At 43.9% G+C, this 72,089-nt stretch overlaps 1 protein-coding gene across 1 annotated transcript; it reads left to right on the top strand.

Annotated features, from left to right (window-relative positions):
• Window positions 1–48,186: 48,186 nt before the first annotated feature.
• LOC116905951 (14-3-3 protein sigma-like) lies at window positions 48,187–49,083 on the top strand. Its single transcript, XM_032908952.1, has one exon. It carries the CDS (start codon window positions 48,220–48,222, stop codon window positions 48,964–48,966), a length of 747 nt encoding a protein of 248 aa, XP_032764843.1. The 5' UTR covers window positions 48,187–48,219; the 3' UTR covers window positions 48,967–49,083.
• Window positions 49,084–72,089: the final 23,006 nt, after the last annotated feature.

Below are 72,089 nucleotides of genomic sequence, written 5' to 3'. Positions count from 1 at the left end.
GATCAGTTAGGACTACCAAGGAAGGGAAAGAGAAAGGGATAGTCTATAGAACAGGGACTGTGAGAACTCTCTCTCTCTCTCTCTCTCTCTCTCTCTCTCTCTCTCTCTCTCTCTCTTTTCCTGGTAGTGTGTGTGTGTGTGTGTGTGTGTGTGTGTGTGTGTGTGTGTGTGTGTGTGTGTTTATACAGTGTTTGGAGCAAGAAGCAAGAAATAATGGTGGGACTTGTGACTCACCATATTTCAGACCTAAGAATGGAAACATAGCCACCAATGAACTTCTGTCACTCTTCTATAAATATGGTAAAGCTCATTAAATCCATATAGAGTTTCTGCCTCTGTCAAGTATATTCTAAGGAGTGAGAAAAATGGCTCATCACTTAAACACTTGATATACAAACACGATGACAGAGTTCTAGTCCCCAGAAAGCCATAAGAGCACCAAGTGGGCTCTACCTCAAAAGGTAGAGACAGGAGATTTCCAGAGGAAGTTGGCTAACAAGGCCAGTCATGTAGGGGAGCTGAGTTTGACTGAGGGATCATACATCAATAAATAAGGCGGAAAAGCCATTCAGGAAGATTCTCAACATCAACCTTGATGCAAAACATGGGTACATAAATACCCACAGTTATGTGTACCTACACACATAGGAAAACATGCATATACTCACAACATATGTGTTAAAATGTATGAAAATAATGATTTGGTGTGGCATAAAGAATAGTTGTGGGAATGAAAATACCATTATTTTCTGCAGACTTCTGGTAAGACAGAGTCCCCTGAAAGCAAGGGATCTGCCTCATTGCATCCTACTTGGTCTTTAACCTGGGTCCTATCTTTAGGGACAGATAACTGAGATATCTTAGCCCATCCATCTGTATGGATGTGATTCAAGTGACTAGTGATTAACTTGCTGACTACCTCCAAGATATGTCCTGCTCTGGTCACACAGAACAACACCTACTGTGATGACATTCTTCACAAGAAAGGGTACCTTTCATAGGAGGCAGGAATAAGGGATTGATTTGTCTGGTGTCAAATCTGTTGAGACAGATTCCCAACAACTTACCCCAGGGACTGAGAGTTACAGTCACTCTGTTTCCTTCTACATTTTTCTGATCTGTGTGATACTAAGACTGGAAGAACTCCACAGTTACACTCAGGGACTCATGTGTCATGAGAAACAGAAATTAGACATAAGCCCAGCTCCTAAACGAAAGGTGTCGGAGTGAGTATTCAAAGTGAGCCCAGGTTAGACCATCTAAGGCAAAAATAATAGAAGCAAAAGAAACAGACCTACTGAGTTGAGAAACGGGAGAGGCCCCAGATTACATAGAAAGTTTACTGCTTAAAACCTAGAAGGTGAAGAAGTAGGACCCAAGAAATCCATTATAGTAAGACTACATATAAAGCTTTAAAAGTAAGTGTTTCCCTTCTCAGATGGGAAAACAGTCAAGTTTAGGCATTCCTCTGTATTGTTTCCCCTCAACCAATGTTACTTGCTCCAGTGCCACTTTGTGTCTAAGGATAAGAGAGTTACCCTGATTGTTTCATGCTCTCCATCTGATTGTAGCCAAGTTTGCAGTCTAAAGAGTGGTCTGTGCTCACACAGGGGCCGAGTTTTTCTATAAATATGTATATATCCATGCCCACTAACACTGTCTCCGATGTCTCACTACCCCAAGGTACTAAGAGCTTCGTACATGCAACCATTTATGGAGTGCCTGCTATGGGTGCTATGATGAAAGCCTGATTCTGTAATCCTTACAATGCCAGAAAAAAATGGTTTCACTTTTCCTTTGACAGGGCTAATACTTGTAAGCATCAGTTTACGGTAGAAAATAAATATTATCTCAAATCCACAGTGTTGTTTTTTTTAAAAAGGCAACCTATACAAAACCAATGATCCTACTTAGCCCACAGGAGGCCATTCCATCTGGAGTGGCTAAGTCAGTCTAGCAACTAGTGGCTGACTTTTTCCAGTTAGCCGGCTTGTGATTGGCCATGTGGTCTCTTCTTGATGATACCTTTGTGGATGAAATCAAGTACAGAATGAAGAGATCAGCCCCAAACAGCTCCTATATGAAAAATGTTCACCTGGCTAAGACCTCAAGAATACAAACTACCCTGTATTGTAGAGAGTGGTTATATGAAGCCATGTACTGAGGTAATACATGGGCTACTTTTCCTGGGTCAACTGTGATCTATTCAAACCTTGACCTTGACTGTTTATTAGACTCACCTAAAAAACCTTTAAAACTAATGATATGATAAGATCCAAGAACTCTGATTAAATTGGTCTGAGGTAAAACCTGGACAATGGTACTCTTTTAAAGCTTCTAGAGTAATAAAAACCTATATCCATGGCTGAGAACTTCAGGGTTTAGCGTGACTCTCCACCTCAATTTCCTGATTGTTTAATAAGGATGTCAGACCCGGTGATATATAGGGCCTTGTACACTCCTTACCTTCCATGTGAATCCTAAGCCCGTCCCCAGCTGGTAAGCTGCTCTGAAAAGACCACTTTCTCTTTGCATAATTCAATTCCCAAATGCTGCCAAGACGGCTGACCTACCACAGAGGGTTGGTGTGTGGGTTAATGAGATCATATTTGCAAAGTGTTTGGGGCTCTGGGGAAGGAATCTCTAATATATGCAGCTAAAGAATGATTACAGCAACGTTAATGTCATTTTTTAAGAAAAGTAAACCGCAGTTCACAACCCCGCATCTGCCATAATCAGACGATCTTGTGGGGATGGAGAGTGGCGGAGTGGAAAGTAGATTAAAGCAGGGCTGCTCTTGTGAAGACTAGATGCCAGGTCAAGTCATTGAGAGGAATGTCTATGCAATTACTATTGACATGGTCTATGAAGTGTGGGGCTGGGGGAGAAGGAACACTAGTCATAATGAAACCCTCTTATCCTGCAACACACACCAGTAGACTTCTTCATGCCGTGAGACGTTGTGGTCTTACTTCCATGTTCCATAAAATAGAGGGGAGGAAATTAAGCTTACACTTCTTTCACAAGGGTAAATAATAATTAGTGGGATTCCATTTCTTTTTTTTTTCTTTATTAACTTGAATATTTCTTATTTACATTTCGATTGTTATTCCCTTTCCCGGTTTCATGGCCAACATCCCCCTAACCCCTCCCCTCCCCTTCTATGGGTGTTCCCCTCCCCATCCTCCCCCCTTACCCCCCCCCCCCCCCCCACCATCCTTTTTCACTGCGGGGTCCAGTCTTGGCCGGCCCCAGGGCTTCCCCTTCCACTGGTGCCCTTTTTTTTCTTTTTTCTTTTTTTCGGAGCTGGGGACCGAACCCAGGGCCTTGCGCTTGCTAGGCAAGCGCTCTACCAGTAAGCTAAATCCCCAACCCCCCACTGGTGCCCTTTACTAGGCTATTCATTGCTACCTATGAGGTTGGAGCCCAGGGTCAGTCCATGTATAGTCTTTGGGTAGTAAAACCTTATTGCCTACACTATTTCTGACATGTTGACACTGGGACAATAGAAGTGATCTTTCCTTCAAAATCTTATTCATGAGATCTGCCCTGCATAAGAACTGAAGTCATAGCAAAGGCCTTGAGTTCAGGAGACATGAATTTGTATCTGGGTGTAACCATTACCTTTGTGACCTCTAGGCAAGTCTCTTCCTTCCTTTTACTTGATTTTTCTATTAGATAACATGCAACAAAGTTCAAATAAAGTGTCTAGTGTAACCCATTGAACATTTAGTTTTCTTGTTCTGTGTAATATATATGGATTTATTAGACATGATATACGTTATCTCCAAGCTACAGTCAGCACTGTGTTTGGGAAGGCCAGATCTCTTGCTTTACTGGTCCATCTGCAATAATCACCCATCCATCCATCTGTCTATCCATCTGTCTGCTCATTGTTGACTTACATTCAATGATGTTTTATGCTTTGTCCAACCTAGTTTCCAAACACCCCTTCTCATTAGTGCTAAATTATTAATTGGCATTCTAAGCAATATGACTCATTTCATTTTAGAGTTGTCACCAAACACTCAGGGTGACTGAAAATCACCAAGTGATCCAAAGAGCAGCATTTAGGAATAAGAAGGATGCCCATGACATAGGCTTACAAGCTGAGTCTCTGAAGGATGTTAAGTGTCGGTTTAAACTAATCCGTCCAATCAAATCATGAAGAGGATTAACTGATTCTCACATTCTTCACCACAGTAGATGGTTAAAAATAACTTTACCTCAAAGCAAGTGAAGGGGATAGGGGTTATTTTTTACCATAGGTCGTAGACGAAGTTCAGGTTCCTAGAAGTGCCTCTAACACCAAACAGATCAGGGGCACAGAGCATGGACTCCAGCAACTCATCTAAGTCTACGTAGAAATTTAGGATTAAACACATGGAGCCTCACAGTTTCATTGGGAACATAGAACCAGTCACTAATTATCGATGGAATAATTATTTGGTTAACAATTTTGCTGGAAGTTTATCTGGAACTCCTCGTCCACAATGAAACCAAATGGAAAAAAATTAGAAAAAAAAATTAAGAAGTACAAAATCAACTTTGGTAGAAATGTAAGATGTGCTTCTAGGAAAAACAGAGTTTTGGAAGATTAAAAAAATCAGTAAGAATGATTTTTCAAAAGGGAAGGAAAAAATTGTAACTCATGTAAAATGTAAAAAATATTATAAATTTTTTCAAACTGCAAACATAAGAACTAGTGCAGGCAGGCTAGATTGTTACTTCTGATACAATCTAGGAAAATACTAAGACTAGCAGTCAACAGTGCATGTGGACATAAACTGAAAATTTACACACATATACACACAGCTAGCAAACATGGAAAATTGTTCAGCCTCACTACTAAGCAAAGAATAACAATTTTAAAATAAGTTAGCATATTTCTCCTTATCAAATTCATATATATATATATGTGTGTGATATATATCACATATATATATCACATACATATATACATATATGTTTGTACACACACACAGAGACACGCACACATTCTGTTTTGGTAAATGATCAGTGAGATAAGCACTTTGCTACACAACTAGTGGGAATATAAATTGTTCTGAGAGAGCCTTCTTTTTTTTTTTCAAATTTCTGACATCCTAGGAAAATGACTTGCTATGCATGTAGAAGCAGTTGGCCACAATCCTTAAAGGAGAGAAGAAAAAAATAGCTTCCTGAATGAGAAATGATAACCCGTGACACATCTAGAGGCTGCTTGACAACCTCTGACGAAGATGCTTACTAAAGTTTACGTAGCACTAAGTGAAAAGGTCATTGTAAAGTTTTTATGTAGAACATATACTCAACACTATTTCAAACTCATGAAGTAAAGAGTGATTTAAAAAAAAACACAGACTCACTAAATCGTAAATCATCGTCTTTGGTTGGTAAAAGTGTAGGTAATTTTTCTTTTAATGGTTTTAAAAATAATTTGCATTATTTTAACAACTAGAAGAAAGTTTTCTTGACCGGCGTACGTGTTTTATGTGTGTAGATGAGGCAGGCATGAGAGAACAGAGAATATGGTTGTGCACGTGTGGAGGTCAAAGGTCAAAGTTGAGGCGTTGCCTTCTACCTTGCTTGAGGCAGGGTCTCTCTTGTGACTCGCCTCTGTGTTGCCTGCTCCAGGCTAACTGACCTAGAAGGATTACAAGGGCACAGGAGGATCTGTGGGGAGGAGACGGTTCTATTTCTCTGTGGGAAATATGGGATTACAGATTCATCTTTTTCTGCACATGTGTTCCAGAACTGAACTCCAGTTATCGGGCTGGAGGGACACATGTTTTTTCACCCAATGGGTCATCTTCCTGACCCCTAATACAGCAATCTATATACTTTATATAAAGTTTATAGAAGTATATTCCAAGGATATTTTGTAATATGAGAGAAATGCAATGAAGTTGACAATTGCCTTGAAACACAGTCATCTTTCTTTCTTCCTTTTCTCTTCCTTCTTAATCTTTATGAAGCCTTGAAGGAAAAAATGAAAGTATCACTTGTAAGCCTGCATTCTCTCTTTTATCTGAACAGCCAACTGGGAAGACATTCTCTAAACAGACGATCTAAGGTATTATGCAAGTTGAAAATAGGTAAACGCCTCACAGAGGCTGTCTGCTGGGAAGAGCCCTTGGAAGGACCAGTGCTCCTGTGATAAGCATCCAGGCTGGCAGCTGTCTCCCTAACAACAGAAGCACATTTACTATAGTCTAGTAGGTGACAAGCTGCAGAACTGACCAAGAAATACAGCACGGATTTCCTCTAAGCGTTAGCAGCCAATTTCACTCTGGGAGGTGAAATTACTGGAACTGATAAGCCAATATTAAGGGGCTAAAAAAGCTCCTTAAAAATTCCAAAGACCAATTTGAGCCATCAGACCTGCATCCGAACAAACGGGGCGGACGACAATCAGAAAATTATAATGAGAATGAATTGATTTTGTACCTCTTCTCTAGTTTCATTATGATCTCTGACAGGAGAATGGATTCATTTTATGTCATTTTCTCGGGAGCCTCGGAGAACATTTTCTTTCAGGTCCTGAGCTATGTGTGAGCGAAAAGCACAGATGGCCTCAACCCAGCAGAGACCGTGAATAACTTTGGAGTTGTTTAAACTTGTTTCTTTTCTCCAAGCAACCTGGCTATTCAGCAGCTGCTCATCTTCAGGCTCAGAAAGATTCAGGGGGAGACAGAGTCAAGACAGTAGGGGAAGGCATTCCTTAAAGGGGACTCTGGGGGTGGGGCAGAACGTTTGATAACTGACTGGAGGGCGAGCACCTTAGTGTGGTATTTTATGTAAGAGAATAAACATGAGCAAAATCCTATTTTGTTTTAAGACTACACTCCACACTTTATATCAAATGGCTTGATGATAACAATAACAAAATTATGTATACACATAAAAAGATATGCACAAATCTATGAAGGGGAGGAGGAGGAGAAGGGGGAGAATGAGGAGGAGGAGGAGAAGGAGGAGGAGGAGGAATGCAAAGTCTAGCAGAAGGGTTGGAGAGATGGCTCAACTAGAAACTACACTGTTCCTAAAGAATGGGCTTCCCATCACCTCCTTCCAGCAGCTCATGACTGCCTGTAACTCCAGCTTTGAGGGATCAGGCGCCCTTACCAGGCTCCTAAAGCCACTTGCACACACACACACACTTTTTCATAAGTTTTAAAATTAAAAGAGAAGATAACAAAAAAAAGAGTAAGCATATAAAAGTCCATAATCCCAATTCAACACCTTCGGAAAATACCTCATCTTTAGGTACGAATCGCTTTTGAAAAGCTCTTAAGAATACCTTTGAAAGCTGCTTGCTTGCCAACCTACCTGGAATAACCTCACCCCTGTGCATTTTTAACCAGACCAGGTAGCTATCTCTTGGGGACACTCTGTCCCCCATGTCTTTGTCCTTGCCCCTGCTATTTTCTACACACACACACACACACACACACACACACACACACACACACACAAATAAACGTTCCTCTTCCAAGTTCCTGATCAGAGATATCTCAACATTTTTTCTTCCTCGAGTTGTCTCTCTAAATCATCCTCTGATCTTTGTCCCTGATTTCTTGCCTTTGATTTTGCTTAAGACCCTGTTTTTAAGAGCAGTCGCTCCGGCTGTGAAGTGACTTTCCAGGGCATCTCTGGAGCCCATCAGAGCACATCTTTAGTATTATTGCCTTTTCAACTGTCTCAATTGTTTTCTGGACTGTAAATTCTACAGCATGAAGAAAGATATCACTCTTATTTGCCAGGAAAGTTCAAAGGTCACAAACAATGCCCATGTTCACTAAATATTTGTCAAAGGACGCCAGTAGATTTTACCCCTCCTTATATGAGAGAATCTTCCTCACTCATTCCCATAGTTGGGCACAAGATGAATTTTCAACAAATATTTATTGGTCTCGTTTGTTTGTTTTAAGAACAGAAAGCTATGAGTAGCTCTTCACTTTCTTCGATGGTTTAGTTACTGCGCAGAAACTAATTGGGCATTATTTATAGTTTCAGAAGGCTAGTTCATGATCATTGCGACAGGTGGGTAGGCGGGCAGGCAGGCATGGGTTTGGAGTAATAGCTAAGAGCTTACATCCTGTTCTGCAGGCATAAGGTAGGAAGGAACCACTGTGATTTGACATGGGCTTTTGAACCCTTGAGGCCCACCCTCCAAGTGACACAGCTCCTCCGACAAGGCCACATCTCCTATCCTTCTCAAACAGCTCTATTAATTGATGTCTAAATATTCAGATATATAAGCTTATAGGACCCATTCTGTTTCAAACTACACAACTAAAACCAGGTCTGTTAATTCATACACTTACGACTTCAAGAATTCAGGCCAAGTAAAGGTTTGTCCTGACCATGTAAGGGACCAGGGAAAACTAAAGTGAATGGTTAAGACTAGTCACCGAAGATACTAGTGGTAAGCTTAAGACCTACCTGGTCATAGAGGAAATCTGACTTAAAGCTTAGAGTTGTTGCTGAAAGGCTGATGACCAAGTATTTTCAAAGAGGCAAGTCAATGGTGTTACCATAAGGTCCTGGCCAGATTCCTCACACACACACTAATATCATTATATTAGACAATCAGGAAATAGGCTTAGAAGCCCAAGACTAAAAGGGATTCAACTGTCACCCTGTGTTAACTGCATGGCAACAACCTCCCTTTGTGCAGAAGTGTGGAGGTGTTTGGGTGCTACATTGCCAAATCAATGCCTTCACCAGCTCCTTTCTTTGGGCATCGCCAAGTACACTGGCCAAAGAATCACTCATGGGGATAAGACAATTGTTAAAGTCCCATTAAAGAGAAACAGAAGGGAGTGATTTCCATTCTCCTGCAGTATGACACTACGATAGTCAACACCTTTCTCAGAAGATATTGATACAATGGTGAACATAATTATACCTCTATCATTAAGTGGGGCATGATTCTGCTTTAGGTCACTTTTGTGTCAGGGCATTTTATCCCAGACATAAAAAAATGTAACTAATATAATCTGCTACCCTTCAAACTCCACATAAGAAGGGATGCTTTTGTCCATGCTGTACAGGCCTGTGACCAGAAAGCTCATGCTAAAGCAGGAAGCTTTCCCATTTCTGGAGAATTTCTCTGAATATTGAAAAGGGTAGAGGATGAGGCAGCCATCCATTCTTGTGTCCACTGAATGCATCCAGCAGCTAGGCTGTCCCTACCTGTGCCCATCACCGTGAGAGCTTGAGTAACTCACTGGGCCTTCCTGCATCTCCAGTGAACATGTTTTACAATCCCCATTTGTTGCAAACAGACCAAAACCCAGAAACTCCACTTTGGGGAAATGCTGTGAGATATCAATATGAGAAGATCCAATGACAACTCAGGTCTGAACCCACATCAATGACAAACAAACAAACAAACAAACAAACAAACAAAGAACCTTTCTAAAGTTTGTTCAAAATACTTCTGCTTCTCTTTTGGCCATGAAATTTCTAGCTGACCTTTTAAAAATCCAAAACTGTGATTATGTCAGATATCAAATTGGTCACATAGGTGGCTCACAATGGGCTAGAGAAAGAGACAGGTTGGGGAGAATGACCCTTTACCACTTTAAAATCTTAACATTTACTTTTTAAAATAAAATGGATAACTGACAAAAATGTAAAGTAATAGAAAAATGGATGAAAAACTCCTAACATAGAAAAACTACAATATAGAAAAAAGGTAAACTATTATTTTTCCATCAAGAAATCATATTTGGGTGATCAAAACTCCAAAAATAGACCCATAAAAGTCATGGTTCCATCAATCATGGCAGGGGTCAGTACCTCTCATGCTCACCTAACCAATCACAATGTTCAAATTTTTCTTTGTGCTATGCACTATTGTAGCATTAAAGAACATGTTGATTCAGGTGGACAGTGGTGGTGCTTGCCTTTAATCCCAGCACTAGGGAGTCATGGGCAAGAGACAGGGGTAGGAGACAGGGAGTGCAGGAGGCAGGAGGATCTTTGGGTTTGAGGCCAGTCTATTCTATAGAGTGAGTTTCTGGGCAGCCAGGACTACACAGAGAAACCCTATCTCAAAAGAGGAGGAGGAAGAGGAGGCAGTGAAGGAGGAGAAGGAGGAGGAAGAAGGAGGAGGAAGAGAAAGAAGAATAGGAGGAGGAAGAAGGAAGAGGAAGAGGAGGAAAAAGAGGAAGAAAGAAGGGGGAGTAGAAGGAAGGGGAGGAGGAAGAAGAAGAAGAGGAGGAGGAGGAAGAGGAGGAGGAAAAGGAGAAGACTCTCTTGCCTCCAAATAGGAGAGACACACAGGCCAAATAATAACTGTAGCCCACCGTGTGCTTCCCCCTCATCTCAGAGTGAAGGGAGAACCAACTGTGGAGGTCCCAAACTGAGTCAATGGAATGAAGGAGGGAAGGGCACGCAAGGTTGGGAAATAGCAATGGTGACCTCTCAGAGGAGGGGCTAAGGTAGACTAGGCTGCCAACACACTGGATCAAGAAAAGACCTCTCGTTCGGTGGCTCTTCACCTGCATTTCATCAGCACATATCTTCATCTTTGCCAGAACACCCTAAAGATAGGGTGAGGGATCTAAAACGCTCACAACTTTGTGTACTTAAAAGTAATCTAGAGTGGTTTCATTAAAGAGAACTGAAAACAGGAGTCTCACCCTCTAGAGAATAAGTTGCTATGAAACAAGATTCTTGCTAGGATCAACTGGCCAACAGCAACAACTTCCTGCTCACAGCTACCCTCTTCCCCCAAATCAACAGGATTAGAGCTCACACGAGCTTTCAGTGGGAACTGCTGGCAACAGAGAGGTCCTTCAGAATAGTAAGATCTCCCGAATGATTTCAGAGTTTCATGCACTAGACAGAAGAGAGGACTCCTTTGTTTGAGACCAAACAAATATTTTGCCCAAATGTGTACCCACAAATGAATCATGGGGAGAAAGGCACGGCCACAAGTCCTGGCCTGGGGACCTCAAGTCCTCAACCAGATAATTCTGTGAGCTAGAGTAAGTCTGGGCTTATTCTGTTTACATTTCCAAAGTGTGGTGACAAATCAGAACCTCCGAAGCCAGGCAGGCCTTGTTCTATTCAACCTCTTGAAGACCATCCATGTGCACTGTCCATTTCTATCCAAATGATGTGAGAACTACCCATGGCATGTATGGCAATAGTAACCCTCAAGGCACACACAGCCTTGCTTCCCTAGGAAAGAACAGTTGCTGAAGCACTCCTCAAACATGCGCCTATCAAATATGAATAGTAAAACCTTCAACCCAGAGGAGACCAAGGGCAGGCCTTCCCTACTTGATTGACATGTTGTGGGGGGGATCAAACACGGGGGGAGCTCTATTTAATAATTAGAGCAGGTGGTATGAGAAATGTCTTACCCCAAGAGTAAGTAAAGAAATCCAGAAACACAGGAAACAATAACCCATTTGCTTTCCTAATTTGAAGTTCCCCTTCACTGCACCTACATTGAAGAAGATGCATAGCATTTCTGAAGCTCAATGACTGGTCAACTATTGCTCAATCCCAGAGGCTGTTTTGTTGACACGCCCACAAAAAAAGAAAGAAAGAAAGAAAGAAAGAAAGAAAGAAAGAAAGAAAGAAAGAAAGAGAGAGAGAGAGAGAGAGAAAAGAAAGGAAAGGAAAAGAAAAGTGTTCTAGTTGCTACCTACACTGAAAAAACACTTCTGGTCTCTCCTTGACTTTTAGCAATTATAGATAAAGCTTGAAGCCTATAGCTGTTGTCTACACCAGGCACCGTGTCTGTTGCTGTCATGCTCTGTCAACCTTAAAGACTCCAACATTATAAACACTTCAACAGATACTGGCCTCTACTCCCTGAGTTTGCTTTCTTTTCCTCCCTTTTGCCTTTCTAGCCTATATAGTTTTCTTTTTTTCTTTTTTAACAGGAAAGGACTACTCTCTCTATTTAGTAGAATTATATGACCACTGAAGGTAAAAAGAGTCCCTAGACATCATTCTGTAACCCATCATAGCGCATAGAGGAAATCGAGGCTGAGAAATCACAATTATTTATTGACGTGTCAGCCGTGGGATCCCAGGTCACTTGTCTCTGTGTCAGTATTCTTTCAGCCAAGGCACAGAAGAGCAAATGCAGGGGGAAATAATTTGGGAAATAAATGATGGAGTCAACAACCTAACCCATTGTTTTTTATGGAAGGGTACAGATGATCATGATGGCTCGGAGAAGGAGGAGGAGGAGGAGGAGGAGGGAAGAAGAAGAGGGGAGGAGGAGGAGGAGGGGGAGGAGGAGGGGGGGGAGAAAGAGGAGGAGGGGGAGTAGGAGGGTCACAAAATGAAACCTACCTTTAGCTTTAGGTGATAAACTGTACTGTCAAAGAAAATGGTTCTGTTCAAATGTTGACTTGCTTTAAATGTCAAAACAAAATAAAATCTACCAAACATAATTAAGATTAAATATGTTTTGCTCAGTCATATGAGAAACCCACACATCTCTCTGAAAATAGTAAGCCACTTAAGATCAATGAAGTTCATGATGAGAGGAGAAGAAAGCTTGGGAGTGATTCTATTCAGTAAGTCTATGCATGACACATGTCAGAGAGAGAGGGAGGGGGAGACAGACACAGAGAGGCTGAAGTCAGAAGCTAATGATCAAGCTGACAGCTAATTGAGGTTTTTCATTTATCCATCTACCTTTGGTGGTATTTTTAGATCACTACTCAATTCCCCGGTGCATACACTGGAAACCAGAAATAAACGAAACTGGAAACAAATGTGGTTGGCTTGCAGTTACGGTTTTAGCAACGCTGAAAAGGAGGTGGATGTTGAAAACTTTAACAAAGACCAAGACAAAAAGGAAAAACATGTCCAAAATACACTTCAGGCCGTTACAACCATCCTCCTTTGCTGACCCCATGCATTCCAGATTCGGCCCTATCCCTTTATTTCCTGTAAATGTGTAAATAACCTAAATGGGATTTTAGAATGGTAAGAGAACTTTTAAAACATAGTTAGAACATTCAAAGGAACTCTGTCTTAATTATCTAAATGGCTCGAATTGTTACACAAGTAAGGAAGTGCTTTTATTAAATGCCAAATCTTTTTTTAAAGCAGCCTCAGAGAGATAGACTCTTAGTGAACTGTGACCGTGCCAACAAAACAGAGTGGCAATTTGGGCAATTGTCCACGTAATTCAGACCAAAGAAACCTGCCGTGGCCAGGACTCCATTAACAAGAGATTCTGAACAACTTAGCTCATTAGGCATTAGATTTGGGCAGGGAATGGGCCAGAAATGAGTTCCCATGAGCCATTATTGGAAAGTAGAGTATAGTCAAGCAAGCCTTTGTTTGCCAGAATTCAACTGGTGGTTCTAATAATTAAACGACCCGCATTAAAAGCAATTGTCCGTTTGCACAGTTCCATATTTGTGTTGGGGCTATTCTTTTTTTTTTTTTTTTGGTTCTTTTTTCGAGCTGGGGGAAAACTAGGGCCATGCCTTCGCGGAGAGGCTCTACCACTGACTAAATCCCCAGATTGGGGCTATTTTGCCATGCCTGGAGAGGTGACTATAGATTCTTTGCCGTGCCTACCCGTGTTTAGGGAGAGAAACAACACTGTGCTGTCAAGGCACGGCCCTCACCTTCAGCTCCATCCATTCAAGAGCTGATGTCCGATCAGATCTATCATGTGGAAATGGTCTTCTCATTCTTCTAAGGGAAATAAATTGACTGCCCGGTCGTGATTCACTCATGTAGAATAAACAGTGTCTCGGTTGTCTACAGGTGAAATGTAGATTAAAGAGAGGAATGAAGATGGATAATGGGATCCCAGGCTTGGAGGTCAGAGAAGGGAGAAGATGAGTCTGCACCCGGCAAATCTCACAGTTCTCCACTGGCCCATGCTTGAGTGTCCCTCAGAGGAGGCATTTGGGGGCAAGAAAGCAACATAGACTGAGAAATAAAAGAATGTTTCCCCAAACAAGTGTTGTAAACAGCTAAATACGCCAAGAACCATCATATACATGTGCTTAGAGTAGAAGTTAGGTGAAAACCACAAGTCAAATTGTTTTTGCAAGATGATTAGGCAATACTAAGAGGCAAAACAGGAAAAAAGAACTCTCCATTTCCTCCTCATTATTGCATTGCAAAATGTAAACGCCTGCCTAGCTGTGAGGCATCCGTTAGAACATTTTTCCTAGTAGTAATCTCATCCTCTAGGAACTAACCACTGGATTTAAAGATATATTTCCTAGTAAAAGGGAAAAGGAACTATGTGCTGTAGCTGGAAACACAGAAGAGGCAGCCAAGGCAGCTAGGGTTTCATGTAGCTAGACATCAGCACAGCCTGATGTCCTGGTCTTCATCCTCCTTGCCCTTGTGACTAAGTAGATCTTTAAGGTCTGGACAGGTCTGGAGGTTGGATATGAATTAGCTTGAAAGCCTTATACCTCCTTGCTTTCATTTGGTCAGAAAGAACTTTCATACCCTGCCTGCATGTGCAGCTAATTTCCATGACCATGCAACATAAGCAAGGCCAGGACCACAGTCAGGGCAACGGCAGTGGAATTCAGAGAGACTGATGAGTCATTGCTAAGAGCAGCTTACTTACCTAGAGGCCTGTGCCTCTACTAGCTCTCCTGTATCCAATTTTCCGAAGGAATATCTGTGTTGGGTTTATGATGGTGAGAAACCTGCCTGCCTTGTCCATTCTCTAGAACTATCATCTATGAAATTAGAATAACAGCAGTACCACCTCCCTACCTTCACAGAGAGACTGTAGAGGACTGAAGTAACAAGCCAGAACTCTCCCCATTCCTCCAGGGCTGCAGACAGGAGTGTTATATAAAAGGCAAAGGCCCTCAGGTTCACCGTTTATCAGTATTGCTGTGTCCATGTCTCCTGGTGTTTATGTATATCAGGCTGCCAGAGTCTCTCATCTCTCTGTCCTCCTCTTCATCTGTTTCACTCCCTAATGTGAGCATTATATTTCTGGGATGCACAGAGAGCTGAAAACGACAGAGCCAAACTTGTGAAAAACTCAGACCCTGGACAAAGTGTATGTCTGTGTGGATGTGAAATGATGAGGAACTATAAGGCCATGTGCTCCTGTGTGACTACACCCTCCCACGGGCATACACACTCATATTATCAGAAAGTCTATAGAACCCCAGCCTTCCAAGATGAGTAAGGTGAGTAACCACCAGAAGTGCCCAAACACAATACTTCCCCTTATCCAACAGGGACATCCAGGGAATGACCATCTATATAGCATGATCACGTTTCTAAAATGCATGAAAATGTCTCATGCTAAAGTTTAATTTATAAATTAGTCACAAATAAGAAATTGTCAGTATCTAACAATTAAATAGAACAACCACAACAGTATATGATAATAAAAATTCCATGAATATGTCCCCTCACTCCTCTGTCCTCTCTAAGCATCTTATAGCCTGGGGTGTATTTTCAGATCATGGTTGATTTCAGATTATGGTAATCATAATACAGGAGCTGAAGGCACGAATAAAAGGCCCCACTGTGTCCAGATGTTTCATACAAAGCTTCCAACATATTAGTGTGCTTTTGTGGTCTTCTAGCTGTGATACCATATGGAAAGGCCTGAATTCTTTGGAAAGAAGTACAGAAAGGGTTGGAGAGAGTTGAGCCCTTTCCTCTTTCACCTTGTTTTTTGAGATAGTCTTTCACTGAACCTGGAGCTAGCCAATTTGGCTACAGTGACAGGCCAGCAAACTCTAGGAATCCACCTGCCTCTAAACACCAGTGCTAGGGTTACAGGTGTCTACTAGTGTAACACACACACAAACACACACACACACACACACAAACACACACACACACACTTACATAGGTGCTGGAATTTAAAGCTAGGTCCTCATGTGAGACTGTCTACATAATAGCATTCGGAGAAAAAAGACTAATGGTGTTTTATTTGATAAGAGAGGTAGGAAAGAAGAGATAGCTTAGAAAAGAGATGAAGTGCCAAGTTGGGGACATCTCCAACAAAATGAATGGTAGTAGTTAAAGTGGAAACTTAAGAGTTCTCTGGAAAGTCAGTTGTGTTGGATAGTGTTTTGTTGTGGCAAACACGTGAAGGAACATTTCGATGAAGCAGACACAGAAGAGAGGATATTCTGCTAAAGCAACCACAAGAAAAGATGCATCGATGAATGATTCTTTGCTAACAACACACATGTATTGTTCTGCCTTACATTGCATAGCTGAGCTCCATTTGTCAGGACTCCATAGAGAGAAACACACTAAAAAAGAACTTCTAGTGGTATACCACAGCTTCTTGTTGCTTCTGTGGACTCAAGCTGTTTGACAGAGTGATGTCAACTGAGACAGACTCACATGCTAGTAGGCAAGATAGGTAGTGAGGCAAGACCCATAGAGGACATGTGGTGCTTGGAGGGAGTATAAATAGGACTCAATGGACAGTGGCAGAGGCTTGGTTGGACTTGCCTGTAGAGCTTGCTGTACAATGCTTGTTGGTCTTGAGTCTTTGCTGATCTTTGCTTCAGTGAGAGAGGCACAGCTGAGAACTTCTCCTGGTGTTCCTGTTGGCCCTTGTCCTTCCTGTTGGCTCATGCCAATCTGGCTCAGGCCTGGCTGTTTCTGCTAGGTTGTGCCACCACTGCTGCTGTCCTGACACTGCCAAACTGGACTGCTGGTATACCCACAAAGTGTTTGTGAGCAGATCAAGCTGCTACTGCTGACCTGTGAACTGAACTGCTGAGTTCCTGACAATCCAGATGGGATTTACTCCAAAGAAGCATTTCTAAACAGGTCCACTTCCCCTGCATCTTTTTGTTTCTACTACCTCTGGTGGGTTGTGGGCTAGAAAAGAGGTTAAAACATTTAAGAACCATCATTAAAAGTAGGCGTTGAAAAAAATTTGAAGTTACAAGTAGTAAAACCTATGATTGGAATATGCAAGTAGGGAGATATAAGGCTACATAGGCAAACACAATTTTAGTGAAGACGATGTACTAGTTGATAATTTGGAGCATTCATTTATTGTTGTTCAACTGAAACTCTCCTTTCTGTGGCTTATCCTGGCCCAATTTCCCACTTGTACATTGCGGATATTTCCTGAGTGCCAAATCTGACAGTAAAAAAGAAGAAGGGAAGACTTAAAGTCACTCAGGAGAATACTAAAGAACTGATGACACAATAAAGGTGGGAGGCATGGCTCACTGGAAAGAGTGCTTCCCAGGCAAGCATGAGGACAGGCACCCAATCCCAGCACCTACACAAAAACAAGGAGTAATGCTTCATACTACTAACTCCAGTCTTGGGAGATGAGTGAGTCCTTAGAGCTCGCTGGTCAACTAGCAGTTTAGCCAATGGGTGTGCCCCAAGTTCAATATAAAAAAAAAACGATGTCTCAAAAGAAGGTGGTAGGAAAATGGGGGGAATACCTAGCCTCTGTCTCTGGCCTCCACGAATATACACACTGCACACATGTGCGAGCATTCCTCATATATTTGCACATACACAAACTCGTGTGAATGCATACAGCACCCAAAAGTAATAAGAATATTAAAAACCAATGTCAGGCAGGGTCATGACTGATTCACAGAAGCTATCTTCACTGCATAAAGAATATCTGAACACGGATAGGACTGTTTCTGAGTCACCAGGACACAGGAAACATAAAAAAGGACTTTTATGTAGGCATTGTGGGACACATCTGTAATCTCAGCTTTCAGGGAGTTGAGCCAGAAAGAACACAAGTTCTAGGGCAGATGGGAAAACCTGGAGCAACAGAAGATGTTAGGTATTGGGAGGGAGAATTAGCAGGAATCTTGGTGAAGAGACCACTGGTCTGTGTTAGAGGGTTTCCAGGGAGAACAAATGCACACATGTGCACACACTCTTCTCTCTTTCATTAGAGATCCCAGGCATCAACCATTCAAAGTACTTTTAAGCTACACTTGGGAGCGATCTTCAGCAAGGATTACAATCTAGGCAGATTGAAGATGACAATTAAAACTTTATTTTTTTTTTAAATCCACAAACAGCGCTTTGGGTCTTTCCAAAAAGTTGTCAGGTACTTCAAAGAGCTAGTTTTTGTTTCTATCTCCCCCATGACAGTCTAGAAATATCTGTCATTCTTGTCCCTGTGGCTACACCAGTGTGCTAATAAGAAACAAGGGAGAAGATGAATCTCTCCCCAGACTCTCATCCGGGGAAGCCAGGGGAGCTTGAATGATAAAGAATAGAAGATAACCAGAGCGGCGTGAGCCTTGTGCCATTGATTTTGCATCTGTCTCAAAACATTACTCATTGGAATGGTGTCAGCCCTCAGGAAGAGAGGGAGGCAGAGGCTTCCTTCCGCTGGGGAGGGCAATGCTCTCCAGGGCCCAACCCATGCTAGCAGGGTTGGGCAGAGGGAGTCTCAGGGGTTACTTCCTTGGCTCGCTTCCAGGCTCCAGTAATTTTCTGAGTGAAATGTCAATGCTTCTGAATTAGTACCTGGAGGTTCTGCAGAGTGTAAAGTACTGGATGGGCAGCTCTAATGACCACCAGTTTCTCTCAGGCCAGTAAGCAAGAGGTGGAAATGGGAGGCTGAGAGTTCAGCTCAGTGGGAGAGAACTCAGTGGTAGAGACCTTGCCTAGCATGCATGAGGCTCTGAGTTTGATCCCTGGTATTGAGGGGAGATCTAAGTGATCAATCAAGTGATCACTAGGAATAATAGATGGAGGGAATAAGAAGTTGGAGGTGCAAGGGAACTAAGTTTCCCCTCAAGTATAGACTCTATATGATGGTATGACATCTCCTTTCAGATGGTCCAAGACATCCTTTATGCAATATAAGAATGGATTATTGGATGCCCTTAAATCATAGAGGGAGGAAATTTTCCTCTCTCCATCATCTTTGAGTCCTTTTTTGTTCCAGTAAGCAGAAAGCTTCAACCAATGCCACCAAATCTTCAACACCCCTTGGCATTGGATCATTTGAAAAAAACAAAACAAAACACATTTGCTGAGTCTGACTAGCACCGAGAAGCAGGTATCCATAAACAAGACTGGAGTTTGGAGAACAGGTAAAGGGCCCAGAGCAGGAAATCCATTCTCCACAGTGATATCCCCTGCCTTTGAAGAGGAATTATCTAGGCAAAAGAAAACAAAACGAACAAAAAGCTGACACTGTGAAAGTCGCATGACTATTTTTTTTCTATTTATCATCCATCTGTCTGTCTGTCTGTCCACCCACAACCATCCATTTATGGTATTAGGGGCTGAACTCAGGGTCTCACCAGGGACTTATGCATTCTAGGCAAGTGCTCTACCTTGAGCTGCATACATGGCCCCTGTAAACTATGTTTCTATTTTGACACAGGGCACAGGGTCTCAGTCTTCATTCTCTCTCTCTCTCTCTCTCTCTCTCTCTCTCTCTCTCTCTCTCTCTCTCTGTCTCTCTCTCTGTGTCTGTCTCTCTGTCTCTGTCTCTGTCTCTGTCTCTCTCTCTGCTCTGCAGCCTACTCTGAAGGTGTTGCTCCTGTCAGCCTCCCAAGAAGCTAGAATTACAGACCTGTGTCCCAAAGAAGTTGGGCTTAGCCACAGGAATCTCAGGGGTCTCATGAGAAGTCAGTCTCTCCTTACTTTATTTTAGTGTGTGTGTGTGTGTGTGTGTGTGTGTGTGTGTGTGTGTGTGTGTGTGTAAGCACATACATGTGTTATGTGTGGGTGTTTGGGTGGCGATCGCAGGCTGATAAGCCTCTTCTTCAGTGTCCACTTTATTTTGTGAGACAAGGCATTCTCATTTGGATCCAGAATTCCTTGATTTGGTTAGGCTGGCTACTTAACTTGTTCTGGGGATCTCCTGTCTCAGCTTCCCAAATATGCTTAGATCACAGGTAGGAACCATGTCCACCTGGCATTTATGTGAGTCCTGGGAACCCAAGCACAGGTCCTTACACTTATGTGGCAAATGTTCTTCTCCTGAGCCATCTCCCCAGCTCCAAGTGTCTCCTTCTTAAGCCAAGAATCATGAACTTGTGCATCAACTGACCACTCCCAACTTAATTCTCCAAACCCCTCTGCTGGAACACCCCTCCGTAGGATGAAGTAGTTGCAAAGTTAAGTACAAGATGCCTGCCGCTGGCAGCTTGGTCACTGCTCTGCCACAGGACACCCAGCCTGACCAGAATACAAAACAATCAGCGGAAGTCCGCCCTCACACTGTCTGCCATGCATCACATCCCCACACAATTGCTTCTTGATGGATGTAGCAAACACAACTTCATGTGTCTGCCATGGCCCCAGTGACCTTTCGGATCCCTGAGTTAAAGGGACCATTATTCATCTTTATGTACAACTTCCTGTGACAGGGCTGCATGATAAAGCCCAGAGACACTCTGATGAAGTAAATAATTTAGCCCCATCCATAATCACCTGCTGTTCCCAAATCCTAATGCCTTTCCAGGGATTGCTGTGCCAAACCAATGAAATAGTGAATCCCTTATTGATGGCACTGGGGAACTGTAAACTTTCCACAGAAGCTCGACTTTAGCCAAGAGCGCATCCATTTTAAGCAGGAATGCAAGTGAGGGGCATTTTTTACCTCTAGTCTGTAATCACAGACCTATCACACAGTTACATTTCCATCTCAAAATCATGCATATTGATTATTGGGAGGTTACTATGTGGCAAATGCTGGCTTTAAATTGTCCATGTATTACTTTGTTTAATTTTCCAAACAGACCTGCATGTTGGCTGTGGGAAATGTATTTTCCAGAAAACAAAACAAGCAAACAAATAAAAAAGCAGGCACACCTGTGTCAAACATTCTACGAGGCATGCAGATTGACTAATTGTAAAGATCTAAAATGTTACAGACTGGAAGCCAAATTTATGTCTATAAGTAGTCATTTATTTTCCAGCTCTATGTGCGACCTACCATTCTTGAGACTGTTCAAGAAATCATCTTAGGATACACACAGAGCTCAGCTTCCACTAACCCAAAAGCTCAGAGTAACATCAAATGACATTTGAGGCCTAAGGTGCTATTTTCTGCTTTTCTCTAACCTAGCTGCCTGGAGTTTCTACCAACAGCTCTAATTTAATGTCTTGATTGATAGCTTTTTTAGTTCTGCTATTAGGAAAACTTCATAAAATCATTACCATATTGGGATATAGTATTTAGTGTTATCTGAATCTGTTCCTAGACCAAGGCAATTCTTATTCATTTCCATAATAAACTATCTTATTTCCTATAAGGCAAGAATTGTGGGTTTGTTGTTGTTGTTGTTTTGGGTTGTTTGTTTGTTTGTTTGTTTGTTAGCAACTGAGTTAGAAATCAGTTAAGAGGTTTTGGCAAATTTGCAAGTCATTTAAAAATCTCTTTGGTATAAGAGAGAATGTGAAAGAATGAAGGACTAGATGTTTATGGTCTGCTTCTCTCCATGATGACTAGGTAGGACTGCAGCATTGGGCTGCTTCTTGATGTGTTTGATTGTCCTGTTGTTTTCTAGCAGCCTCTTCTACTGGTGCTGAGGTTCAGAGCATTTGGAAAAGTATCAGAAGTCCCCAATGGTGTCCACTTCCTATCTTCAGATATAATATATGATTATGATTGATAAAGACCTAGTAGTGCCTTCTGCTCTGCCCAGAATCCAAATTCCCACAAACATATTCAAAGTCAGGAGACTGCATGCAGCAACTGACCTTGGCTGGCTGGTGTGTGAGGATAATACCAGTGCACCTGTTGGACAGGCTCCACTCACAGGAAACGGATCAATCTCGTCTATAACCAGTTTAGATTTTATGATCTATTCACTCATCCATGGTTTTAGAACCTCCCTGGGTTGAGAGATGAAGAATTCTACAACTCATGGATTTCCTAACCCAATTTATTTATCACAAAGGAGTCTGATGAATATATAGAAAGACTTTAAAATACAAAGAATACTGATTTTATCAATATGGTAGTATTTGGTATAAATTTTTATTTAGGGTAACAGTGGTTGGGGCTTAAAGGGATACAAAAGAATAATGAAGAGATAAGAATGTAAAAATATCCTATTTTCTTTTGTATAGAGGTTAGCTTTATATATGCATACATATACACGGGACTAGAGTTGCTTCCACGGTTAAGAACATGGACATTATTGAGGAAGATTGAAACCCAGTTCCCAGCACTCACATGAGGCAACTCATGACCACCTGTAATCCCAGGGGACCTGATATCTCTTTTGGCCTCTACAAGATCTCCATTTATATGCACATCCTCACAGAGATGCACACACCTGCATATTATTAGAAATAATAATAACAATAATAATAAAATTTATGTACAAATATGTGCATAGATACAGGCAAAAGGAGATCTACTTGAGGAAGTAGAAGACGAGATCTAATAGAACCACAGTAAAAATGATGGAATGGACTGGGGGATGACCATGAGCAAAGTGTAATGACATCTATGTTTGAAAATACCATAATGAGACACATTATTGTGTATACTAACCAAAAAAGTTAATTCTCTGAGCTAGTCAAACATACACATCAAATCTGGATAGAGAGCAATGGGAACCCCAATTTCTAGCCAGTTTTGTCATAAGAATGGCTATTTGCAATAGCTAACTATTCAAGACACATACCAGAAACAATATAGCATTTAACAAGAAGAATCATGATATTATTGATAGTGGAAAATATTCTCCTTTATAGAAGGACATTTGAGATGGCTTTGATACTGTGAAGTATATATGTGGTCTTCATCCTGTTTCTTGGGATAAACTCCTAAATCTTTGGAATCTTCAAAGTATTAAATATATTTTGGATATCAATGAGTTACTTGAGCTGGCAGCTCCTAGGAGGCTTTGAGATGAGGCTTGTCACAGAAAGATCAAGACATGATTAGAGGGCTGGGGCCCTCTGCTCATTGCATTGAGCTGTAATGAGTAAGTCAGGGATAGGAAATCCAAGGGCTTGTTAAGCTCTTCCGGGACTGGTGTTGAATCAGCCATCAATGGCCGATGATTTAATCAGTCATGTCTGAGTAATAAAGCCACTATAAAAACTGTAAAAGCCCAGAGAGTGCCTGGGAGGTTTCTAGAATGTAGCTCAGTCAAGCATGAAATTCCTCACCTCATCTTCACATTTTTTCACCAGTGTCCTTTGAAATATCCTTATAATAAACAGCCGATATAAATATTATGTTTCTCTGAATCCCATAAGACACTCAAGAACATGAGTTAAACCCAATGAGTGAGCCCTGGGAACACTGACTTATAGCCATTTGGTCAGAAGTGCCAATGATAATCTACTGTTTGAGACAGGTGTGTCACTTGGGACGGTTCTGTGGGTTTAAGCACACTATCTACTGTTTCCTAGCAGACAGTGTGAGAACAGAACTGAATTAAAGAGCACGCAGGTGGTGTCAACTGAAGAACTGATGGGCTGTTGATAAGAACCCAACTCTAAATACTTCTTGGTGGCCAAAAGTGTACTGTTGAATCTGATTATAGGAGTAGCTTGCTTTTATTCCCCCCATTTTTGAAGTATCTTAAAAATCAGTGGCCATGAAGCTATTTTGCCCATTACTATCAAGGCAGTGAAAAGGCCTTTTGGGGGAGGGGCATGACTTTGTTTTATTTTGGTTGAACTTGAGCTGGGGTTTTGCAGAGAAGAAGAAGAAGCAGATGCTTCGTCCAGTTTTCCTCCAGCTTTAGCCCTCAGCATCCTGATAACCTTAGTTAATTTCCTGATCTATCTGAAGGCCAGATTCCCATACTAACACTACTGCAATTGCATTGCCTACCCTGACTACGTTCTGAGCCTTGCATTACAGCTACTGTGGACTCAATGGTTGTCCACCAAATTTGTAGGTGCAAGCCCTACCCCTCATTGTGTCTATATTTAGAGAAGATGCATATGATGAAATGAGGTTATGACTTTGGACATAAGAAGATAAAGACTGACTCTCTCTCTCTCTCTCTCTCTCTCTCTCTCTCTCTCTCTCTCTCTCTCTCATCTCTTCCTTTTCATCTGCTTCTCTCTCTCCTCCACTCATGTCCTATCTCCCAAGTGAGGACACTATAAGAGTGACCATCTATAAACAGGAGGACCACACAGAGACCACTCTGGTGGTATGGATGATGAACACTGAGATTCCACCATCATGAGAAAATGCATTTCTGTTGTTTAAGGCGCTCTACCTGTGGTATTTTCCATGGCAGCTCAAGGTGACTGCATGATGATCTATAGTGAAGAGGTATGAGGAGATTTACCACATGCATACCATGATTATACAGCTCCTTTATATCTCCTGGGTCTATCTGACACATCCTGGGAGTTGGGGGTCATGTCCCTGAATTAAAAAGAAGGTATGGCTGTCAGGAAGGAAGGAAAGGGATAAAGAAAGCACACTTTGGTTCCTTCTTTGGACATTAGCAGGAAGGGGTCAAAATCCTTCCCATATACAGAAGATTACCAACTAGAGATATATTTTAAAATGGCATCTACATTGGGTCACATGAGGTTGATTTATTACTCAGGAGAAAAGGAGTAGTCCAAATTTAATAGTTCCCCACTGCAGAGAGCTCCCCGGTCCTGATAATTCCACCAGAGTATTCAAGCTCTGGAGCACGTGATTCTTGAGCAGGGTGTGATAAACTTTGAGGCGTAACTTTGCTTCATATCAGAAGGATCCTGTTCACCTAGCAAACACGGATTTCATACCAAGGAGGAGAAGTCCAAGGCACAAAAGCACCATGACAGCAAGCACATCTGGCTAAGACGAGGAGAGTACTTTGAGTCAAAGCATCTCTACTCTCTCTGCATTCTCATTCCTGGATCTGGTACTTTCTAGAGTCCATGATATTGGCACTTCTCTCCTTCCTTTTTCTTCAGGGCTGAACAATATGCTGCAGAGATGAAGTCTAGGGTAAGGCACTGTGGTCAGATTGCATTTGAATTCCAGCTGAGCTACTTACAAAGTATAGGACTCTTGAGAAGTTGTAGAATCCTTCAGACTCTCAGTATTCTTACCAACACAATAAGGAAGACTGAATTCCAGGTCATGGAAAGTACACAGAATATAGAGTCAGTCCTTACTCCTGAAGCCTATGCCCTTGGCAGACATAATAAATAATAAAACCTCTCTCTTATTCCCACAAAGCTCAGATACAGATGCAGATTGATAGCACAGGACAGCCTGTTTTAGTGGGCTGACTCTGGCACCTGAAATAAAATCAATATACCTTCCAGGGTACTGGATGATGTCTAAGTCCCTCTCTGTTCAAATGTCCCCAGACTCTGTGATGCTAATGGAGTAATCTTATACCATAAACAGAGTAAAAGCCTGGGGAAAATGGAGAAAAGAAAAGGATAAGGAAGACTGGAGGGCTAAAATACACAGGCAAATATGAAAGATGACACAGTAAATCCCTGTTTCTAGAAGGCAGTAAATCAAATCCTTCATGCTTCCTTGTACTTACTGGGTGCTTCCTGGGAGAGAAGCAAGTGCCTGTATAGAGAGGGCATGAGACTCAGAATGCTGCTGAGGCCTCTATGTGGTCTTAGTCCAGTATACACTCATCCAGATCTCTTTCATTTAGGTCACTATGCTCTACCTGTTGCCATGATATATAACAAAGCAAAGCACATAAGCTGTCAGCCTACAGGCTGGAGGTGAGAATGCTGGCAAGCCCTCAAGACTCACATTTGGAAGGTAGGGCAAAATCCAGAGTAGGCTGGCTCTGAATGGTAGACTTGTCAATTCTGTGGTGCAATGTGGTCCCACCATTGTTAATATCTAGCTGCTGACACTATACTTTTAAGTTGGGCTGCTAAGACATGTACACAGTTCTTGAGCTGGTGGGGGATGGGGCACATGAGGCTAGTAACAATTGCTTTTATGTACCACTCACCCTCAAAATATGTATTTTATTTATGTTTTCCATTTATCTTCCTGTAATTAAATGATGGATCTCCAGGTCCTACTTCAGCTGCCTCTCCAAGTCCATGTCAATGTATCTATCACAATAGAACTTGGCTCCAGAAACCGGCAGCACTGTGAAATATGGAGAGGCCTCAACTTATCCCTGTCATGAGCATGCTGATGGTGCCATAAGAATAGGGGGGAAAAGCATCAGTCGGGAGAACTCCACTCAGAGGTATTTCACAGATACCTCCATTGTAGGATGTTCTTCCTCCCATAACATCACCTGCCTTCATTCCATTCACACAACACATCATGTGGAAGACTGAGCTGCACATCGGAGCTGCAGTCACAACCACATGTGCACACACACATACTGCAGAGAGCTGGCTGACCTTGTCCTTCTTCTCCATGCAATGCCTAGAATGGAGCCTTTCAGTGAAATACTAATGTGTAGGTTACAAGGGTGATCTGCGTTGAAACTCAATGGGTAACATCATTGCTCAATAAAGTTTGTATCTTGGAAACACCACAGAGGAGGTGAGAGAGAACCTGCTAAATACAGATGACTTTGAACATTCATACATTCTTTCAGACAGTTATTAAAACATTTTAAAATTGCTTCTATTTCACAGTGGAAATCATATACACAGCTCGCCGCCACCACTACTGGAAAAAAAAACTTGAAGAGGCCAGCACACCGGAAGGGCAAAATATGAGCCTTGCCTTGGAAAAAACCACTTCTCCATCACAGTATCTCCCCTGCCAAGTTAGAACCCAGCCAGTATTTAATGGCCTACTAAGGGCTAGCCTGTACCAGACATCAAAGGAGACACACAGATGTCTCTTACACACTCCCTGTCTCCTCCTGTCAAGTTGTCCTTTCTTATATTTAGGCAAAGACGCCAATCATCCATTTCCATATAACCATGGAGTTCTCACAAATGGTGCAGCAGAAGTGACATGCTCTAATCCCTGTGCTCTATCTTAAGAGGGATAAGGAAGTGGGTGGAGGTGGAGGAAGAAAAGGGGGTTAGAGAAATAGCACTGCCAGGGATCAAGGCTGAATACATATTCTTGTTTTACCCACAACAAGGGGACAATGTCTCTCCAAGAGAGTTTACTGTACTCATTATCAAGATGGGGGGCATAAAATAAACTTCCTAGAATTTACAAGATTATGCATATATTTTTAAAAGATGAGGGGGCCCTGCCTCTGTACAATGGTGTTCTACTGTAGCACCTGTCACTTGCAGCCAAGACCCAGTGGTGAAGTCCACAGTTGACACACTTGCCTGTTCCAAGCCTCTCATACAAACCAGCATCTTCTCTTTGTGGTGCCCTTTAATCTGTGACTGCATAGCCAATATCCCTCCACACTCCAAGCCTGCAGAAAGCATCACAGAAACGCTCCTTCTGTCTGTGTCTGCAACTAATAGAAATTTGGTGGGTTAAGTTCTAAGTCCATGGCAGAAAGAACCTTAAAATAAGAAAGGTTGTAATAATAGTTTGGAACTATCCGAGCTGCTCCCTTTTGACCTCTTTCCAGGATTCTGCATACATTTCCCCCACAATGGTACAAAGAATGAAGAGACATGATAATGAATTGCTGGCAAGCATGGCTGTCAACCTTCAAAGTGCTGTAACCATTTAATGCAGTTCCTCATGTAGTGGCAGCCCCCAAACATACAATTATTTTTGTTGCTTCAGAACTATAATTTGGCTACTGTTATGAATCATAATGAAAATATCTGTGTTTTCCAATGATCTTAGGTGACCCCTGTGAAAGCTCATTTGACCCCCTAAGGGCGTTCAATCCTCTGGTTGAGAATCACTAGGTGTGGTAGTTTGACTATGCTTGGCCCAGGGAATGGCACTATAAGGAGGTGTGCTCTTGTTTAAGTAGGTGTGGCCTTGTTGGAGGAAGTGTGTCACTGTGAGAGTGGGCTTGGAGACCTTCCTCCTAGCTGTCTGGGAGTTAGTCTTCTCTTGTCTGCCTTTGGATGAAGATGCAGAACTCTCAGCTGCTCCAGTACCCCCAGGTCTGCCTGCACATTGCCATGTTTTGACCTTGATGATAATGGACTGAACCTCTGAATCTGTAAGCCAGCCCAAATTAAATGTTGTCCTTTAAAGAGTTGCTTTGGTCATGGTGTCTGCTGTCAGCAAGGAAACCCTAAGACACCAGGCTAAGGAAGGGCTTTGAGAAAAGCAGGTGATAATAGCTAACACACATCAGTATCAGGTACTGCTCTATGCATTAACTCCACAGCCACACTAACCAATGCAAAATTGGGTAACAGTAGCTGTAACTGTGTGTAACAATAACTATAACAACTATTACGTTTTATAGATGAGCCATCAAAGCTCAGAGAGGTTAAGTGGCTTTTCTATGTCACACTGTAGATGGTGGACTGGTCTAGTAGCAACCTTGAGAAGGGCAGATCACACCCACTCTTCATCTGTGACCATCCCCACCCCTTAGAAGGAAGGGTCAGATATATCTGGGCCCAAATCCTAGGCCCGTCCTATTAGCTTTGTGAACTTTAGCAGGTTACTTAACGTGTCTGAGCCTCGGTTTCCTCAGCTGAACAGAAGATCAGTCCTATACTCCATGATTACAGTAAAACCACATGTGGCTAAATGTACTTAGAGGTACTTAGCAAAAGGTAAGTTCAACATTCTGGACACATCAGTGGCACACCATTCTGGAGACATTCGTGGCAGGAATGGGGCAGCTATGGCTCATAACCACAGAATGCCCTGTATGAGAAACTGCTTGTTCTAATCTATAATAAATAAATGGACCTGGCCCAGTTCCTAGCCTACTGTGTGCTGCTAGCATATAATCATGGAAATCTAGAATGTTCTATAAGTGCAGGACCCCAGATATTTCTATTGTGGCTTTGAGTTTAAATACTACTTCTGCCATCAAATAACTGAGACATTGGTTCTGTAGGCTTTCTTAGTCTTTCCTTTCTTCTTTGTCTAACTGGAATGGTAGCAGCCACACTGAAGGGCTGTGAGAGTAGGAGGTAAGGTCTGGATAAGATTTAACACGTAGTTGGCATTTCTTTACAGACACGACTAACCTTCCAAGCTTATTTAAAAGCAAACATGCTTAGTCGAAATAGTTCTGATGAACATCTGGTTAGATGCCCCTTAGAAGGTAAGGGTGGGGCTCTGACTCTCCCCAGCCATCTCTGAAGGGGAAAGGCTCTTCCTTAGAAGCCTGCTCTTAGACTGTACAAAGGTTTCTCTTGTGAGTTTCACAGAAGAGGCCACATAGGACTTCCTGACATCAACTGCTTTAATGAATTATATTAAGGCAGCAGTGACATCATTAATTTATGAAATAGGATGTAATTAAAGAACAAGAAAACAGGGAACAGGACTGGGTTAGTCAGGTGCCTCCTCCAACTTCCTGTCCACATCCCCTCCAACTTCTGCTTCCTGATGTAATCCTCAAACATCTGCCCCCAAGGCAGTTCCATCCACTCTTTCTCTTTGCTGTGACAAGAAGTGTAAAGAATTCACAGTGCTTACTTTCCCAGACTGTGCTCAAAGGATCATCAAAAATTTCAAAGGAGACAAATATAGTTGTAGCTATGTTTTACAAGGAAGAAAGAGAAGCAGCCTGGGAAGCAAGTGTGTAAGGACACATGGTTAAGGACATCCATGTTGGGGACAGAACCTATGTCTTCAGGGCTGGAAGCAGCCAAGGGAAACTGTGAATAACCACTTCAAGAAATAAGTCATTTTATCTGTTGTGATTACTCTAGACACTGAGAAGACAGAGTTCTCACTGCCCATGCTGGTGTGTGTTTATGATCCTAGTACTTGGGAGGCTGAGGCAGGAGGCTCCCGAGGTCCAAGCAAGCCTTAACTACAGAAACCTAATTCCAACAACAACAACAAAAAGAATTAACACATGGGTCCTGGCCTTCTGGTTATGTAAATAGACAAATCCTGAGGTGCTACTCACTAACAGGTACACTCATTCAACCAAGTAGGAATAGGAGGCGGATTCGCACAGAGATTCTCCTCTGTTGCCTGAGCAGCTCTCTGGAGAAGTCTTCCTAAAACCAGTGTCTCTTGTCTATGTGAGATCAAGCAACCCCTGCCTCATGAATCAATGAAATGGGAAGATGTTATTCATATAACACGAATCACTATTACTACCACCAGTGAGTCCAGTGAACTCCTGTTCTGTACAAAGCAGCCTAACCAACAAGGGAGATGAAAGGTTATTCAGAGAAAACTCTTCTAAAAGAACCACTAGCTACACCCCCAATGAAAAGCTTTGACAAGAGTATGAGCACAAGAGTAATGATACCAAAAATAACAGCTCTGAACTCCTCACATGGAGGCTGCCCGGTGCTGCCAGGAGAGGCCAGGCTGCAAGGTTGATCCCCTTGGGTGTGTGATCAGGTCTGAACCGAGCTAGCTCTGCGACCTTGAGCAACTGAATGTGCCTCTCTGTGCCTCTGACTTTTCATCTGTAAAATTAGGGGGTTGGATTCAATTATCTTTGTGGCTCCTCCCAGCCTGACAGGCTGTGATCTATGGTCTGTGAGGGGCTGAACCTTGAAAACTGAATCCGATTTCAATAGAGAAGGGGAAGCTCTTGAATAAAGGCACAGACTCAGAGACCGGGATATGCAAGAGAGGGAAGGCGAGAGAGTAATAAAGAGCTGACATTTATTGAGCGCCCACTTTGGGCCCTGTTTTTAGTACTTTATATGCATTAACTCATTCCATTCTCCTATCCTAGGGAAGTGAGAAAATCGTCAGCTCTCTTCTACAGGGGACAAGATAGGAGCATGGGGAGGTGACTTAGTAACTTGCTCAAGGTCATACAGGTTGGTAAGGAGTCTCTACCGGCTGTTAGTATGACACATACACATCCAACCGCATTATGACAATGCCACTCATTGCTCTGCTCCAGTCCCGTGGGAGTTCAAGGTTCCTATAAAAGAGGAGGTAAGTCACCCTGGAGGGGATGACCCACATTCTAATCTTAATAACTTTAGTAATTTCCCTGCCTTCAACTGGACAGCTCAGCTTTTCCGGGTCTCGCTTTTAACTAGGACAAATTATAAATCACATTGTGTGGGTGTGATTGGGGGACAAGGCCAGAGCTGAACAAGCACCATAACTACAGGATGATATATTTTCTGGTGGCTTGTTCTTCTCTGAAACTCTGGGCATCAAAGCTAGGCCATGTCTTTGATACCTGTCTACCTAGATGGACACACTGCCATGGTGGAGTAGACAAGCAGAAAAGGCACTCAGAGACCGTTAGAATCTGCATGTGAAACACAAAGGTTAGCATCCTCACATACAGCCCTCTGCTGGCTAGGAGGTTGTGTAACTTTCTGGACATGGGGCCTAGCTGTCTGATCTGGGGTGCTGATAGAGGATTATAGGCTAGATCTACTACTGGATAGGCTCTCTGCCTCCCATGAGATGTAAGAAGTCCCAGCTACCCATTCCTGCCAGCCATCTTCTCTGCCAGCCATCATCTTCTCGGCCATGCTTTCCCTAGCAACTGTGATAGACTAAATCTTCCAGAACCATGTTTCTATTCGATATTCTGTCATGGAAAAATAAATGAAACAGAGACCATCAGAACAAATTCTTCCCTACCATATTCTCGCTCGGAAAGAGAAGGAATTTGTGACTTCCTGAGGTACTCTCATTCATTCATTCATTCATTCACTCACTCAATGCATCTCCTAGGCATTGCCTGAGGCTGGGGGAATGTAGGGAATGTAGCACTAGACAAAATAACAACAACAACAAAAAAATAAACAAAATAAGACAGAGAAAAGTGTCTCTCTGTGGGTACTGAAGGGAATTCTGGGAAGGAATTCTCATCTTTACTTAGGTCGGGAAATTTGAGCCTGGATACCTTGTAAGTTTGAGATGAGTCCTTCAGGTGGGGCTATCTGATTACAGAGAAAGCAGAGTGAATCCCAGACTGTGTATGGTCCGCCCTTGTTGGGCTCTGTGTAGCATAGCGACGGTATTTTATCTCTTGCCATTCAGCATTTCCACAGAGAACAAAGCACATTACAGCTACCTTCTTGGCTCACCAGACACCTCTGTGCGAGGCAGGGAGGCAGCCTTATTATTCCCTTTATTATCTCCTATTACTGTTTGCTTCCATTTCTTCTCAGGGTTTTGAATTTGTAAAATAGACGAGGAGTTTTGATGTGACCTGGATTATACAAACACCTGTGTGGGTGCCTCTGCTGTTTTGTCTCTCGGAGAGAAATGAGTGCGTGTGTTTGAACCAGCTTGGTCATTATATTATTTGAGATTTTTCTTTTCTTTCTTTTTTTTCTCCTTTCCTTAGGCTATTTTTAGATTCTTCTTCCATTTCCTCAGCTCTATTAGAATAAGGTTTTCATTTTAATCACACTCTCTGGGCAGGCCAAATTTAGGAATAATGAAAACAAAAAGTGTTATGCAAAATGAGACGTTAGAGGAAGCCCGAGCTGCACGTGCACTGCATGCTCAATGCACGCTGGCCAAGAACAGCGTGTGTTTTCCACACGGGCCCAGCTTGGGGGCCCGAAGGCTCAGCACCTGCTCTTCTCCCCAAAGCAAGGCGGCCCATTAGCACTGTACAAATACGCTGCTGCTCAAGTAAGGCAGCGCACTGCTTCCCCTCCAACACCTTTGCAGTCTAGTTAGAGCATCGGGTCTAGGATGGGGGTTGCCCTGGCATCTGCAATGGGCACTGGCACCTGCAAGGCTCTACGAGGGTGGAGCTATAGGGAAGGCCTTTCTACTATGCACATTCTTGCCTAGGGCTTCACTGTCCTTATACCCTACTGCATAGATTCTGAGCTGTTTCTCAAACCATTGCTCTCCTGCAAAGGCAACGGGGCCAAATTGAAACCAAAATCCTGGCTGCAAGGTGTGGTCAGCCCTACACAATTCTAAAGTCCTTTGGAAAATACTCCTCTCTGGGAAGAGAAATGAGAGGGGAAAAGAGACTTCTTTTTTTTTTTTTCGGAGCTGGGGACCGAACCCAGGGCCTTGCGCTTCCTAGGCAAGCGCTCTACCACTGAGCTAAATCCCCAACCCTGAAAAAGAGACCCCTTGTCCTCTGAGTATAGCATCCTCTGTTGGGTCCTCGGAGAGCCACTTGTCAGGTGGAAGGTTCTCAGACCCCAGTAAGCTCTGACTCAGAAGCCACATCTTAACAGGTTTCTGAGATTCCAGAAGATTCTCATCCATGCCCCAAATCAAGAAGCATTTCTTATTTCCATTTTTTTCCATTCAGAACAACATGGAGTAGTCACTAAGACTTAGGCACAAGCAGGACAGCTGCGAGCATCTGGTTGTGCAGTGGAAGTTGAATCCATCTCTCGTCTCTTGCTGTCTCAGTCTCCTTATCTGTACCATAAACTGTCACTTCCTTCATAGGACTTTGTGTGAATGAAAAATCATTCCTACTGCCTGGCACAGGGCCTGACAAGATGACTCTACATGGGGTTTTACTCCTGACTGTATTTCCACATAGTACAGAGAGGAAAAGTCATTGCTATAAAAAGCTATCTACCAACTGAACCCTTCCAGTGAACTAGAAATACCTGGATGTCTAGACATCTAGAAATGGCTCAAACAGAGCATTTGAACATATTTTTGTCACTGGGATTTTGATGCCTAAAAGTGATTGCTTCTCAGAATGTTTCTTCCTACAACTAGACTCCTCATACTCAGCTACTGAAGAAGTTTCCAGGAAAGAGAGTGCTTGCCTGCCTTCATTCACAATTCCAGTCCATATCCCTACCATAATGTGCCAACATGAATGTGTTTTCCTTAGGCTTAGTTCCTGGTACAGGTGGACAATAGACAATTCCAAAGTCCATACTGACTAGGCTTAAAAGTAGAATATCTTGGGGCTAGAGAAAGGTCTCAGCAGTCAAGAGCAATAGCTGCTCTTCCAGAGGTCCTGAGATCAATTCCCAGCAACCACGTGGTGGTTCACAACCATCTACAATGGGATCTGGTGCCCTGGTGTGTCTGAAGATAGCTGAGGTGTACTCACATAACTCACATACATAAAATAAGTAAATAAATCTTCTTTGCAAAAAAAAGTAGAAGGATATCTTGGATATTGGGATAAGGGATTCTTCAAACATTTGCAAATTATTTCATAGAGCTCTCTTGCTCTCTCTCTCTCTCTCTCTCTCTCTCTCTCTCTCTCCCTCCCTCCCTCCAAAGGGAGTACTTAGTACCTTCCTCTTTTAAAGTCATCAGTATTTTGTGGCTGGCTCCTAATGACGAGAATACAGTAGCTGTGGAAATGCCTCACTTGCAGAGCTGGGCAACAGAAAGCTTGAGGGTAGGAGCAGTCACTCTCCTATGAACTCAGTCCACACTGCAGAACTGTGGCCATGTAAAGGAGCCACAATGGGAACTTTTTCTCCATCTCTAGCCAGGCCTTCATGGCCATGACTTTGACCAACAGCTAGCTTGCAACCTCATGAAAGCCGTCCAGCTACGCACTGTTCCCAAATACTTTACCCCCCAACACTGTGTAAGGTGGGCACAGAAATTGGGGGCATTTTGTTTGGCAGAGAATTCGCATTCACCCTGAGAACCTCATAACACATCAAAGAAGCTCAGCTATGGGGACTAAGCTGAAAAAGAAGCAAGTCCCAGACCATGAGAGACATGACAAGGACTTGTGAAATCTTGTCTTCTTGAGACTTTTACAAGGGCACAGATTTTAAAGCCTGAAAATGCTGAGTTTGATCCTAGCTTTGCCACTGACTGGCTTTTACCTTGGATGGATCCTTTTGGTAATAGAACTTCCTCTTAGAATAACAGATTGGTATGATGTTAAAGGCCTAACGTAACTCTTCCCAAGTAGCGCCACGCTTAGAGCTGTCCTTACAGCTCTTTCCTCTTCTCTTTGCTCTGCTTTCTTCGACCACACACAGCCTTTAACCCAAGCAACCTACCTGGCAGCAGATGTTGCCTCAAAGAACAAGAGGATTGAGGGCAAGGAGATGTGTGGAGGAGGGTAGCATATTAGGGCCCTATGGAGTGTGCTGGGGTGAGGGAGGTCCTGGTCTTAAGGCCTCACCAGAAAAGTGGATAAGCAATAATGCCAAGGCAAGTGACAGTGGGGACTCTTGGGGAAGGCAAAACCAGAGATTGGGTTCTTGCACTCACTGGTGGAGGAAGAAGTTGGTTATGAATATGGTGAGTGGGGTCCCTATCTTAGCACCCACCCCTCCTAATCTCAGGTGAAAAGTTTCTAGGGAGAATGGCCTCCAAGCCTCACAGAACAGGCTTTTTCTATCCCAAGATCTAGCTTGGCTTCCCCTGCTGTGCCTCTCCCCTTAAGAATCTCTCTTAGCTTGACTCTGACCACATTAAACCCTAAGGTAGAAAGTCAAACTGAAGGGGATCTGTTCCTAGGACTAGGGGGCTCTTAGTTCCCCTGGCTGTTTAGATCCCTGAGCCTTAATCCTCCTGCCCTGGGAGGTTGATCAACCCTGAAAATGTACATGAGAAGGAGGTGGCTCTAAGCCAACCCTTAGCCACCCACCCTGAAGTGCAACTGTAGAATTCAGAGCACTCAGTCACTCCAGATCACTTGACACCTGACATCTCTTCAACATCCACTGGAAGACCTCTGGAATGCATTCATACATTGAATTGTCCTACCCTTCCTTCACTGTCCTCAGTTTCAGTCCTGGAGAGACTGGAGGAAAACTTGATCTCCTATTAGCCACAATGATGTTAGAAATCAGTCTTGTCTGAGCTTGCCTTCCCATAGTCATGTTCTCCCCCACCCTGGTGATGAGCAAAGGCAAGGGATTTGGAGATCAGTGAGCACTCCAAGGTGGCCATCTCATATGCTAGACCACAGGGCTTGTTGTTGAGAGGATCTCAGGAAGCTTCGTTGGTCCCTATCTCAGAGCTTCTAAACCTGAAATCAAGCTGTTTGCTGAGGAAAAGGAAACAATTATGTCTGGAATTTACATGGTCCTTTCCCCATGGAGCCCAAAGGATTTTATGCACATTTTCCTAGTAATCCAGTACAGTCAGCTCCCAGACCCAGGAGGCATCCTGTTTCAGCAGAGGGAGAGGCAAAAGCACAGAATGGTGATTTGAAGCCTGCCCTACTGAAGGGAATCTGGAACCCAGAGGTCATGGTTCCTAAGTTGGATCATCATAAACAGTTACCTAGCATCTCCTGGACAATGGGGGGCGGGGGAGGAGAAGCAGCAGCATTTAGCTGAGGTAGGGTTAAAAGTATGAATCTGGCATTGCCAAAACCAAGGTCTGACCATTTGCTGGGGGCACCATCTTGCCGCCTGTGTGATTAATGGTCAAAGGGTTATCTCAGCATTGCTTGGCAATAGGATGACTAGCTGGCCAATATCCATTCCTAGTCTCTACAACTTGAGCTCGTTGTCAAACCCAACCTGAAGCAAATTCTTTTGTCTCTGACATGTTAATCACTTAGAAAAATGTCAGAAAACGTTTTCCTCATCTTTATAGGTCTAGAAGCCACTAAATACAGGCTGCTGGGGACCTTGCAAATGAAACAGAACTATTAGAATAGATACCATAGTTCTAGCCAACTATGATGTTGGATGATGTCAAGAGATAGCTCAGACTTTGTGTTTCTCCACCTCTGAAAGAAAGCTGTTGTCTATACTCTCCCAAAGTGTTTCTCTTGCTTGTGGTGCCTATCCTTGAGTTCAGTGACTCTACATGGATTGAGGTATAACAGAAAGAAGCTTTTGAAATCTTCATCTGTCCAAACATTCAGTCATCATTGTCTTTATTGTGACCAGGTTCTCTGTTAGGAGCTGGGCCAAATCACCAAACGAGAGGGGCATCCTTCTGCCCCTGTCCTAATGAAAAGAAACCACAAAGCAATTATTATCACATGGGGTATGTAGAGACACAGAAAAACAAGAGATCTTTCTACACTCAAGGAATATTAAGAGCCTAGTGTTGCACCATGAGAAGTATATCAGGCAGAGAACACAGCAGGTGAAGTCAGAGAGAAGGCAGGAAGCAGATCAGAAAGGCTTGACACCAGGTTAAGGACAGTGTTTTCTATATAAACAAGTCCTAGAGGAACTCACCTAGTAATTTTAATCATGGTTGTGATAGAATCATATTTTTATCTTTATTGGTTTGAATCACTGTTATACATCAAGTAATGGATTGATGAAGACCCAGGAAATTACATAGAAGGTCTGTGTGGTGGTCCACACAGGACAGGATCCGAACCTGGATTAGGATGGATAGAAAGAAGTGGGAAGCATCTGGAAAATAAAGAGGTTAGAACCAAAAAACAAAATCACTGGTTTTCCCAAGAGATTAGTGTGGGAAGTTGTACAAAAGATGCTTCGGAGGCCGTGTGTGGAATCATTGCCAAGGCTGGTGGGTGACTGCTAGCCAGGTCTTGAAACTCAGTAAGTGCTATTTAAAAAGCATGTTTCTGCTGCGTAACTGCTCCCCAAGGCCCTTTAAGGTGAGAAGTGCTCACCTGTGACTATCCTGTCCTGCTGTCCCCATCTCAGTGACTCCAGCTAGGCTGATAGCTCTATAGCAAGGACAATAGTTTTGAAATTGCCATGAAGCCAGCCTTCCCTGTGAGGTAAGAGAAATCCAGCAGAGAAATCTCAGATTGTTGGAGGCAAAGAAAAATAAAGCCGCTATGGTTTTAGGACTTGAGTGTGGGGTGGGGGTGTGGGATCGAGTTAAAAACAGGAAATATGCTTGTAATTTTTGGTGTTTAGGCTTGATCTATGATGGGCTTTGATAGATCACCATGCCAAAAAAAAAAAAAAGAAAGAAATCTACAGTGAGAATCATCAAAATCCTCTGAGTTTCTCCGACAGCCTCTCCAATTGATAAACAAGAAAGACAAGCCTTGCTCTTTAGTCTGCTCTCTGACTTTGTCTCGTTATGTGTCAGGGTTTAGCATTCCCACACTCAGTCAGTCTTATACAAGCTTCATGCAATATTAAAATGTTTATGCAACTCTTTCTGTGCTTGAAGCAGCAGCCAATGTTCCTGGTGTGCAAGGAATGAACACAATAATGTTCTTACACTTCCCCCAGAGAAAGTCCAGTGCCAGAGCAATGTCTGTCTTATCCGCCATGATTAACTGGAGCGATCAGTCAGATCTCGCTTGCCCCAGCTTCTCCAACCCCTCTTAGGGACCCCTATGTCCTGACTATAAGAACTAAACAGAATTACTTTGTGGTTTTTTTATATATCAAGGATCAGAGCAGTTGACTGGCCTTCAGAATGTGTTTATGTAGAGCATGACCACAATTCTACAGCACACATGCCATGCTAGAATTAGTCCTATGTCAAACTGTAGAGCCATTTAACCAATATGTTAATGCTGTGACATTCAGAGAGATTTGCTTTCAAGAGATTGGTCTCCAAACACATGGATCTAAATCCAAGTGTGGGAGACAGAGTAAGAAATCAGTCTCGATCCAGTAATGATTATAAGCTGTTTGATGGAGTAAATATTGCTGGAGGGAAACAGAAGCAGCTTAGAGACATCAAGTAATAGTCTCAGAACAACATATAGCTCAGAGGCAGCCCTGAATGCACAGCTCGCCAAGCTCAGGAAAATTTAAACTATCAGAGCTGGAAGGGAAGTCATGTAAGATTATTTTACATGCCAGCAATTAAGGTTTAAAGAATTATTCAGGACTCTTAGATGGTGGTCCGCTGTCTGATGCAGAGCCCCACTGACCTTCAAAGAAGGTCAAACAAACACTGCCAACAAGAAACATATTTGCTTCCTGTAGTTCAGTGATAATATGACGCTCTCTTGATGTCTGTCTTATAAAGCTGTTCTACAGTACTGAGTTTTTGCCAGGCCGACACATACAAGATATTTTCCGATTAGTATATCCACTACATCGTCCAATCTGTTTATTGAGTCCTGTTGGCTGAAGGTAAGGCCAGGAATTTAATTGGTAAGCTCAAGCCCTACATGAGGTAATTTAATATTTCTTCTAGGAAGCTGGTTTCATATAATGAAGGATAGAAAAGGCTGGATTAAAGTAGCTGTGTTTGTAGGAACCTCTGAACCTGAGCTTGTAGATGCTCCAAAGACGGGAAGCTCAATGGTGGGGGGGGGTGCATTCCAAATGGTGGTAAAGTGGAGAACAAGAACATGCCTTAAAGTCTTACTCCATGGAGTCTGAGACTATTAACAAATGAGTCTATTTACTTCAGAGTTGTCACAGGTTTCTAGAAGACTAGACTGTAGTCACACGTGTGTATGAATGTAGTCACCCTAATACTAACATAAAATTTCTACCTATGAAAGATAACACCTTCCTCTCAATGAACACTGCAGCCATTGAAACAATACTCAGTTACAGTGTTAGAAAAATCCCTGAGTACCAGCAAGGACTGTTTCGGATTCACTGAAGCCTAAGTAAGGTTCAAGGGTGGTATGGGCCTCATCTGTGAGGCTGCCTCTATCCATTCAACTCTGCTTTCTCTTCTCAGTAGCTATCGTCTCAACCAGTGCTCTGGGATGATGGGAGAAGAGGAGCTGTCAGCCTCTGGGTGAAGATATGAGATTTCCATTAAGTTGATGCCATAATTTTCTGTCTCTCCCAAGATTCTGCTCTCCAGGCTGGGCATCTTTCATCACTCCCTTGGCAAACTGAAGTGGCATGAAGCCACTAGCTGCCGAGAAGCTTACTGTAGACTTGGCTCGGGCATGCTGAAGACAGAGTGTTTGTGTGGCCTATCACCCCTCTATTCACTGTGAAGTGGCTGTTTTAGTAACACTCTTGGCTGTGAATACCTTCAGGAAAACTTATTTTCAATCATTTCTTTCAACACTGTGAACAAACACATGGTTTATCCTTCACAAAGACACCAGCAGCAAAGGGTTCTCTCCACTTCCAACGGAATTAATCATTGCAGGAAAGAAAAAAAAACTCGTAATCTTCAAAAACATAGCTGACGTAGGCTAAGACAAAATAATCATTAGTGAGTTTCCCAAAACCTAGGCACAGCACAGAACTCCTTCCCACCACTGTATGTATGTATAAGGAGGTCTCAGTGAAGATCTGGGACTTCCAGTGGAGATTTCAAGCAGGAGGACCCATGTTGTTTCAAGGTCTCCTGCAGGCTCATTCCAGAGCTTCTGAATCCTTGCTGTCCTAAGTGGTTCAATGCTCAAAGACACCAACATCACCATAAAAATTCAGAGACCCGGGCTGCAAACCAGCCTTCTGAGATCAGGATCTGCATTCGGACCAGAACCCCAGGAGGTCCATATATTAAACTGAGATCCGTTTTCTCCCATGGTAAGCAATGACCACAGGCTGAGCTTTCTAGTTGCTCCTCACTCCTTGTCCTTTCAATGTTTGTGCTGTGGGCCATGATGACCCAGCCCTGTTGACCCAGATCTGCCTCTGCACTCTGGCTTTCAGTCCTACCCTCCAACTACCACACAGCCTTTATGGCACAAGTCCTCTAAAGACAATGCCTTCTCAAGGTTCAATATCTAATAGTTAACCTTGGGAGTACATAAAAATCACTTTACCTGTCTCGGTAATAGTTTCCCCAGATGCTAAATGGTGATATACATATGTGTCACTCTCTATGGGACATACATGCCAGGAGGACAAATGAAGTCATTCATATTTAATAGCGCTCATTATTATACAGTGAGTGTAAGGCATTATTTGTGAGCATCTGTCTGGGTTAACGGCTACTATCTTCTGAATAGGCCAACCATTTTCATTACATGCTTAATCCTAACAATGTTCGGAAAGTTGGGAGTTTGACAGTACTCCATCTGGGTAAGTTATCATTCCAAGATGCCAGTGTACTAGGGAGTTTATCGTGTCCCTTCAACAACAGAGAGGGGGTCCTGAGCAGAGGAGAACAGTAGAGCATTCACCTTCACTCTCGGAGGTGGGGCTTCACACGCCCTGTCACCTCGGTGGAAACAGGCCAGCAAGAGATGGTCCTCTCGCTCATCTTGTTCACCATGGTGAAGAAACTGGACGGAAGTCTAAGACGCTCAGATAGCAGCTCCAGAGCAGTAGAGGCAGAAGAGGAAAGAGCGGGAGGCCAGGAGAGCAGAACAATAGAAGCAGCAGGGGGTAACTTCAGAAAGCTGGGGGAGGGAGTCCCTGTCTGTCATTGGCCCCTGATAGGAGGTCTCTTATGCAGGCATGTGCAAGAGCCACAGAGGCTGATGTGTTAGAACCGTAGAACCAAAGTTAAATGAAAAGAGAGGAATAAGTCTCTCAAGAGGGCAAACCAAACAACAGCATCTGAGAAGGACAAGATGGATCGTATTTGGGAGTGAAGTGGAACACTGGCAGCTTACATATGTGCAAACAAGGACTTAGGCAGAAACTCTACCCACCTCTCTCTTCTGCGTCATCACAGTATGGGGGTATTTTCCCTAGAGACCTAGAGTTTCTGTCCACAGCTACTTAAATCCAATCAAACGCTAATCTCTTGTCTCTCTAGCACATTGCCCAGCCTGCTACACCTGTTTCCTAATTTTCACCCATCCAATTATCTATCCATTTAGCCTGCAGACACTAGGAGAGCATTTGGTAATGTCAGGCTCTGAGTGAGACAGTACCCTCACCCACGGACCTCAGAGTCTTGAAGTTATGAATCAAGTAAGCATAGAAATAAATGTAAACGTGTGGCTTTACTAAGAGAGCATGTGTGGGAATCTGGGAGGTATAGAGAGACGTTCTCTTCTGAGATAGAAACAGGTGAGCTCAGATCTAAAGATGGTCAAGAATTGACTTGGCCATGAACACTCAAAATAACATGTTCAACAGGAAACGGGGGTGGAGTGGGGAGAGAGAAAGAGGACCAAGAGGAAGTCAGTGTGCTGAGGGTTGGAGTGAAAAGTTGAAGTAGTCCTTGCACAGAGAAGTAGCATCACAGCACAGAAGGCAGAGGATTGCTGGAGGACAGGACCCTCAGGCTCAGACATTTAGGATCCTACATGCTGGGAAGAGATGTTAGCATCAGGCCACACATCTTCCTGCTCTGATGTGATTCCCCAGTATCTCACTACAAAATGAATGAGAAGACAGTACTACCCTGTATCCTGATGCCCATATCTCCGTCCATCACCCTCTCCTGTGCTGTGTAAGAAACAGCTCTACGTGAATAAGGTGGCAGTCTGGATGGAGGCTTGGCCCTGAATCTAGAAAATGAAAGAGAAAATCTGGCTGCCTACATATTATCAATCCTTGGGCATAATGGGTTTCCAAGCTTCCTCTGTGAATTTTCACGGGTCAGGTTGAAGAATTCAGTGTCACTTATTTTCCATATGCCGAGCTGTTTAGAAGAGACTGACATTGAATGTGATGAAGTAATTCTACTCTCAAAGAACCTTCAGTCCACAGAGTTAACAGCTGCTATGGGGCACTTATGTGTGCCACGAATTGTACATGCACGTCACATGATTGCTTCGCCCAATCATTACAGCAATCTTGTATGTTTTGGAGGTGATTTGTATGTGTCTGTTTGCACAAACATGTTTATGTTATGTGTACCTGTGTGTATAGGTGCAAATGGAGGCCAAAGAGCAATGTCTGGTATAATCTTCAATTGCTCTCCACGTTACATTTTGAGACAGGGTCTTTTACTGAGCCTAGAGCTTGCCAATTCATGAGACCCACTTGCTGGCAAGCCACAGGGATGTTCCTCTTCTCCTTCTCACCATACCTGGCTTTTTAATGTGTGTGCCAGAAATCTGCACTCGAGTCCGACTAAACTGACTAAGCCATCTTCCCCTCCCAGTCCACTGTGTTGGGTGTTTTAATCCTGTTTTATAAGTGCAAAGCCTGACAAGACGCAAAATGCAACTAAAACGAGAGGGTTGTAAGCTACGCCTTAGGGTCAGAGAGGTCTCCTTTGTATCTCTTGAGCACCACAGAAAGCACATGGCATTGGCTTTTCTGGAAAATTGCAAGCCCATTTCCCAGTTCCAGCTGGAGGTAGTTAGAGGCCTTTGTTCAGGGAGACCCCACAGATGTCCTCAGCAGAACCATCAACTACACTTCTCAGCCCAACCAGCCCTCCCTTTCTCAAACTAGGGGGTTGACTTTATTCTTGAACATCAACAGGATGTATGGATGGGAAGAAAAAAATGGTGACAGGGACACCAAACCACTTTGCAAATAAACTATTAAATCATCCCACAATATAAACCAGTAGTGCTCAACTCCAGAAGCAGTTGACATTAAGTACTGTACCCAGCACACCTGATAAAACCAAAACCCTGGTTTCTAATTCAGTGCTATTGGGAACTCTCTGAGAATGTTTCCTCCTGTCTTGAAAAGCCACACTCACAGCAGCTAGGCTGCCTGTATGGCCTTCACTCACTCAGAAAGAAAAAAAAAGAGTAAGCAATTCGCCATGTTTTGTGGTCTTGACACAAGGCCAAAGTATTCTAATTTTGTCAATTTTTTTTCATCTGACCTGACAAGTTATCTTGGTAAATGATTGACAGAGTTGAAGGCAGGACATCCTAGAGGAGATGATTGTGAGGAATTAGGGCACTGCTAACATGTGGTAACTAGACAGGATGGGTAGGTACAGTAACGGTTTCCCAAAGTTGTAACGGTGATGTCTGTTTAGACATCAACTGTGTCTCCAATCTAACAGACATCCTATTGGTTAAAACTCACAATAAAGGAAGAAGATTGCCACAGGACATACTTCATCCACAAGTATCAACAAAGCAGAGGTGTATGGGTATGGGGAGGAAAGAACACTAGGAAAGGAAGACAAGGAAAAGTCTGACCCTCCGTTCCTCATTGGCCATTCTTTTCAAACCACTTCCGTGTGGCTAATTTCAAAGTCCTGTAGCATTAGTCACAGCAAGACACACAGAAACCAGAGTTGCCTGACACCATCAACTGCTGAAGAGAGCCACAAGTTCCCTTCAGACCGCGGCAGGCAGAATTCCATTTGCTTCTCTTTTCAAAAGAACACAAAGAACGAACGTGTAACTTATTCAGCCGCCTGGGTACCAGAAGTCGCGCCATTAGAAGGGCTCCTGAAAGTGTGGCAATCTAAACCAAATCAAGAGTCAGCACCACTCAGGCTGGGTAAATCAAGCGGGGACAAGGAGACTGGCAATTTTGACCTGTGTCTTTTTGTATAGTAAACAGGTCTGGGCACCATGCTGCCTGCCAGCAAAATAATAAATAACTACAGTCGAAGGCAAATTTTTAAAGCTTTCTTCCGCCCGTTGACTCGGAGTTGACTCAGAGGCTGGGGATGCAGGACAAAAAGAAAAAGAAAAAGTTGAGAGGTGAAATTCAGTGGCCCATTTGTAGAGTTTGTATGGACAGTTAAGATATAATACAGGGAGAAGCAGCTTCTGCCTGTGAGATTCATACACCCACTAGCATTTGAGCCCTCACCATTGCGCATATACTCTAGGATATCTTTACAAGAGACAAGGAGCCATATATCTCCCATTATACAGAATTGCAGATGAAAGTAGAGGCCTTTTCCCACTTCCTACTAGTGTAGCCCATGCTAGTGCTTCTCTTAGAAGTGTAACTCCTTCTCATTCTGTGTGCAACACGCTCTCTCCTCAGCCTTGGCCAACAAAAACATAAGAACGCTCTCTCTCTCTCTCTCCCTCCCTCCCTCCTCCTCTCTCTCTCTCTCTCCCCTCTCTCCCTCTCTCTCTCTCCCTCCCCCCCCCCCCCCCCCCCTCTCTCTCTCTCTCTCTCTTGTGTGTGTGTGTGTGTGTGTGTATGCATACTTGCCTTCATGCAGGCTCACATGTGTAAGTAAGTGTGCATGCATACATGTGTTTATGTATGGAATCCAATGGTTGATGTTGTGTGTCTTTCTTGATCCCCACCTTATATATTGAACCAGGGTTTCTCCCTTGAGCCCAGAGCCCAGTGATTTGGCAAATCTAGACAGCCAGGATGCTCTATGGATCTCCTGTCTCTGCCTCCCAGGCACTGAGATTACAGGGGCCCTGCCACATCCCTGTATAGGTGCTGGGGATCTGAACTCTAGCCCTCGTTTGTGAAGCTAGCACTTTACACTTTGAGCCATTTCCACAGCACAGCCCCTGTCCTAGCCTCTTGCTGTGAGCTAGACTCACATCATGGACACCTTAGCTCCAAGGGTTCCCTTGTATGAACAAGGAATGCAGGCTACAGCCTGAGTTACTTGAGGTCTTTTTCTTCTAAGATCCTGTCTTCATTTAACTCCTTGGTTCCTTCTTCTGTTTCTCACGCTCTGGTAGCCATTTCCCCCTGAAACAACTCTGTAATAAATCCACACATTCATTGCTTCTCATCTCAGAGTCAGCTTCTAAGGGACCAACTGAAGAAAGAGAATTTTCATCACAATTATCTGCATCACATTTGGGATACATGATGTCAACGCACTGAGTATACACAACTTCCTTGCAAATCTCAGTGAACTGAAAAAGAGTGGGGGAGTTGTTCTCCTTATTACTTATCCATTGCTTGAAAAGAAGTCTCTGCTCACCTGCGACACCCAGAGTAGCAGGCTACGAGTCACCATCTCTAACAATGATAGTCCCCAAGATGAAATGAAGCCTCTGGAATGTTCCTGCCGGTAATGAGTATTTACCCAGAATTGGCACATAGCCCTCCCGTTCACAACTCAACAGCTAGAAATGACTTCAATCTGCTGCCAACTAGAAGGGGCCCACCTACATGGAAGGCAGCGTGATGCTGTCTTAATCCCTGAGTAGGGACAGACTTCATTAGTGACAACTGTTGTGAATCAAAGCCTAGTTCCCTGAGATCGCTTGTCTCTGGTTTCCTTTAATAACTAGTTATTTCGTTTTAAAAGATTTTTTGTATATTATATGAGTATGAATTTTTGTCTTTAAGAGCATCTCATATGTCCAGTACCCAAAGGCAAAAGAAGATATCAGATCCCTTGGGGCTAGAGTTACAGACAATTGTTAGCTGCCATGTGGGTGCTGGGAACCAAATAGAAGTCCCCAGCAAGAGCATCAAGTGCTCTTAACCACTGAGCCATCTCTCCAGTCCCTCATTATATTTTTATAATCTGATCATAGATGTTTTCTGTTAGAGACTATGCTGTTGTCTGGAGAAGTCATGAACTGAAAAATCATAGCTGTTACATGAGCTTTATAAAGTGTTTGTAATAGAGACAGCCTGGGTAACAACCTATGGTCCATGGGTTGTTTTCTCCGTTTACAAGATGAATCTCTAACTACTTATGTAATCTTTAAATTTAGTCATGATGTAAAAACAGCTGCAACACATGGAGATCTCTGTCTTAATATGGACATTTGTGACAGGAAAAATAGGCATGAAAGAGTTATGTTCAGACATTGGCTAGCAGACAACAAAAGGCTGTGTTTCTTGGGCTGAGGGGATGGTTCAATGTGAGGATCTGAGGTCAAATCCTCAGCACCTTCATAAAAAGCTGGACAAGGCGGGACACCCCTGTAATCCCAGTGTTCAGTACATGGGACTGAAGAATCCTCAAGTATTGCTGACCAGCGGGGTCTCACAAAATGACTTTGCCTCACATAGTAAGGAAGAAAGCATCTAATGAATATATTCAGTATCAAACTCTACTCCAAACACATGTACATACATACCTGTATACATGCATGTGGGGACACACATACACACACACACACACACACACACACACACACACACACACACACTGCAATCCTTCAGGAAAGGAAAAGTTACATCATGTAACTGACCCCAATTTCTATCTAGAGGCACCTGCTGTAGTATGATGAAGCTGGGCTTAAAATGACTGTGGTACCCCTAGTTTGTAGAACATGGCACCAAAAAACATGCAATCATGCAGACACCCTCAAATCATACTGGGGTCTTTAAAGACTTTGGCTGTAAGTGGTTTTGGATATGTGAAAAATATTTCATGTGACTAGGAAGATGTTACCTACCAAAGTAAGAAAAATTATTAGAAGGTAACATTTCTGTGCCTATTAGAGCAGGAATCTTATTCTACAGTTGATTGCACAGGACTGAGAGACAGTATTGCCACACCACAGTGGAGAATCCTAGGAAGTCCACAGGAGGAGAAAGCCTAAATCAGCCCTCTCCTAGGCCATCTCTAACAAAGTTCAAAGACACAAGACCCAATGGGTCAAACTGATTCACAAGTAAATGAATTGCTTACCAGAACAAAATCAGAGAATCTACAAGAAAGACAGGACTGAGACATGCAGTAATGCAATGTCGATAATGCTGGGCACACAATTTAAAAATTGTCAGATAGGCAAAGAAGTAAGAAAATGTGGTTCATGACCAGAAGAAAAGCCAGCTAACAGAAACAAGCTAGAAATGAGAGGAATGAGTGAACCCACAGGCAATGATTTGGGTGGGGTTATAATATAGTCAAATATTTAAGAAAATATGAACTTAATGGGAAAGGAAAGATGAATCATAATAGAGAGGTGGCGAGCACAGGAAAGTGAAGAAAGGAAAAACACAGTTCCAGAAAAGAAAAATACAGCGTCTGGAATAAATAACGACCCTGAATGGGCTTAACACAAAAGACTGGATGCAGAAGAAACAAAGATGGCGAAAGGAGCTAGCCGTGCTAGCACTGAGAAAAACATGGGAAGTAAGCATGCGCAGAGTTGCAAGGACCCATGACAAAGCATTGGACAGTGAATTGTGCATGTTATACTAATAGAGAGAGAGAAGATTGACTGGCTGGGGCTGTCGCTCACTAACAGAAGGTGTACCTAGCCCGTGCGAGGCCTAAGTTCTATCATCAGTATACACAAAACAAAGGTTGAGTTAAAAAAAAAATATGTAGAGAAGTAATAGTGAGATTTTTCTCCAAATTTAATGAGAAATACAAATGTTCGGATCTAAGAAGCTCAATGTGAACCAAACAAGATAAATAGAGCAGTGGCTATTCTAGGACATTCCATAACACAACTGCAAGAATTGGTAAGAGATAAGAGAATATACATGACCACCCAGAATAGATAAAAAGCAGAGATCACCCCACGTTGGTCAACAGCGCGTGGACTAGTCACACGATAGAATACCATCCAGTGGTCGGGAGGAACTACAGGTAGAACGTGTATAAACCTCCCAGATGTCACAGTGAATGAGAGGAACCACGCGCAGGGCTACATGCTGCAATGTTCTGCCAGATGAAGTTCTAGAATAGGCATATGGAACCCATGAGAAAAGAAAACTCCAGTAGAATCCAGCATTGGTCTCAAGGCAGCCAGTTCGCCCGCCTGTCCGTCCATCCTCGGAGTCATGGAGAGAGCCAGTCTGATCCAGAAGGCCAAGTTGGCCGAACAGGCCGAACGCTACGAAGACATGGCAGCTTTCATGAAGAGTGCCGTGGAAAAGGGTGAGGCGCTCTCCTGCGAGGAGCGGAACCTGCTCTCCGTGGCCTACAAGAACGTGGTGGGCGGCCAGAGAGCGGCCTGGAGAGTCCTGTCCAGCATCGAGCAGAAGATCAATGAGGAGGGGGCTGAAGAGAAGGGCCCCGAGGTGAAAGAGTACCGGGAGAAGGTAGAGACCGAGCTCAGAGGTGTGTGCGACACCGTTCTAGGCTTGCTGGACTCCCACCTCATCAAAGGGGCTGGAGAGGCTGACAGCCGCGTCTTCTACCTGAAGATGAAGGGTGACTACTACCGCTACCTAGCTGAGGTGGCCACTGGTGATGACAAGAAGCGCATCATCGATTCTGCCCGGTCCGCCTACCAGGAGGCCATGGACATCAGCAAGAAGGAGATGCCGCCCACCAACCCCGTACGCCTGGGCCTGGCCCTGAACTTTTCCGTCTTCCACTACGAGATAGCCAACGGCCCCAAGGAGGCCATCTCACTTGCCAAGACCACCTTCGACGAGGCCATGGCCGATCTGCACACCCTCAGTGAGGACTCCTACAAGGACAGCACCCTCATCATGCAGCTGCTGAAAGACAACCTGACGCTGTGGACAGCCGAAAATGCTGGGGAAGAGGGTGGCGAGGCTCCAGAGGAGCCCCAGAGCTGAAGCAGCCTACATCCTCCCTGTCCCGCCTTGCCCTCCAGTCCCCAGCCTGCAGAGAGGACTTACACGGAGTAGGACTCTGCCCCTCCCAAACCCTGAATGTTTTGCCACACTTGGAAGGCTGGGTGCAGCCCAGCTGACGCCACCAAGGGCTGGGGAATCTCACTCTTCCTGCAGCTGTGTGGTGGGTGTTACCAATCCTGGCCACCCCCTGCTCTCTGCACCCCCACTTCCTACCACCACTCCTGAGCCTGTCCTCTGTGCCTTCCTCGGGCACCTGTTGCTTCTGGATCCTAGGAGTCGAGGAAGCTCCCAACCCCTGTGGCTGAGAACTGGACTGTGGCAAGGGCTGGGTGTGTGTGTGTGTGTGTGAGTGTGCGAGTGTGTGTGCATGAATGAGAGGGAACACGTTTACTCTGTGTGACCATGTTACCACTCAATAAAGTTGCCCTGTAAAAAAAAAAAAAAGAAAAAGAAAACTCCAATTTCCTATGGAGAGTAGAGGACAGGCAAGAGGCACAAGGGGGTTGTCTGTGGTGATAGATATGCAGCCTCTACAGAAGAGAGTCCTACAGGCATGTGCAAAGTTTAAATCACAGAAGATAAGTGCTTCTCATGGTGCACAAACTATTTTTCAGTAAAATATATTTTTAAAGTTATTTAAAAAAAAAAACCCAGAGTCTGGCTCCTTGGGTATAACAGACTTCTGTGTTTTCAGCACACATGGGCCCCACTCTTGTCAGCCAGAAGGACCCGCATCTATGCCAGCTGATGCCTGAAATTCTACTGATAGATCTCCATTTCCTTATCTTGAAGCTCTTTGCCCAGAAAACTGTAGAGGATTTTAAATGAAGTCGTATCAAAAACTACCCCAAGGTAGTACAAATTCATTTTCTAAGACTGTAAGCTTTTGAGGAGGAGTGGTGCTAAATGGAACGCCATGGTAGGGATAGGCAGTTTGTGGGAGCTAGATTTCCTTGTGTGCCCTATTTATCTTTAATCAAAACATTAGCCATACAGTAGGAAAAATGAATAAGCCTTTTTGCATATACAGCGGTACTGGGTGCCTGGGGTTTGGAGAAGGGTGGGGGACGTCGGTGAGATAGAAAAGTGACTGAGAATTCCAGAAAACAAATTTTCCCACCATCAAGATTTCACATAACTGCTTTCCAATTCAGACCAGCAAGGCATTAGGATAATTGAGTCACTTTCCTATACAGAGAGACATGGCAAGATATCTTTATGGAAATTTCCAAGTCAAGGCGAATACATTAAGTAGATGACAACGTGTGCTTTTTTTGTTCACAGCAAGATGGCTGTCTTGCCGTTCCCATCACCACATTTTCCCCTTCCCCCCCTTGTGCTGTGCTCCCCCACCCACTCTGTATCCCTCTTAAATGACCTTTTGTTATTTTCTCTGCCAAAGGTAAATTCTCTTACCCTTTAAGGGGTCCAAAGGCCAGTTCCCATAAAGACTTTCCGGGATGCTCCTTCTAGTTCCTGCTACCTCCATTGTGAAACACAGCCTGACTGGGTATTGTGCCTCCGCCATGATGACGCAGAGGCAGTTGTGAGTTTACTGCATGGCGCTCAGAGCACACTATACACGATCAGCTCCTTCAATCCTTACAGCCACCCATCAGAGTAGGCAGAGTTGACAGAGGAAACCACGGTTGAGAAAACCAACCAACCAAATCAAAAACCTTGCTCAGGGTAAAGCGTACTTAGCAGATCCTGGGTTTAACCCCTGGGCTGTCTGGCTTTTATTATTAACCACTGTGTTATACTGTCTCCTTGATGTATATCACGTTCAATAAACAGAACCGACATCTATCTGTTCCTATCCTTTAAACTGTTTGCTAAAGAATAGGCAGGCTATTTATTATCTCCTGACGTAAGGAACAATGCCTTACACATCTTTTATTGCCTCCTCGCGGTTGACACCGCATTTGGCAAATAGGTTCATGTCAACATAGGCTTGAAGACATGAATACCTAACCCAATGGCAGGTCTCTTCTCTCAGTTCTCAAATGTGTGTTCCTAAACCTTCAAGCAACCAGTCACAGAAAGGACAGATGACTAAGTGAATCATGAGACGTCTTTATTCCTTCTTCACTTCGGAGTTGTCTACAAATCACCCAGCTTTACTCTGACTCCTGGACAACCGTCTCTTCTAAACACACACCTCAGGAACATTGTTACATCTCTTCGCTAATTTTTTTTCCTGTTGAATATTTCTGTTGAACATTACAAGAGCGACGGTGGCCACAGCGTGGTTGATGTGGGATCGTAAGTTCAGGAAAGAAAGAAGTTAAGACACACACGCGTACCATGCCAATGAACATGGGCCATTAAGTTCTTGCATCTGTTAGCAGACGGACATTTGTGGGCACAGTGTGGTATGCAGTGCATTTTTACTGCATTCTCTCGCCGACCTGTACAAATCACAGCGGGTGAGGACACTTGGATTATCCTGGTGTTATATAGAAGCCCAGGCTCAGGGCAGTGACCCAATGTGAAGAGGGTAAGATTAGGCTTTTATTCTGCCTGCCAGCTACTGTTGGCTCTCACCTCCTCCAAACTGTCTTAACTCATTGCCCATCCATGTGAAGGCCTCATTCCCACCACTGCTAAAACAGCAGTATCACTTTGTTACGTGTGTATTGTGGGACAGGATTACCTCCTCTTATTAATAATTCAGGTGCATTTTCCTCAATATAACTTCAATAATCTGTAGTAATTGAAGGTTATACCTTCAAAGGTCTTAGAGGGGCAGGCAAGATGGCTGAGCAGATCAAGGCACTTGCTGTGCAAGCCTGATGACCTGAGTTTGATCTCTGAAGGGCCTACTGAGGTAGAAGAAGAGAAGGAACTCCACAGAGTGGTCCCCTGACTCTTACACATGCATGTGCATGCACAGGATAATACTAATAAAATCATATTTTCACAAAGGTCTTAGAAAACCACGCTAGAATTTTTTAAACTAGGAAAAATGATGCCCAGAAACATTAGATAACTGCTTGTCTCAGATGACGCAGTGAACATAATCAAGGCTTTAACACATCCAACACACGAGTGTTTTATAAAGCACTGTCAGCTAACTCCAGAAGAATGATCAATATACTTGCATGGGTGCAGGGAGAACCTTAAAGTCTCTCGCATCCAAGTTTCCACCAGTGCAGGAGAAGGCAGGTCTTCCCATGTGGGCTTGCCCATCTGACTCCAGCTCCACCCTTCAGCATGAGATAACCTTATGAGACTCTACCATTCCAACAGAGCCTGCTGGGGTGACCTCCACCTAATTTTGCTCAGTGTTCTTGGGCGCCCTCTATTGGCCCTCTGGGTAATAACAGGCTGCCTCTGCTTGGGGTTATGTTCCCCGAGTCCTAGGGAGCTGTACTGAACAACACAGGCTGCTCATTTCAGCGCCATCTGAAGCAGAAAGGGGAGGGAGGAAATCCACGCTTGCCAAATTCAAACAGGCAGAGCTGGCGGGGAAATAAACTTCCATTTTCTCAGCTTCCAAAAATACACATCAACACTAGTTAATCCCCAAACAAAACTGCGCTGAATGGCTTGTCTGGTCTTTCTTCATGAAAACCTCAGCCAGTGACTGTTCCCTCCTTCTCATCCATGTTCTGACCCTAGGCAAGGGGAACAGGGGATGCCAGTCATGGAAATCATGCCTTCTTCAACCCATCCCTCCTTCTTTACCCCTCTTCCTTCCTCTTTTCTCTCTTTCCTTCTCTCTTTGTTCCAATGGATTTCCATCAGATGTTAGAAAGATGATCCCTAGGGTTGGGGATTTAGCTCAGTGGTAGAGCACTTGTCTAGCAAGTGCAAGGCCCTGGGTTCAGTCCTCAGCTCCGGAAAAAAAGAAAGAAAGAAAGAAAGAAAGAAAGAAAGAAAGAAAGAAAGAAAGATGACCCCCAACTTAGAGCCTGCTATTAGGAGTCTAAAATGCCACAGGTGAACCAGCTAGGTCCCTGTGATTAAGGTGTGAGGATAAGGTGTTCACTTGTATGGAGGAGGGAGGGGTTTATTGGAAGGATCCCTCAGAAATCTACATCCAGCTCAGGAAATCAGGCGCTAGAAAGTGCATCTGAGTGTGGTTATGTTCTATAGGGACCCTGGATTCTGGGGCTCCAAACCATCCAGCCACACCCATTTTCTTTGTTCTTGTTCTCACATGATGTTGGACCCCACCACCACCTCTATACAAATGTTCATTCTCTAAGGAAAGGATACAGCAAAGGAAGAGGTCCTGAGGGAGGCAAGAGCATGGTGGGTAAAGGAAGGTTTGAGGGAAGCACAGCCTGCTGGATTGGCACCAAGTAGGAGGTGAGAGAATGCATGAGGGCAGATAGGCTGTGGGAGAAGTGTCCTGCATTAGTTGTGTTTAGGAGAGGAGAAAACTCAGGAGCAACCCATGGCAGCAAAATAGCTGATTACGTCATCCTCTATGGTGCTTCTCACAGCATGGAGCTCATGCTGGGGCTTAACACAGTACAGGGGAGACAGGAAGGAAGCCCTGAACAACCAGGGTTCACCTTCATCAAAGCCTCTCACCAAGAGCCCATGGCGGTCTCAGCTACAGTGTGGTATTCCCTGAGTCCCTGGAGCTGCAGAGTCCCTTCTCAGGCCAACTTCTATGCAGATTTCTCTCTTGCATGGGAAATGAGTGGCCTCTGGGGCATGAGGAGCTCAAAGGTGTTTGAGGGGCAGAATGCTGAGAGAAATGGGAAATGGACTGGGCTAACGCTCCAGCACGAAGGGTGCAGCAAATGAGAAGAGAGGATGCCCAGCTTCTCGCTGTTATGACCGCATCACAAGCATGGGGAATTGGGGGAGCATGGGTGCAAAAATTGTGTGAGAAAGGTATTGGGGCTTGATATTCAAATAATGGTGATACTATGAGCTTGTATTCATGAAGAGGAGGCAGTAGAGTGGGGTGGAGACAGGGCTCAAAGGCTGGAGTCTTTCTGCTCCTCTATACCAGATGGAATTAGATTAAAATGAAATTAAACTCATATGTTTAAAAAGAGTGGCAAGTGTATTAGTGTATTCATGTCTTCAACTTCTTAACTTGTGTCTTAGGGTTTCACTAATTGTGAACAGACGCCATGACCAAGGCAAGTCTAATAAAGGACAACATTTAACTGGGGCTGGCTTACAGGTTCAGAGGTCTAGTCCTTTATCATCAAGGTGGAAACATGGCAGCATTCAGGCAGGCATGGTACAGGAGGAGCTGAGAGTTCCACATCTTCATTTGAAGGCTGCTAGCAGAATACTGGATTACAGGCAGCTAGGAAGAAGGTCTAAAGCCCACACCCAGTAACACTCCTACTCCTACAGGGCCACACTTTCTAACCATGCCACTCCCTTGGAAGAGCATATACAAACCATCACAGCTTGTGCGGGTCCTATGCAATTGGCAGAAGGAAAGAGGAGATGGAAACAGGGTTATGTGTCTGGTCCCTGATGGACGCATTTACCATGTAGCTCTGTAGTCCAAGGGAGGTCCAAGTCTGCAGTGGTGGGTCACTGCTGTAGAGCCCTGGTCAACAGCTTCCTGAAGACTGAAGTGGCCAGTCTCTTCAAATTATAAAGCTTCTCATAATTTGTCAGTATTATAGCTATACACAGTAAATTGTAGTCAGTCAAATGCCAATAGGAGCCCTGGGACCATGCTGGGCTGCTTTGAGCAATATAGAGTACTCATGACCAAAGAACATCTCTTATCCCACCTATGGTTGCCACTGGGCACCTGCGGTGCTAAGCGCTTCAGATGGTAATGAGGGTCTACCACATTCCCCCATGAAACATGCTATGTGCTGGAGGAAGTCAGGGGAACAGCATGGAAAGAGGCCCTAAGGAAAACAAGAAAATAGGGAACTCTAAGCATGTTCCGGAGAAGCACTGCCCAGCTTGATAGGAAACAGAAAGACTGAGTAGTGATAGACAGGCTTGGGGAGGGGCCTGGGAGCCGGTCACTACAGACTGGCCATGCTGTTTTTAAAGAATACCTTATCCTAAGAGCAATCAGAGCAATAAAGAAGAGTTAAATAGTATTCAAAGGAAGGTTACTGAGTATGGCATGTCAAAAAGATACCAGGGAACAAAAAGGCCTGGAAACTTCTAACACCATGAATGAAATGTTACTTGAACAGTCATCTGTACTTTTTCCCCTAGGATAGATTTCTAGTGGCAACTGGATTCCCAAAGGTGTCCAAGCTCTCCCAGTAGAGGTAACACTGTCCTGGCCCTTACTTGAAAAGATGATTTCTCACCAAGGTCCCTTCTGTCTGTAAGAACCATAAGCCTGAGACAAATTTAGAGCCATTAAAGTGATTGACAACTAAGTTCAGTGTCACCAGCATAGAAATAAGAACCCAAAGTTAGACAATATGTCTTTATGTTGCCAGTGGCAAAGTAGAGCTGAAAATCTCCTGGTTCTTTCCCTGATACCCTCCCATTCTCCTTTGCACATACATGCACATGTACATGCACACACACACACACACACACACACACACACACACACACACACACACACACGCCCCTCCTGAGGAAAACCTGATCTTGCCTTGATACACACTCTTCCTCCTGAGGAAAGCCTCCATGCAGACTGTAGATCCTTTAGAAAGATCCACATTGTGAGTTTACAGTGCTGATCTCTAAGGCTAGAGCTCGTCCCAGCCACATCCTGCGGTTATAAATAGTGTCCATGCACATCCTCTTCCAGGCACTCACCCTGCTAGGAAAACAGAACAAGAGCCAAGGAAGGTACAGTTGACACTCGGTGTGCTCTGAGTCACTGGACGGAACATCAGCACGAACACAGTGGGCAGAGTGGAATAACACTCCTGCTGAGATCCAGGCCCAAAGCCACTGAGCTCGAAGCCCTTGCACGTACCTCCCAGCCCCTGATTGTTCTTTTCTGGAGACGCCCACCGGGTGCCCCTTATCCCTTCCCTTGCTGACAGGAGTTTTGAAGACAAGGTTTCTGTGTTGAATGAACCTGGAACGTCATTAAAACTGCTCCTGTTACTAGAGGGCTTGCTGGTCCTTAATGGCATTTTTTTTAACCTTGGAGAATTAAATATAGTTTAAATTTTCTTCAGACTTTTCAGAGGCTTTCAGAAGCCCTGGGCTGAGGGGCACTTCCCAGTACCAGAGCTTCAGAGCAGATCTGGGGAAACGTGAGTCTCCCAAGTGCTCTTATAAAGCATCTGTGACCTGGTTCTTGCCAGAGCTCCGTTAGCACAAGACAAAACCTAGTTTCCCATTCTAGGCTCATGTTCAAGCTGCCTCATGAAGGAAGCTTCTCTGGTATTTATATTTAGTGCTTACAGTCTGGACCATACACTCAGCCATGATTGTAAGTTCTCTAATCTCAGCTGGGGATGTGATACCTTGTCATCTGTGGATAGGCAGCCCCCCTTTAGAAGTGAACGTGAGGAAGCGCTTACCACACTGTTGGCAAAATGCTAAGAGGGCCAGGGAGAGGGCTGGGGTATGTTGACACTGGGCCTCCGGGTGGCTGCTCCCCACTAAATCTGGGATTTTTCCAGCAGCCCAAAGAGATGGACAAATGTCCCAGAAGTCACAAGGTGCTAGGAAACCAATAGAGGATTTTAATTAAAAGCAACTTGCTGATCAGGTATATACTTAATGTTATAATTACCCGGCGATGACAGCGCCGTGAAGGACCGGCAAGCAGGAAGTACTGACCAGGCAGTTTTCGAAGGTTGGTCAAATGTTCTTCATTTTTCACTAAAGCTTAAATTGAGTTTGTACTTTCATGGAATAATGAACAAGACAGAAAGGTGAACATGGCAAGCTACTTCCAAGTGCCTCCAACTGAAAAGAGAAAAAGAGACGTGAGCGAATGTTCCTCTGAGGCCATGAAGTAGCATCCATCCACTCGGGAATCGACCTTCTACCTAGTGTTCTGTGCCAGGGATTGGGCCCAAGCATGCTACATCTGCTGTGTTGTTGTGAGCATCATTGTCTATCACTGTTGTGACCAAATGCCTGATAATAAGCAACTTGTGGGAGAAAGGGCTTATCTGGGCTTCAATTAACAAGGGATAGGGTTCATCCTGGCAGTGAAAGCTCACCATTGGGAGCCGAAGGCAGCTGCTTTCATTGCATCTGCAGTCACCAAACAGACAGGAGAGAGAATGAGCAGCTTATAGAACATCAGGACCCACCCAGAGTGATGTAGCCCCTTCGCTGGGGATCCTCCCAAACTGTGTCAGGACCATCCAAACAGCACTATCAGATGGGCGACCTAGAGTTCAAACATATTCAAACTTTAATGGAGGGACTGCCATGTATTTAGTGATAGGGAACAAGAAAGAGAGGAGTGAGAAGAGACAGAGAAAGGGGTAAACAGAGAAAGGGGAAAGGAACGAGACTGGACAATGAGGCAGACAGAGAGAAAAAGGAAGGAGAAGAGGGAAGCAGGAGGGTGGTAACGAAAATCCAAGGACTGAGGAAGAAAGCCATCTTGCCATTGGCGAGCACATAGTCTGCTGGGGAGACACTGTCTTTGGGACTCCTGGCTCCCAAAGGAAAGCTCAGTTTAGCAGCCAGGTGGTTTAATGTGGCAGAGACTTCCAAGTCACCAAGATGGCCCTCGGGGCTTCTGGAGAGAATGAATACAGTGCAGAACTGCCAGGGTCCCAAGGAAACAGGGATGAGGGGTCAGACTTAGGTTAACCTTTCTGATTACCTCGGCCGTGAGTAAATCGGAGCAAAAGCTAAAACCACAGAGATTCTAAACCGTCTCTAAAAGTCCCTGACCCTGGCTGCCAAGTGCAGCCCACTGGCTTCCTTTTGACACCGTGCTCAGAAAGGCTTTCCAACGGCAAGTTTGAAACCACCGGGCTAAGCTGAACAAAAGACATAAAACACGTAATGCAGATGCGGGCTTTCAAGCCATAACGCCTTTAAGATAATCACCAGACTGCTGCAGAATTCCGAAGCATGGTCGCTAGCCTGCACTGATATCCGCACAGCTTCTTCATATCTGGCTGCTAAAAATCATAGTAAATGTTAATAGACCAGGTTGGGGAGCATAGCTTAAGCTCTCAAGTCTTTGAAAGGAGAGATTCACAGAATGTGTTGCTTATGGCTTCACCCTGCAATAGGTGCTTGGAACACAAGGAAGGACCAGAATTGCCCTAAGGGTCTAAGTGAAAGTCCCCAGCAAGGCCCCATCTTGAGGGTACCTCCATCAGTATCAAAAATTAAGAAACTGTCTGGGGAGAGGATAAGCTTACATGAGTGCTCAAGTTAAGGCTGCTGGGACAGGCTGGGCTGCTGGGACAGGCTGGGCTGCTGAGATTATGGAGTGTGGGACATTGATTTAGGAAGCACCGGGTAGATTTCTCTGCCCCAAGGGGATCCTGAAGTTTGCATTCCCAGAGGGTACATTTTTCCTCTCCTCAGAGCCCCCCTGTTTCTACATCTCCTTCTTGTCACCATCTGCATTCTTGTCACCAGGAGGGTGACAGAAGGGGGGCAGCTGTACCTTATCACACAGGCCCTCCCTGTATTCACCTGTCTAAGCCTCGCCCTCCTTGAGGCTCTTCTAGAACCTATAACTCCTCCTCACCAGGCCTCATAGGGAACAAAGATGGCTGCCTGTTTCTCTGCAGCGTGTCCTGGTGACTATGCTCTTTTGGTACCAAATGTGTGGCTGTTAAAACATGGAGTAGAGCGTGGATGTCACCTCATATCCTAGAGCTCATGATTTACCCAGAGCATCACTCAGTCCAGCTGGGCATTCCCTTCCCTATTTGCATATGGGTAAGATGGGTACCAACCTAACAGGGTCATGTGAAAATCACATGAGACGCCAGGCTCACGCCTAAGTGCAACACCAAACACTTCCCAAAGGACCTTCAACAGACAGACTCCATAACACCCCGCTCTGCCTGCAGAGAAGCCTGACACGTCATAGATTCAGAGGCCACATATACATCTCTATGTTATTTAAAACTCATTCATTCAAGAAACATTTACCAAGTGCCCATACCAAGCCATTTATTAAAATGAGTAAGATTCATTTCCTGCCCTCCATGAGCTGCTGGGAGCAATCCACGTTACTGAGTTTTGCTAGTAACCTGGCTGTCAGCATCTGGAGCTGGCTGCAGTAGTGTCCCTTGGCCTGGGTTCTGAGCAGGGGGTGGAGGGCTGGGACAAGATTGATGGCAGGAAAAAAGATTGAAGAAGGAAAGAGAAGGGATCTCTCTTGTATAGGCACAGTCGTAACACCCCGTTCTTTTGAATCTCCAGTGTAGCAGGGGTAATTGGTGTGTGTGTGTGTGTGTGTGTGTGTGTGTGTGTGTGTGTGTGTGTGTGTGTACATGTGGTGTGTACACCTGGTTGCTTGAGTACCCGTGTCTATGCATACACAAGGAGGCTCCAGGAAATTGTGTAGCATCTCCCTGATTGCCTCCCCTTTATTGATCTGGGAGTGTCACTCACGGAAACTGAAGCTCCCCATGTCAGGTAGACAGTCTAGCTAGAGAGCGCTCAGGCTTCATCTGTCTTTGCCTCCCAATGCTGTGGTTATAGCCATGCACAGCCATGGACCTTGTTTTAATGGAGGGACTGGAGATTTAAACTCAGCCACTCTACATGCACGGAAAGTGCTCTTACTCACTGATCCATCTCCTCTTCCTCTAACTGTTTTAATTCAGGATTCCTTTCAACTTGTTTCCCTTGACAAATGCACACGCAATGGAGCAGTTAATTTCAGAAGCAGTGAATTTAGTAATGATCGGAGGAATATGAGCTAACTGAAAAGGAAGCTCCAAATTAAAGGTCAAAATAGGATAAAATTACATCCCCAGACGAAAGGCTACTCAAACTTGCCCAGTGACTGTAGGACAGATAAATACAACAGGGCATTCATGGAGAGGAACACTAAACAACAGTGGGAGCAAGAGATGCTACAACTGTGGGCATGAATATGGATCAAGCACACACACACACACATACACACACACACAAACACAGACACATACACACACACACATACACACACACACACACATACACACACACACACACACACACACACACACACACACACACACACACACACACACACGTACACACACATACACACACATACACACACACACACACACACACACACACACATACACACACACATACACACACATACATACACACATACACACAGACACACACACACACACACACTCACACATACACACACACAGACACACACACACACAGACACTCACACATACACACACAGACACCACACACACACACACACACACACACCACACACACACACACACACCTCACACACACACACACACACACACACACACACACACACACACACACTCACACTCACCCATGCTCATACACATACACACTCACACACTCATGAACACACACACTCACACAAATACACACTCACACACATACACACTCACACACTCATGTACACACTAACTCACACACACACACTCACACACTCACACACACACTCACACACTCACACACTCACACACACACACACACACACACACACACACACACACACGATGTTGGCAAACCAGAAACTTCAAAAAAGAACGGTATCAGAAGCTAAGATGGTGGGAACCAAAGTGGGAAGGACTTGACATCCTGACTATTGGTCACAGTCAGAGTGACACAGAAGCATGGATTTGGGGGAGTTCTTATACTGTACACTCAGTTTACTAAGCTGTGGACACTCCTTTCTATGACTGTTGTGATTCAGTGAAGCACTTAAAACATCATAGTAGTCTCTAGAGATGCCTCAGAGCCTAGGAAAGACATTGGACAATTATCACCAGGAACTGCAGAAAAATGGCATCAACCGGTACCCCGTTTGCACCCTTCTAACAATGCCCTCCGCCAGATTCTCAAAGGTGGCTTCATTTAAGATCAGAATAGTCTGAAACTTATAGGTCCAGGTTAGGGTCTCCTCCTCTGAGGTTCTGCTGGACAAACTCATCTGGACCTGCCTTCCTAGTGTATGCCCAGTACTTTCCAGAACGAACTGCAGTTCTGAGCAAGCCTGCTCTCCTGACCCACCTAGGATGCAGAACATTTCCTTGTTAAACTCTGCCTCTGCTTCCTCCCTCATCATGTCCTGCTAGGAGCACACATGGAAATGTCTGCCTTCCCTCCCAGGGCATCCTGCTCACACCTTCCTCTTGTCTTATCTCCCTGCCCCTCAGAAGAAGGAGCCCTGCCTCCTCCTGTCCTTTCTGTGCCTAGCAGAGAGGCAAATACATAATGAGTGTTTAATGTGCATTCATGGATCAGCCTGACACTTATATCCCGACTTTTCCTCCCCTTATTAGAGTGTAAGCTCTAATTAAGACAATTAACTGCCTCTATTGGGTTGTAAGGGGATGTTTTAAAATTACAATAGCATGTTATTGACCAGAAAAGGCTCTTCCTTGCTCAGAACCCTTTAATGGCTTCCAATTGACTTGAATACAAACTCCCAAGTCTTTCCCTGGGTTACAAGGCCCAGTATTTGGCTGTGTTGTTAATTTCTACACCGCTCTTCCTTTGCTCTGACCACTTTTGAGACACTTCAGTTTTTCATTTGTTTTCCTTTAGGCTCTGGGGGTAGGGGTGGGGTGTAAACCTAGAGCCTTGGGTTTGCTGGGAGGGAGAGGGGGTACCTAAAGCCCTGCGTGTGCTGAGGGGGTGAACCTAGAGCCTTGTGTGTGCTCAGAGAGCACTCTACCACTGTGCCATTTTCAGTTTCCAAAGTTCACACCCACGGCAGGATCTTCCTCTAGAATAGCGTCCCCAGTCCCACTGGCCTATCTACACTTTATCTACCTCAATTCTGATTATATTCTCCAGGGTTATCCAGCTCATCTCTTCCAGTGGTTTTCAAAGTTGGGTGTGAGTCAAAAATCTCAGGGGCCTTCTGTTTCAGCAAGTCTAGAAGAGAGTCGGAAAGGCTTTATTTTCATCTCGTTCCTGATCCATTTTGCTCCTGACCCAGGGACCATACTGAGAAGACCATGGACCCCTATTCTTATCCTCCTCACCAGACCAACTCCTTAAGGGTAAGGATGGAGTCAAATGTGTGAAAGAAAATATCTCATATTGGTGCCACTTAGTTTCACCAAAGTACTTTTGCGCCTGTCTTGTTTGAGCTTTAAATCATCTCCGGGAGTCAGGCAGAGCATGCACAGAAGTTCCTGTTCTGTGATCGTTCTATTTGGCATTTGGCTGGCTCAGGAACGGTAAGGAATGGCTCAGATATGGTCAGTTCATATGGAGGGTAAGCAGGGCTATGGGAAGGAGAGCCCGTAGCATCTTGGTGTGTTTCCAAGAGAACGTTATTGTTACTGTGTCCTAGCCATATCTGCCTGCAGGAAAACAGAGAAAAGAATGAAGCGATCATTGATTCTTCGTCTCCTCTCTTCCTTTAGCAAGCCACATGGGACTGAGAAATGCAGCCTGTCTGCAGCATTTACCCCATGGCCAATGGCACCAGTTGGATCCCTAGCAGCAGGTATGCTAAGTGTAGTTAGTGCATCCAGGGTAACAAAAGCACACAAGGCCTTCACTCCCTGTAGCTACACAGCCTTCCCCAGTTATCGCTAATCTGGCAGATGTGGGTGGGCTGTATAGGAGCATGAATGGAGCTTTTGTTTCCTCTCAGCTGGAATCCACCTGGACTTCTCAGGCTCAGAAAACAGATGGAAAGCTTACATATCATCACCCAAGATGGGCCATGCCAGCCAGATATGACCATGACAGCTGCCTTTTGCTCTGTTCAGAGATGTGGAAAAGGTCCCTCCACAGAGCTGTCAACCCTAGAAGCAGATGTTGGAATTGGACAAGCAGCACGCGCAGCAGAAAATCCAGTAGTTCCGGGAGCCTCCTTGACAAATGTTCCCTTCGCTCAAATCACCTACTTACAATTCCTGATGGCGTCCGACCCAGTGGGTGCATTTCACAGCTGCTGTGGATGGACTGTGTCCCTGAAAATGTATGCTGAAGCTAAGTCCGCTGTGTATGTTCGGAGGTGTCACCTTGAGCGGTAGGTCATGAGGTAGCGTCTTCATCAAGAGGGATATGCCTCCATAAATGGACAAGACCACAGCACTTGCAATGGCACTGGATTGCTGGCTCCTTCCCTTCCCATAGGCATCCATTTGTTCTTCCTGTGTCCCTCTGTCCATATCAACCACCTTGGTTCCACCATCTAGCCTGATAAATAGCACTTCTATCCTTCCTGTTACTTAAACCAAAATTCCAGGCTTCCTCCTTAAAGCTTTTATGTTTCCCCCGGATACTTATCTGGAAGCAAGTTCTATTGACTGGAACTCCATACACGCCAGCCACTCTCACCCACTCATGGGTCCGCTTCCCTTCTGCCAGGCCATGCAACCCCATCACCCCTTGTCTGAACCTTCTTCCCACCTCTGCTCTCCTCCCAACCTGCTCCCCATTCTCAGTCCTCAGCAATCTTCACATATCATCTGCCCACTTCATCCTCTGCAAAAGCTTCCCCTGAACTTTGGATAAAATCTAGTCCCTTCCAATGGCCCTAGGGACCTGCAGGAAGCCATCTGCCTGACTCATGCTCCTCTTTTCCCTCCTTGGTCAGTCTTCATGGAAACTCACCTGTCAGGTTGCCAAGCCCCTCTCCATGGCCCTTACCCCTTAGGCCCATGTCCTACCCTCTCTCACTCTTCACTGACCAATTTAACTGTCACTTCAAGGAGGCTCTCACTGTGCACAATACTTATACAATATTTTCTGTTCGCACTATCATTTGTGGATTACTATAACTTATTTTCCTGGTCACATACTGTGAGACATTTTAGGCCATTTCCAACTTTAGCATAGTAATCCAAAAGTTAAATATCTCAACTGAATCTTCTAGCATCCTGCAAATATTCCCTTAAAATAGACCAATAACATTTGAATTTAATTTTTATTTATGTATGTGCTATTTACCTAGCGCCTCTGTACCACAAAATATTCCAAATGCTTCTCTAATGGCTACATCGATATTGAATACAGGTTTTGTGGTTAAGTGTAGTGTGTGTGTGTATTTCATTCTGGCAAAAGCATTCAGTGTGAGTGCTAGCTCTTTCCCTCCTTAAGGCCCATCCTCTTGACAAAACTTTAAGTGTACAATACAGTATCTACCTACTCCATTAGACACAACCTCTGTGAAAGTGAGTAAGATGGCGTTCTTGCTTCCGCTGTCAGCAACACAATCCATCGTTTTCCTGGGGTGTGGATTGGAGTGTGGCGTTTAAAGGGGCTCACTCAGTATTAATCAGAGAATGAACAGGCACCTTGGCCTCTTGCTTACATGGTCTCATTTGATCTTCCAGGCTCCCCTATGAAAACATTCTTCTTTCTATAATTGAACACACAAAGACTCATAAGTAAAGAGTAAGTAAAGAGTAGGGCCTGAGCCTGCAAGAATTCTTAGCTCTAGTGCTCCTGTTGGTCAGAACTGCTGCCCCAAGACACGTGTGTTCCTGTCTATGCAGCACTGTGCTCCACATGGGTGGAAGGGTTGGGGATTTAGCTCAGTGGTAGAGCACTTGCCTAGCAACCGCAAGGCCTTGGGTTCGGTCCCCAGCTCCAAAAAAAAAGAAAAAAAAAAAAAGAAATCCACATGGGTGGAGAATGACACAGGCAGGGTTTCACTTTCTTCTTTCCTTCTATCAAAAGTTGGTTGTCTCATGCCCCTGGGGATATGGAAATGTAAAAATGAGGACCTTGATTAATAGGTCTATATATAACCTTTAATTAATTGGTCAGCATCCAAGGATTACACCCTTGAACTTTAGGAAAAATTAACAGAAGAGCTTGTAAAAATTAATGAGTAGAAATCAACATACTGACAGCTGTCTCCACGTCCTCCTGCAAGAAGTGTATACAAGAAAAAAAGTGGTTCTTGCATTAGAGTCACAAGGTCACAGATGGGAGACCTAAAGATCTGGCCTATGTTGTCTCAAGGAAGGCTTGGCTTTGGGTGCCGAGAACATCCCTGATCAAATCTAGTCTTCTTCAATTATTCAGTTGTTTATTTCCCTCTGATTTGCTATGTATATAGAATCATCAAATTTTTAAACCCCCAAGTACCCTAACGATCATGTTTTGTTTCTTTAATATATGACCCCATTTATTCAGATGACATTAATTTGAAATTCATGATAATTACATAAACATTGAGTAAGCAGTACTGTGGATCCTTCCAACTGAAATATGCATATTCTCTTTACTGATACGACGCCTCTTCTTAGCCAAGATGTGAGGTGACTGCATGATCAGTGCATTGAAGGTCTCCAAAAGAGGAAGGAGGAAAACGGGTGACAGAGATGCAGGTAAGTCCTACTCTTCCAGGTTCAGAAGCGTCTGAGAGCTGAATTTTGGCTACACTACTTTCCAGCTGTGTGGCCTTGTACAAGTGACCAACCCAAGTTCCAGGCACCTCATCTTTAAAGTGGGAGACAACTAAGACAGAGAGGAGTTTGAAGCTTCTGAGTGAAGTGTGCAGAGGTACAGAGCCAAGTCATCACTGAAGACCCAAAGAATTCACTTGGGTCTTTCTCGGACTAGACCCAAAGGGCTTCTATATAATGTGTTTCTACATTCAAAACTTAGAGAAAGCATCAAAAAAGAAGGGATATGGGGACTAAAAACCAAACAAATGATCCCACTCTGACTGGTCTGAATCATGCCGATGGCCCTGGTGGAGTGTGCTCCTATCCCATGAGTTTTAAAAAGCAAAGGTCACAGTAAGGGACCAGGGAAGAATACTTTAAACAGTCAGAGCGCACTGAAGCTACACCAGACCGATTGAAATTCTTCAGCCCACTGGCAAAAGGATCCCGGCTTGTAATTGATACCCACAAAACCATGCCTACACAACGAAAGAGGAATATGGGGGAGCTGAGGTACATTCTGGAAATTGAGGGGAACATGCTGTCATTGAGTAAACAGGAATCCCATGGAATCTACAGCTTGGAGAGTAAGCGTCTAATAACAGATGCTGACGGATGGTGCTTGATACTAATTGGCTCAAAGAGAAAAGGCTTCAGCTCAACAACCACCCTAAATGTTAGAGCCAGAGTGTTAATGTTTTTCTAATTAAACTTTTGTCTTGAGCAGATGTAAATTCACATGCAGTGATGAGAAATAATACCAAGATCCTATGATGCACCCCCTCATGCATTCCCTCCCAATAGTGACATCTTAGATTAGTATAACATATAGCACAGCCACGGTGCAGGCATGGATACAGTCCAACCACTCTTGAGATTCCCCTACTTTCAGTTGTCCTTGCATGTCCAAACGCTTTTGTGTTTAGTTCTGCATAATTCTATTCTAGCCTGTGAATCGGTTTCCATGTCCTCCAGCACCCCAAGAACCCACCTGCTGCCCTTTTCAAAGACTCTCACCTCCTTCCCGCCCCCATCCCTAACACCCTGTAACCACTAATCTATTCTCAGCTCTATAATTTTGTCATCTTTCATGTTATATAAATGGAATCATAGGTGCTGTAGCATTTTACAGATAACAGCACGCAATTATGCATGAGAAGCATCCCTTGAGGTGATAATTGAAACCCCAAAGCACATCTCCTGCTCTAACAGGGGGTTGCAGAAGGATGGGCCTCATGCACTTGAACTTTCTGACAGTCTCAGAAAATGACTACTTCGTCTCTTTTAGCAATCCGAGTATGGATGGTAGGGAAGGAGACAAGGAAAGGGTCAGTTAGAAACTGGATTTGTCCCAATGGAAGGGCAATGTGCTGGACCTCATGTAAATGGCGGGTATGTTGGAAAGATGAAATATAACACATCAGTCTCAGAGTGGTTTTGTTCAGTGAGTGATCAGCTCTTGTTTGGGCCTAAAAGGAAGTCCAGAGGGCCAGTATGGTAGAGCTCACCTGTGATCTCTGCCCTCAGGAAGCAGACACAGAACATTCAGAGGTTCAAGGTCATCTTCATCTATGTTGGCAGATTAAGGCCAGAACAGGCTTAGTAAGGGTCTGTTGAGGGCTATCCAAAAACAAAGCAAAAACCATCTAACTAGAACAAATCGAAGAATAAAAGACCTTTGAAATTAGCCTGTGCTTGCACTTGAAAACCAGACTTAAGCAAAGTGGGATCTATGAAGACTTCTCCAGAGGCTGAAATGGAGAGCAAATCATTGTCAGGTAACTTTAAAGGTCTCCTTAATGTCACGTGTATGTGTTTAGTAGTCAACATCTTTTCATATCAATGAAGAGAGCTGGGCAGACACAAGAGTCTGGTGTTGAGACCACCACAAAACCACAGGTGGGAAGAAAGAACCTGAAATAGAATCACTGAAGAAAAAAGAGTTTACAAAACATTAAGAGGAGGGCAGGGGCACTACATCACTGTAAAAAGTTTCGGGTTATACACAAAAGCCTAAGGAGCAGCAGAGTTCAAATCCCATGGAAACCCAGGCACAGTAGCAGGCTCTGTAAACCCAGTGTTCCTACTGGGAGATGGGAGGTAGAGACAAGAAAATCCACAGAAGGTTGTAGGCAAATTAGCTCAGCATAGGCAGTGACAAACAAGAGACCCTGACTCAGACAAGGTAGAAGATTAGGACTAACAGAGAGATTGTCCTCTGACCTCCAGACTCATGTTTAGCAGGCACAAACCTGCACTGTCACACAGACACACAGACACACAGACACATGCACACATAGACACACACAGACACACATACACAAACATGCAGACACACACAGACATAGACACACACACAAAGACACATGTACACATATAGAGATATACACAGGCACACAGACACACAGACACACAGACACAGACACACACACACACCCACACACCCACACATAAACACATACCCACACACCTACACACAAACACACAGACACACAGAGACACACAGACACATACATAGACACACAGACACACACAGATACATAGAACACACACACACACACACACACATACAGACAGACACAGACACATACCATATCATACACATAGACACCAAAAGAGTTTTTCTTTTAGTTTTTTTTCTCTTGTTTTTTTTTATTGTTGTTGTTGGTTTTTTGTTTTTTTGTTTTTTTTTTTTAAGATAGGAAACAGGATTTTCTGCAAGTGGGAGAGAAAGGTAAAAGTCTGTGGTAGGGGGTTGGGGATTTAGCTCAGTGGTAGAGCGCTTGCCTAGGAAGCGCAAGGCCCTGGTTGGTCCCCAGCTCAAAAAAAAAAAAAAAAGTCTGTTGTAGCCCAGATTTGTAGCCTGAGTAAAGAGGAAGTTTGGAGACAGGAGAAGGTTTGTCACGGAGACAGGAGGTACAGGGATACAGACAGAGGCAGAAGAAGGCGGTTTGTCATGTAGACATGGCGGGTCAAGGGTCCTTTTCGTAGTAGGAACAAACTGCTGCTTGGCCACAGCTGCGATCAAAACAGCTGAGAGGGCAATGGAAGGGAGGAAGGAAGAGAAAATTTAGTTTGGCTCACAGTGTCAGAGACTCTAAACTACCGTGTGGCTTCATCCTTGATATTATAGCAAGAGGAATACGGCACCCAAGGAGGGTAAAGAGAAGTAGGGACTATAGAAGGTCCTACACCCTCCCACATCTTCCACACAAGGCACGCTGCTCAAAATTTCCACCACCTGAAAAAAACAACGTCACCTTCCAGGGACCAGGCATTTACAGAAGAATTATGGGTGACATTTCCTATTCAAACCATGACATGAACATTGGAAAGTTGGGAATTGCAGTATGCAGCTTGGGAAAGGTAACAGCTAGACAGCAATTTGGCAGTCCTGCTCCTCATAGGTATCAGAGTGGATTTCAGGGGCTGGGGGGGACCTATAACGGCTTAGAGTTCACACAGGAAGAGTGAATAAGAAGTCAGAAAAAAGAATGTGCCTATGGATGAAAGGGGGAAATGTCATTCCAAGCAGTTACACACTGCTGTGTACTTCAAGGGACTGAAGTGACTGAAGGGTAGGTCTCCACAATCTTCCCCTGGGAGCCATAGCCTAGGGATTGTCTCAAAAGAAGAGAGAGAGAGAGAGAGAGAGAGAGAGAGAGAGAGAGAGAGAGAGAGAGAGAGAGAGAGTGTAAATATGTCATGGAATACATTTTATTATAAATTAGAAATATGCATTCAAATTTTTAAATGAGACACACAAACTGTACACATTGATGAGATTCTGTGGTGTTTTTGTACATGTATTTATCATGTAATGTTCAAATGAAAGTAGAAAATCTATCTCCTCTAATATGTACCCATGCAGAAAGGATGTTAAATCCTCCTATCTTGTCTCTTAAATGTTTACAGTGTGTTATCCCTATCTACAGCTACCTTACGGGCACAGCAGGGCTTCCCTCCTCATCCTTGTCTGTTATTTAACATCAACCACAACCTTTCTCGTGTTCCCCGCTTTCCTACTCCATTCCCAGACTCTGGTGAGCACCATTATATTCTTAATACCTCAGGGATGAACTTTCTAAGATTTCACTTATAAATGAGACTTATGTGGTGTGTGTGTGTGTGTGTGTGTGTGTGTGTGTGTGTGTGTGTGTGTGTGTGTGTAAATATGTCATGGAATGCTGGGGAGGTCAGAGGGCAACTCATAGGAGTCAGTTCTCCCCTTCCACCATGGTGTTAGTCCCGGGAATCAAATCCGGATTGTCCGTCTTGGCAGCAAAGAAAGTATTAGGCCCAGGTAACCTATTTACCAGCTAATTCCATTTTATGGCTCTAAATGGAGAAATTCCTAATGAAAGAACTTTTGATAATGTTGCAGGTGTGTTTGTTTGTTTTCCCGCTTCCTTGAGAAAGGGCAACTTTAGAAGTGTGTCCCAAATTCTATTACAGCTAACATTTACCATAGCTGCTGTTAAGAATTCTCTTGTTTAATAATGAGGAATGGTAATGTCTGCAGAGGGTTCTAGCAGCTAAGGCAAGGAGCAAAAAGCAGAGAAGAAGCCAGGAAGACAAGGATAAGAACGGTAGTGGCTATCAAGCTTTCTTGGATCATTCAAGCAGAAAAATCAATAGGAGAACTTTGGACTTGAACTGCACTTTAAGCCCAAGGGACCTAGAGACACAAACACACAGCAGCCACAGAATGAGCACTCTTCTCAGTGCCTATGGGATATTTATTCAGATAGACCACATGGTTACACCACGAAAGAAATCTGAACACATTTACCAAGACTGAAATCATATCGAATATATTTTCTGACCACAATGATATGAAATCGTACATCAATAATAGAGGGAATTTCTGAGTATATGGAAATAGAACAATATGCTATAGAGCAGCCAAGGAGCGAGAAGGAAATCAAAGCAGAAATTTAAGAAATCTCTTGAGAACAAATTTGTAAACCTAACATAACCAAACCTATAGAAAGAATTCAGAAAAAATTATTTTAAGAGCTCAATATTGTCAATAAACATCTATATGTTAAAAAAGGAAAGAGCCCACATTCTAGAGGCAAAGGCAGACAGTTCTCTGAGTTCAAATCCAGCCTGATCTAGGTAGCAAGTTTCAGACCAGCCAAGGCTATAGAGTTAGACTCTGTCTCCAAAAAAAAAAAAAAAAAAAGCAATAAAATAAAATAAAGGAAAAGGTCTGGAGTATGGCAGAACTGTAGAGCACATTTCTGGTACACCGTGGTCCTGAAGTTTGATCCTGCAAACAGTAAAAATAAAATAAACAATCTAACAGACACCGTAAGGAACTAGAAAAAGAAGGACAAACTATGCCACAGTTATCAAAGAGAACAGCAGTCCCAGAGCAAAAATAAATGAAAATGTCTAGAGAAGCAGCAGAGAAGGTCAATGAAACAGAAAGTTGGTGATCTGAAAACACAAACAAATCGGCAAACCTTCAAATAGACTAAGAAAAAGATGGAGAAGACCAAAACAAATAAAATCAGAATGAAACAGGCAACTTTACATGTTCCACCACAGAGTACTAGGATTATGAACCCCTGTGAACAATTACATGCTAACAAATTGAATATCCTAGAAGTGGGTAAGATATAAAACTTGCAACGACTGAAGTGTTCAATTTACGACCTGCCCACATTGATAAGTGACTCTTGTTAGAAATTCTTAATAAACAAATGACAAGGAGAGACACATCAGTAACTAAAACATAAAATTGCAAAGAAAACTCCAAAATATAATAGCTTACTGGCAGAATTCTACTAAACTTTTAAGGAATAGAACCAATGCTCTCAAACTCTGCTAGATTATTGAAGAAGATGTACTATTTCTAAATTCATGTCAGAAGGCCATAATCAGTATGATAACAAAGCCAGAGAAGCCCTCTTCAAAAAAGGAAAATTATAGGTCAATATCTCTGATGAAGATAGATAAAAAATCCACAGCAACATAGGAGGAAGCTAAAATGGACAGGATATACCCATCAAATTATGGCCATATAATTGTGTTTATACCCATGGACCAGCCTTGATCTTAGAAATGCTGGGTAGTGGTAACTATGGAGACCCATCACTAGGTCAAAGTGCTAAGAACAAGTGACATCTCTATCACCCTTCCCAAGGCTCAGAGAAAGACAAGGTGGACGGAATGCAACAGCCCCAGAAGCAGTAGGGTGGAGTATGGTGGAGTGTCACCTTCAAAAAGTGACATCACTGGTCCACTTGTGATCCCACAGCATATGTGATACCTGCACAAGACCTGTGCAAGACTGGGCCTGCCAAATTCTGTCATAGGGAGGAAGAAAGGACTGGGGGAAGGTATACACACACACACACACACACACACACACACACACACACACAGCACACACACACACACACACACACACACAGAGAGAGAGAGAGAGAGAGAGAGAGAGAGAGAGAGATTGGTAGCTTAAGGAGGATCATGGGACTCCACCCATTCCTAGAGGGAGGGGTCATAAGGTTCCACCCATCCTGAATGGTCACTGAATGGTCAAGAGTATAAGAAGAGATCTTTTCTTCAGGAGTTTAACCTCTGGTAGGGAGCCCATGTTCCCATAAATAACCTTTCACCCAGGATCCTATAAGCAACCCTAATAAAACC

Source organism: Rattus rattus, chromosome 7, assembly GCF_011064425.1.
Source record: "Rattus rattus isolate New Zealand chromosome 7, Rrattus_CSIRO_v1, whole genome shotgun sequence".
NCBI lineage: Eukaryota > Metazoa > Chordata > Mammalia > Rodentia > Muridae > Rattus > Rattus rattus.
This window is presented reverse-complemented; position numbering and strand designations above follow the sequence as displayed.

Excerpts from the sequence above, each read along its gene's own strand:
- LOC116905951 (XM_032908952.1), top strand. The coding sequence starts at position 48,220 with ATGGAGAGAGCCAGTCTGATCCAGAAGGCCAAGTTGGCCGAACAGGCC.